Genomic DNA, 70,988 nt, shown 5'->3' with positions numbered 1-70,988 from the left:
TGTCTTTTAAAACTTTACAGAGAACATTTCTCCAGAGCTGTCATCACAACTAAATCAAACACACCCTATTCAACCCCTCTCCGCGAGGTGACGTGATGTACGGAAAAGGTTGAGCCTGTGTTAATAGCTTACAAATCTCTGTCTCAAAACCTTAAAGTGAAATAAAGTCGATTAGTAGGTGTAAGCGGGATGTGCAGAGTTTCTCAGGATTTCCTCTGTGAGCTCTTTTTATTTTATCAGGTTAGAATAAAACAGAGTTGGAGGGAACACAGTGGACATCCCCTGCTTTAACAATAATCCTCAAACAATAAGTTAGCAGTAGTGACACACCATTAATCCAATGAGGACTCATTACTACCCATATCTCCATTTGTATCTGCATTATACCAATTAGGGGAACAAAGCGATTCTGCCACATCCAAACCATTGCAAATGAATTAAGATCATCTGATTACACTGAAGCGTGTGGAAATGTATACTGTCAGGGTTCCAATGAAATGAATACCAAGCATTAGCAATGCTGTATCAGCAATGGCTCCATAATCCTGCAGTCACTATTAGAGATATGGTGCTCCACCACTGCACAATATGATAGACAGCATGAGAAAAGACTGTGGAGGCAGCTACCATCCACCAATAACAATTAACTATATTTTATTATTTATTATTTCTATTATTAAATTTTATTTTTATTTTTTTATTTAATTTATAATCAAAGACATTAGTTTACTCTGCTATAATTGTTACAAGCTTGTCAATATAACCAAGTACTTTAGTACCTCTAATTGATTCACTCATATAAAAGCTGGGGTTTGGCAATTTAATGTAGTATTCAGTATTTTATTTCAAATGTAATGTGGTGAAGAACAGAACCTGAATAGAAAAAAAATGCAAAAAAGAACTGTCCAAATACTTATGGCCTGGACTGCGTTAAAACAGTGATCTAACAATTTATGTTATGCAACAATATGTTTCTTTTGTTGTTTGTTTGTTTTGTGACTTTAGATCCAGCAGTAACTTCATTTCACAAATACATGTGCATATATCTAAGCAATGTCAGTGCTGGAATTTAAGGCTTTGTTAAGCTGCGGAACAAGGGCACACACCGTTATGTAAATTCACATGAAATGGCAAAAGCCGAAAATTTAGTTGAATCAAGGCAGCAAATGACTGACAAGGAGGCGTTCAAGAGGAACTAACTGTCATGAAGACAAAAACTTGCCATGGGCCTAAATGCTGAGATGATGTACATACCTGAATCTGCTGCAGCTTAGTGTTTTACAATCATACACTACTCATTTTATCAATTGGAGAAATATTTTTCTGAACTCTGTAATGTGCATTGTTTAAAATTGAAATGATGACACTGTATTGTTAAACAACAGTCTTAAATCCTAATTTCCTTTTTTGTTTTATTTTACCACTTTTGAATAAGAGGGCATTTTATTGTATGCATGGTTCTTGTGTGCAGCTTCTTTGTTAACTTTTACCCTGAATACATTTTAAAGTGCGTTACTTTTTACTTAAAGTAAATTTTTATACTAATGTTTCTATTTTGAAAAGTTCAATAAAATAACACAGCACTTCTTCGGATAATTTTGTACTTTTCCTTTCCTTTTCCTGCCATTGTGTGATATGTACAGATGGGTGCATCTCCCACTTTTAGACAATTCTCCATTTCTAATTTTGAACTAATCTTCCAAAATCCATGTAAAAGTTTTTTTTTGTTTTTTTTTAAACAGTCAAACTTGGGGCTGCACTACAGAACGTCTCTGCTCTCAACAATTCCACCCAGAGAAATTGAAAGTGAAAGCTAAAATAAAAACTTCTCATTCATTTCATAGTGTCTTAGCTTATTAGCATCAAGTTGAAGACATCCTCAGTGGCTGCAGCTCAAATTAACCTGATAGGATAATGTGAGGCAGGGAGTCGTCACAGAGCCTTCAAGGAGGCCTGTCTGAGGGGTACAGGAGGAGTGAAGAGGGTATCAGGTGGGTGAGAGCCCAGTGGAAGCAGCCACGAGTCTAGAGTGGCCTGCTGACCTTCATTAACGTCTCAGCGAGCCATGCCGAGCAGTGTGCTGTGTGATAGTGCCTGTTTGCCCACACAGGGAGGGAGGGGGGGGTGACAAATTGCATCGAAGAAAGGAGATAAGGCTGTTATTAGAGCTGTTAGGATCAAAAGTGGGAAAAGAGAAGAAAAACAAGAGAAGAGAGAAGAAGATTAAACACCAACCAAGGAAAACATTTCACAGAAAGAAAAAGCGCCTGTGACATGTCTGCTATTTGCCTCGTTAACAGGTGATGTTAAGTAAGATGACTTCTCATGCTAAATTTTTATGATATCTTCATATACGGAAAATATATAAGTGAGATAACAGCTTTTATTCTCTGTACTGTCAAACATGGCAGTGACAAAAAGGAAAGGTGCATGTGTGACTGTAGGTGTGTGTATGTGTGTGTGTGTGTGTGTGTCTGAGCCTTCGACCCTGGAGACTCCCCTGAAGCAATGAGGTGTGGGCAGAAATCAAACTTCATTAGATCCACGGGCAGTGAGCTCTATGGCAAGCCGAACAGGTAGTAGAATAGAATTATAAACAGAAAATGTGATTCTTTCCCAAAATCATTTACTGTTGTGAAACCTGTGAAACTTTATCTTGGTGATAATTGCATCTTAACTTACATCCTCTGCATTTACACGTTTGATGAAGAACACGTCATCAGCTGTTTTATCTGCTGAAATGCAACTTGTCACCTGTCACTCCTCTTAAGTTCACTGATTAGTGTCTTCATGTGCTTCAGTGCTTGTGATCTTCTATTTAAATTCTGTCGATTGCTGCTTCGTGTTACATACTGAACGCGTGTGACCTACGTGCAAGATGGAAGCATTAGCAGTAGCATCTGTGATGTCTCTCATATGTCACTGCTATTGCTTGAAAGCTTTAATTTGTTTTTACCCCTCGTTTCTTTCTTCACAGTTAATGGAGCTATAGCATCCAAATTTAGTCAAAAATGGGGGTGTCTAGTCAGTGTCCTGTCTATCTTGCAAAAGTGTTTACTTTGAGCCATTGAAGTGATCTTTAGAAAAATAAGCAGCTGAGTCCATAACATTGAAAAACCGAAATTCTTTGACTTGACATTTGAAGAGAGAGGCTTTCTCAGTACTCACTTTATAGTGTAGTCACAGTTTTCTTGGAGCCACAACATCAAATGCTCACCAGAGAAACTGCAGCTTAATGGGTGATGTCTGAGTTGACGTATGCAAGACTTGAAAAACACTTGGAACTAATGTTTCTGGGTAAGCTAGATCTGAAATAATCACACATGATCATGATGCACATTAATAACAACTGCATGTGCGCTATTTTGCTGTTCCCACTTTTCCTAGTCCTGTGATTAAACACTAACACTTTTATGATGCATTCTTTTGGACTTTTGCACATGTAATAAATTGATTCGTTTTGCTTCTGAAGAGCCTCTTCTACGTTTAATGTCACTACGTGGGCATTTTAATGCCTCCATGCTGCGATGGACAACCTTATGTTTTCAGGTTGTCCACATCTGTCCCTACGTCTGTACGTCCCATTCTCATGAACCGTTATCTCATTAACTTCTTGATGGTTTTTCTTCAAATTTGGCACAAACATTCACTTGAATTCAAAGATGAGCTGATTAGATTTTCATGGTCAAAGGTCAATGGTGAGGCATACATTTTTTCTGATAGGTAATGATAATCTTGGCTACATGCATCTGACACTACGTCTTGAAAATCCTGGATTCAATGGCACAAACTCTTTCACAATTATCTGTCATAACACCAAGTACATAAGCAAAGAAAAAACAACATATATCCTCAAGATGCAAAGTGCTAACCAATGGCTAGTACACACATTGAGACATCACGTGAAAAGTGTCAACATGTCACTCAAGTACATGACTGTGTGAAACTGTACAAATGTCAGTGTGCGTTTGTGCATGCAGTGGACTGTATATGTATTCATATGGAGCAGTGGAAAACCTCTCGGTGAGAGTCAAAGAGACACGTGTTGAGACAGAGCCAGTACCCCGGCCAACACTAGCTTTCTGATGGAGACTTGCCCACAGCCTTGGCTTGCCCTCAGCCTTTCTGCCAGCACTCTGGTTTCTGCCAGAACTCTGATCAGAGCCTGTGAGCACAGTAACAAAGAGATGTCTTCCACCGATTACGGGTGTAACACTTTTTCCTTTCATACTCAATTCTCATCTGACTAAGCTAGATTCCTTTGGGCATTAACTCTGACAAGGCAATCTCTTTTTATTATTCACAGGAAGCTTACACTCTTGACTTTGAACAAGTCTCATGTGAAGCCTTTACTTTTTAATACAAAAAAAAGTGCAAGTGGTGTGGCATTCTGACAAACAGCCCCATTTGGAAAACAATGCACATGTAGAGCAATACACTGAATTTCACCTCCTCACCACCACTGATCTGTCAAAGGAGCCAGCATCCCATGTTAAGTATCTCTCCCCATTAAGAAATCATGAACCATCTGCCTGCTCAGCTGAAACTGTACATGATGTGAGGGATGCCTATCATGTTATGCTTAATTAATGAGACATTGTATGCTTGCCAAGGAATCACACCACCACAAATAGATAATATTATGCAAATGTCCCCCCATTTCTGTGAAATGGGAACTTCAGGGCTGTTGAGAGCACCCCGTCTGCGTCGCATTGGATCGTATTTAAGATGAAATGTTGAAGTAGCAGAGCAGAAATGATGTTCAAAAAGCAGGGAAGGTGTTACGTATAGATATTCCAGAAAAATATCACTTTGACTGATGATACAGATAAAAGATGACAGTGAATGACACACCAATTCAGCACCAAAAATGTAGCCAAAACCTACAAGGGGCTGTGCTTTGCCCTCCGAGAAACCAGAGAAATTGGCCTGAATGAAACCTGGGGAGTACAATCAACAAGTCAATCAAAAGTAGCACTTTGATTAAGCTTGTGGATTTTTATTACTAAAGGAGAACTATCAAAGGAGCTGACATGGGTTTTATTTTTGCAGCTGCAGCCATTGGTACCGCTGGTTTGTACTCTCCAAAGAAGCTTTCTCTTGTAGAGAAATCTGACTACACTGGGCATTTGTTTACAACCTGTTTGATCGTCTGGCTGCTTGTGTTTGTTGCCTATTTTTAGCGATGTTGCTGCTTTTCGAGATGTCAACAATTACTTGTTAAGAACACAGACTGAAGCGTGACTTCCTGACTTGAATTTGTGTCTAATGGCCCCCAGCTGTGCTGTAGGACAACAGAACAGCATTGACTAATTAGTTAGAAGCTATAAAAAGATGATAATAGAACAAATAGACCAAAGAAATATGTACATTTTCTCACTCAAAATAGACGTATGATTAAGCAAGACCAAGAGTTGACAGCTTGGCTAGTGGCTCTATGAGGTTGGCATGGCATGCTAGCATGGCTAAAATTCAAATATTAAATCTTTGCATTAGTTGAAACGAATAGGTCAAGATAACTGCACAAATACAAAGCCATCTCCATCACCGCCACCAAACTCAGAAAAATAACATTTTATTTGTACAAAATAATCTATATAGCAAGAGGCAGAACATTCAGCAGAATGGGTAGGCTGTCTTGTATAGATAATATCAAAGAAATAGGCAGAAACATTTTACTTCTCTCTCAAAAGAAAGTGGGATAACAAAGTTTTGAGGGCAACTGTAATAAACAAGTTCAAGGAAACAACTTCTTTTCCCTTGTGCCCTCAGTACATGCAGAGAATACACTGACAAACAATCTGATTTCCTCCCCCACACACACACACACACACACACACACACACACACACAGACACACAGACACACACACACACACACACACACACACACACACACACACACACACAAAAAAAAAAAACACACACACGTCAAGTTAATGCAGACCGCAATGAGCCTCTCAGGAAAGAAATAGTCAGCTCGGTGAGAAGCGATTATAGCTCCCTTTGGTCGCCATGGTGTTACCGATGATTGATGTGATTAATAAAGCTGTTGTCATGGCGCCCTCTATGCTACTGAATTCAGGCCAAAAGACATAGAGAGGTATAGCGGAAGAGGAATAGGTAGAGATAGAGACTCTAAAGGCACTCATGTATCTAACCACTGTGATTTATCTTTTCTCAGCTCTGGGACAAACTGCACTCATCAGATTATTATTTTACACACCACATCACCCCATCTAACAGTGCGAAGATACAGCTGTCCTCACAGTGAAGCTGAGCCACAACACTATCACTGATGACTCTGTGAAATCAAGTCAAGCAATTTGGTTAATCAATTTATTCATTGGATATTTACTCAAGTAATTAATTTAGAGTGCTTTAGCCTTCGGGTACAAGAATTTCCCAGGACACCGAATCAACGTTCCTTACTTTTTTCTACATAATGTCTAAGAAGCCAGGCAGTTCAGAATACCCTCACTTCAAGATTAAGTAATGCTTCACTTTGGTTTCCACTAATGCATGTCTGAGTGCAAGAAATAGGGTAATGGGTTTGGTCAGGATTCCTGTTAAGGCATGCATTAATTTGCACTGCTTTCCTCTATTGGCTAGTGCTGGTCCACGAAATATTTCTTTTTGTTGCACTTAGGTGGGAGCATTACAAAAAGCTTCACAATAAAGAGCCAAAGTTGTGTTGTCACCTTAGAGCTAGGAGCTTTTATTAGCTGCTGTAAATCAATGCAAGCACTTACTGGGCACATCAGTGGACTTAGTGAAGATACTTTGAAAGATAAATGAAAAAATGAGCATCTACTGCAGCAAGGTTAACCAATTTAAACCTATATTAACAAAAAAATATGGCCACTTGGGGGCAGCACGACAAGCGCTAAAAGCAATATTGGCATATCTCTTTATGAAGGTGCTATTCATACTACTTGTACCTCTGTTTTGGTCGCCACCAATTCCTGAATGAAATATCTGGATTTTTTAGCTGCTAGATGTTCCACTCTGTTCATTGACAACACACTTATATTTGTAGCAGCAAAAACACCTACTATTGCTGCAGCCAAACTAACAGACTGGCCTGACACTTCCTACCCAACACTGAAAGTCAACAAAAACTGTCTTGATATGCTTCTCAATTAGAAAGTTGCCATTCACAAACACTTTTAAAGTGAGGATAATGAACTAGAGACAGTGCAGAAGGACCCTCAGCTAAAGTTTGACAAACACATAAAAAAGTTAGATAGAACTGTTGGGCAGATGCTCAAACGTTTAGGCAAATCAGATACTGCTTAACATCATACCGCTCTATCATTTTTGCATGCAATGACTTTCTTCTCATCTCTCATACTGCATAACTTCTTGGTCTCAGGCATCAGCCTCCACCATTAAATTACTAACATCCCTTTGTAACCAAACTTTTCAAGTTTTAGCCAAAAAAACACTGATATTTCATTGTTGCAATATTTTTTTCAAATTTAAATTTTATCAGTTTCAACAATTTCATAAATTATTCCCACCTCAAACGTACATTTAAGCGTCTCCACCATCTAGCTTCGCGCATTTTCAACACTTTAATAACTTCACTATCATACCATTAACACCCAAAACACATCAGAAACAAACTACAGAATTAGACTTCTTTTACACAAACTGCATTCTAAGTTAAAGGCATGGCATTTAATTCCCAACCTCTTAGTTTAAAGCAGATTCAGGGTTTTAAAACATTTACTAAAACAGTAAAGTCCTGGTTAAAACATGGCCACAACTGTAATCTTGACACCAACTAGTCATTATTTGCATACTTTAGTTCATGCAAAAAAAAATTCTCACTCAGACATATGGAGTGTACTACACAACATATTGTTGTGTAAGGTTGCTTCATTAAAAAAAACAATGCGGTTTTGAATGAAGATTTCATAGTCAGGGAATCTAATCTGGAAGTTTTCATTTCAGTTCAGCTGTCTATAAATTGAGCAACATCAGGGTCATTTTTCCTCATACTTGGGCAATAGTTTCCATGACATATTGATTAGGATACTGCTTCTGCACTCCAATACCCCTGAGGGGCTTTTGTTGCAGTAATTGTTTAATAGAGTAAATGATACAAACCTTTAATCAAGAGAAAACAAAAACAAGTCTGAGAGCAAATGGAAAGTCAAACTTGACTGAGCAGGGTGAAATGGAAAGGGTTTTCAATTTGTTCATATGTTCTTTGACATTTCCAAAACTGGGCACCCTTTTTTTTTGTCAGGTGAATTTTAAGTAGCTGAGAAGACCTCAACTTGATAAAAAAAAATTTCAAGAACCTCACCGTTGAATGGTATAACACTTTGCTGTGATTGATGTAAGTTTGCCTTCATGTCTCAATAGCACAGAGCCGAGGGAGATAACGTCATTATGCTTCATAAATGGCGGCATGCAGTGTAATTAAGTAGGAAATTACCCAGAGGTCAGCTCACACCTGGTGGAGCTGAATGGCTGAGATAACGACAGGATTGTTTTAGCTTTGATCTAAGCCGCCTGTTCAACGTGCTCCCTCTGTGTGATTTTGGTTGAACACAGAGAGGAGTCATCAACATCTCGCTCTGGCTTTGGCCCAAACTGAAAGTTGCTTTTTGGATTCACTGAGCCAAGATCATTTCCCTGTCGTTTATCTGTGACCTGTCAGTTTTTTCAAGGTTCATTAGTGATCACTCTATAGACAATGGTTAATGTTACACACAGCTGAGAGATTTCACTCTGCCTTTATCCATCATAGCTTTCCTATTGTCCTACATGTGTTCTCTCCAATTCGTTAGGGTGCCTTTCTTGTGTTTTGTAGCATAGAAAAAGAGAAAGACTTGTCTAATGCATGGACAAATTCATTTGAAACCACACTGGGGATGATGACTTGTTGGGCTGGGAAATGAACAAAGCTGTGCTGTTGTACTGCTGTAGACAGTGGGTGGATATGATGTCTCTTTCTCTCGCCTACCAACAGAGCACCGAATCAAATGAAAAATATCCTCTACAATGTGCAACAACATAGAAAAACTCAAAAGATGTGGAAATATTATCTCTGCAGTTTGTTAAATAAGACCTGCAGAAAAGTACTGCGTCTGTTTGCTGCGTTATAACCTCAAATTACATTGATAGTGATATTGGATGTTTTTATTTGATTGTATTACCATGGCAATGATAACTCGCATGGAATGCGATAACATGGAACTCGAGGAGGACAGAAATATTCTAGCTGGTGCGTCTGTGACACAAACCAAATCAGACATAGCCCTGGAGGGAGAGACTGGGAGGCCCGAGGTCCACCTGGCTGTGAATTTAGGCCACTGGGTGAGAAGGAGGGATATTCTCAGAGTGCCCCTCCTCCTCCCCGTGCTAGGAAGTAATCCTAACCGTCGGCGATTATTACAGGCAGCGTGATGGGCTCTGCTCCTCTGCTCTGACATGGTAATATTACATGAAACTGTTAGGGATGACAATGAGCCTGGGGCGGAAGGGAGGCACTGAGATTTTTTTTTTTTCCCTCTGCAAGATTCGCTTTTTTTTTTTTTGCCCCTCTATCCATCCCAGCGACTTTAAATAACTCATGGCCTCATTATCCAAATATGGGAAAGCGCAGAGTAGCATATAATTAATTTGATTTTGGTGCATTTATTTTATACCCTGTTTTGTTGCTACACACAGATCAACATCAACAGAGCAACAGTGCAGTATACTTTTGTACACAGTGTTCCTCAAGTGTTCCTCAAGAAATGTATAGTGTGTACTGAAACAATATTTAAGCCAGATCGAGTATCTCCATTCTTACAAATGGCAGAAAAGGCAGAGGAATGACATAATCTGTCTTCTTTTAGTTCCCCAAGAGGGAATGAGAGATCATTTGTCACAAAAAGAGGTTTCCCAAGACTGTTTTATTGTCGGTCTAAAGCACTAAAGCAGAGGTTTTCAAACTGTGAGGTGAGGTACGCGGTAGGGGGAAGGGGCTGTGGAGGGAAAAGACCTGAGGCAAAGATATGGGGTGAGTTGAAAGGGACAGGCGCATACTAGTACTCTAAGAATGTTAGTTATTTGTTGGCTGCTGATTTGTCCCCCTGATCAACACAGTTAGCAGTTGGTGCTGTAGTTGTGACACACGGCTCATGGTGGTGATTAAGTTACTTCAAAACCCTTAGATCCTAATACCTAAAATTTGTGTAAAATCACACTTTGTGTTGGAGTCACTTCTCAGTCAAATCTGAACACAGACATGATACATATATTTATGGATTCAGTGTGAATTTCACTTTTCACAGATCTTATTATCTCCAAAATTCATCGTAGGAAAAAGTCTAAAAAATCCACATAGAAATCATAGAAAAAGGATGCTCCATATAACTCCAGAACATGCCTGTGAATCATCATGTTTACACTTTTTCTTCAGTATCAACACAATCCAGAGACAGTTGTCTTTACATCCATGGGTACAGTGCAAATAGAAACTGCTAATAGCTAATTCAGCATACTTTTACTGGTGCTAATTTGCCAAGTCATCTCAATTTGGTCTGTCTGTCAGTATCTAGATTCATTCCTCCAAAAGACACATCCATCAGGTCATTATCTTCTTCCTGCTGGCATAAATTTGAAGCATAGATAGAGACCGTTCCCAAACACAAAGGCTCAAATGCACACTTGGCCGATGGGATGTGTTTGATTAATCTTTTCTCTCATAGACTGTGTGCCTCTTTCTCAAAATTGAAAGTGCAGGCAAACATGTGCAGAGTCAAATTTACATCTGTGATTTTCGCCACACTGTCCACCTGAGACGCCCTGAACCTCCGAGGCATTCCCACAAAGCCTGTTGACAGTTAGAGAAGAGCAGACGGCGTCAGGGAGGTGGCTTATGACAGCGACACAAAAGCACTACTGTTTAGTGAAAGAGGTTGTATCATACATTAGGCTGCTGCTGCATCGGCCTGCCACTGAGCTGAGGTAACCATGGCAACAGGCTGCTGGGAGACAGTGGAGCGAGAGTCAGCAGGCTGGAGTCAGTGGGCCTTCTGCGTTTGAACACCAAGAGAGATTAGCTCACAGCAAAACCCTAAACCTTACACTAAATGCAGCTCTGTGACGAGTATTGATGTTAGAAGAACAGGAAATTTGAGAGCAGTGGGGATACACAAAGTTTTTTTAGGCAAGGATCCAACCAAATAGTTGACATTGAGGCACTTGTGCAAGTGCATCCTCTTAAACCCAGCAGCCGTATGAAATGTAAAAATTATGCAAAAAGCACTGAGAGGCTGGGAGCAAGGAGAGTACAGGAATGAAGATGAAATATCCTGTAATATGTCAGCAATCAGTGTAAATTGCATCATTGTGGGCAGTGGATCAATCTCAGAGATTAATTATATTGTGAGGAGATGTGAAACTCATTGCCATGATGTCTCCGGCAGATTGCCATGGCAATAGAAAACAATGAGCGCAAGGGAGATAAAAGGAGGAGAGCGGTGCTTACGTAACAAACCAAGGGCAAGACATGAGGAGGCTCGATGAGCTACAGAGAGAAAAGGCACAAGAGTGAGAGGGCTGGAAGAACAAGGAGAAATAAATCGATAAGAAGAAATCTAGACAGGAGGTAGGAAAAGGAGAGGGGATGAAGACAGATATCGGAAATGTACAGAAGTAAAAACAAGCCAAGACTGATTGATATCTAATCTTCGGAGAGCTTTTAGCCCAGCTTGAGAGGTCAGGGATAAAATATTATGAGATCTTTAGAACAGAAACACAAGGCAGCATGGGCAGGATGTTGCGGTGGTAAATATTGGAGAAGAGATTATTTACTGAAGAATCATGTCATGAAATAAACATGAGGAATCATCAGAGGGGCTCTCTTTACTCTCCTCCTTAATCCACCTACTCAAGTAGGACATGACACTCTCTCACTCTCCCCTCTCTCTCCCTCACTTCATGCAATTTGTGTATCCTCCTGGGAAGAAGCCAAGACTATGTCCACACTAATGGTGGTAAATCTGAAAACATTGTTTACATGTGCAAAGTTTTCCGGCCACAATTAACATTTTAAGATTAATTTCTAACAGAAACCTTCCACTCTAGAAAACAAAAAAACAACAGAAATACGGTTGAGTATCTTCTTCTCTCTCCTTAAATTTAATTGCTGTTGGCTAATAACTAAATGCTGCATCACTATCCCCATCTGGTATCACCTTTTAATATGCAAACACTTCAAACACTCACTATATTGAACTTCATTTGATCCCTCGCAGGTGTTAAGAATTCAAGGAGTCATATTGCTATTTCTCTGGCGTAAAAGATGTGACACAGCAGGAATACATTTTTTTGGTCAGACTGACACATCTCAACAACAACTGGATGGATTTTCTTTAAATTTAAACAAAAATTCCCATTAATTTATGAGTAATTAAGAAAACCCCACAACTCATCAATAATATGTCAAAAATTTCAAATGAATAACAGAAAGGTTTGTTTTTTTTGTTTTTTTATTTTACCACCCCCCCAAATATTATCAAGCTCTATTTATGTCTCAGCTTTGTTGAACTTTTGTTTGCAGTCAACAGGGGCAGAACTATGGTAGAACACTGTAGATAAAAATAAATGTGCTCTGATCTAACATACAGTCAGTGGTATAGAAGTTGTTTGTGCGCCAACAGCAAATCTGCTGAGATTGTTAGTGATAGATGACGGCGGTGTGGCATCTTACAAAAACAAACAGCTCCAGATAGCCGTGCAGTGTGCATACAGCCAAAGAATGAGGAATAGCTTTGATTATAGTAAACATGTGGTTGCATGAACACACTCTCACACACACACACACACACACACACACACACACAAACATTCAGATGGAGTACCTTTGAGGATTGCTCCAGTGGGGATGCCAGAGGCTTTACCTACAGGTACGAGAACTAGAGTAAGGCAGACTGAATCTATAGCCTGGAGCTGTTTTCAATATTCCATCATACTGATCATTCTGATGCTACCTGCTCCTCCCAAGCTACAACAGAGTGGGGAAATCATATTTATAATTCGAAGTGATACCCATACAGTGGACAGCTTCCCACCAAGTAATTACTTTTGCTAATTTCTTAATTGCTTTCCAAAGTATTGATTATTTAATCCATAATTGGCTTCACTGACGGCCCTTTTTTCTCCTCTTGCTCTGTCCTGATCTAGCCGAGACATTTTTTAATTGCAAGGTTTTTGCAAAATCCAGTATAGCCAGGCCCCAAAGGAGCTGTACTTCCCTCTACCCAAATATCAACCACTTGAATGAGATTGTCCCATTAAAAGAGCTTTAATGGGCCTAATCACCGAGGCGGGAGATGAACAGTGAATCAATTAAACAGATTTGTGTCAGACGAGACACCGATGTGACTTCACATTTCATACATGAAGACTTTTAAAGATGATTGACAGGCTATTGTTTATTGTAGAGGTGCGCAGTCGTATTGTATTTCTCTGCCTAATGACTAATAATAAAATGGACATAGATAACACAACAATGTTGTGAGTACTGGTTTGATCAGAAGCTATGCGAGAACATTATTTTACAAACCAAACAAGTGCATTAAAGTGTCATGTAGTGTTATTATAACTGAGTGTCCCTGTGTGTTAACACAGCTAATGACTTTGGAGAGCTTTCTTGCTCCCTCTCTCTCTTTACCTGTCATATTTTGCAATTTAAAGCTCTTCTGTGACCTCTGACTTACCGCAATTAACCTCACTCATTACACTGAGCTGCCACCGGTCATTATAGCAATACACTTGTTAGGATCTGTAAAAACTGGTCAAGACAAAGAAAATTGTAATTGTATAGATAATAGCAAGAAAAAGCACATATCAGGTGGTATGTTGTCTCTTTTTACTACAATACTTTTACCAGATTACTGGTATTCTGGGCATATGTATGTATCATCTTGTTCATCATATTGTTATAGTTTTGTTTTTGGCCTGTAATTTTAGTGGCATTTAATGACTTGATATATTACTGTACATTATTATAAGTCGCAGGTTGCAATTGCTTTCGCCTTCTTTTTATAACTGCCATTTTCATCCACAACATAAAGGTCATATTTATATAGCCAGAGGAATAAGAAAATTGGTTAAAAAGACATCACACAAATGTCAAAATCAACCAGGTTCTTCCAGGTGAACAACGAAATATCAGGTTCATACAGGTCACAGGAGATGTTGTATGATCATCCACCTCTGCTTCCACCACCGCCTGTATTTCTGTCACTTGCCAACACTGTGTATAATTATTTGGGAAAGGCACATCTCAGTGAGGTAAAGAGATCCCTGGCGCTTAAACACCGCATGGCTGTCTGTCTAGTTTTCTGCTCGGCCATGGGTGGAAGAGGGAGGACAGAGAAACAGGGGGAGTGGAGACAGCTGATGCATATTTCATCAAGTTATTGTGGACACTGCATGAAGCCTGCTGAGAGAGGGGGTGGAGGAGAGGTTGACAGTGCTATGGCTCCATATTAGTGCTTTTCTTCTTTTCCAGTAACCTCAGACACATTCAAAATATCAGTGAAATAGTTTTCTTCAATTCCAGCACATATTCACTAATGAGACAGACCTTAGCTTTAGTCCTTTTGCCAAATGCAAGCAATAGCTTATATCAAACACACCATCAAAACAATGCTCCATATGCTGGCAGGGAGACATGGCTGCAAATGTCAAAACCTCACACAGGATTATGAATTATACAGCAGTCATCTAGTCGCCAGGTGAAGGTAGTGGAATCCATGTGTGAGTAAGACAATATAACACAGCAGTTACAGACAATATAATCAGTAACCATTTACATATTACACATTGAAAAAGTAACCAGTTACATTACTCATTGCTTTTTTTACGTAGCCCAACTCCATCAAAGGTGCCTTCGAACAGCCACACGTCACATGTTCATAACATATTAAACACACGTAGAAATCGAAAACAGTTTAACAAGCAGTCGGCCTACGTTTTGGAGAGATTTGCTGACCATCAGCAGCTAGCTTAATGTTAGCCACAGTGAGTGGCTGTGGGGTTTACACACCCTCCAACTCTGAACAAAACCATGCAACTCCTGAATGTAGACTTATCCATTCCTGATGCTCTGTGAGTAATAGACAGTTGCCGTGTGATGTGTTTGTTCTATATCTGGAGAAGAACAGTAGTTACTTAACTTGTGTAATGTGTGTCTACAGCAGGGCTTACATAGAACAGAACAAAAGGTGAAGCGAACCTGGAGCACTTTGTGTTAATAATGTCGGTGAAGCGAACTGCAACGCGGACTTGACACAAACCAAAGTGAGACCATTCACTTCAAATGCGCTACACACGCTACAAATTGGCAACACAGCAGACTGTAAATGCCCCCACAATAGAAATTATTTGCACAAATTCATTATGAAAGAGCAAGGGCCAATGGGGAAACTCTAATTCAGTCACGTAGCATTCGGCTGAGCAATGGTAGAAATATGATCACTCAGACTGTCACAAACATTCACGATTAGAAGCCTGGCCCCACTGTTGAGGTCCAGCCAAAAATGAGCATTCAAACCTTGCTCACTTTCTCACTTTCACACCCCTGGACAATTGCTGCTTGAAGTGGACATGCTTGTCGAATTGTTGATTTCAAAAAGAAAACAGATTTGTCAGAACCTGTTCTGATGTTGGAAAAGTTTGAGGTTGCAGACACTGTCCCATGATCAAACAAGCACTTTGTTTTAAGCATACGAAGGTCCTTGGAGGCTTGTTCAATTGACAGTGAGTCACACTCAGTCAGGTTTGTGACTCATTGTGACCTTAGCGGTTTCAGATAATGATTGTGATGGGGCCAAGCAGTAAACAGACATCCAAGCTTCAAAACTCCCTTCAGAAACCTACAGGGTGGCACTGAGATGCTACATGCAGGGTTCTCCACAGTCTATGGTTTGTGCTCACGCTCTAATTCTATTTACCGCTTAAGTGGCCTTTGTATTTGCTGGGCAAAGCACTCTTCTGTAAGTGAACCTTTGGCATTTCTCAGCAAAGTACAAGGACGGTTACATCTCGGTGCCACTGAGCAGCAGAAAGCTTCTGTTCCGGTTCACATGCTCCGTCCTCTGCTCCTCAGGGGGATTATGATCGCTCTGTGAGATGTCAACAGGAGTTAATGAATATCCCCTTTCACAAAGCCTGGGTAATCCTGCCAACAAAATGCCCCCCTCATTGATAAGATCTGCCATAATACCAAGAGGGAGACCAATGGCATCCAGCTCTCAACCACAGAAGGATTTTTCATGCTTCGATGCCTAAGCTGCACTCGTTTATTTCTTTATTTTGCAACAGTCTGATGAAATTGGGTGCAGTTATTATTTGGGGATTTGTTGCTGGTGGTGGCAATGAAACAGTCTACCTCCTGCTTAATCTACCCTCAGTCTACTGCGCTGCTTTTGTCTCATTTTATCAGTGCTCCTTCCCTCCTCTCTCTTTTTTCCTTTCACTCCCTCTATCACTCCTTCTGCACCCCCTCTCTGGTCCGATCTCCTCCAAGGTGAGAATAAGTAATTGGTCGATCTCCTTCATATAATCCATTTGTGGTGGAAAAAAACATTTTTTCCTGCGTTTTCATTATACAAAACCTGAATTTGCATTTTAAAACTTTGCGCTCATTTTCCCAAAGTTTTGGGAGACAAGGATCTTTGACTATACTGTGAATCTTCAAATTTATACACCTCTGCCCTCGGGCTCAGCACAGCAAGACTTCTGTGTTGGTCTTTGCATGAGATTCATCCGGGAGTCTTAAACTCAACTCGATCTCTTTTGATGTCCACCTACTTGTTAATTATGGGTGTTCAAACATATACACCCCCACTGTGTGAAAAGAATTACTAAGTGGGGAATATAAATCATCATAATCATACACATACACAAACCAGTTGTTATATGATATGTAATGAAAGTATATAATTAGGCATTTACTGTGAGAACTGCTTGTCTACTGAAGTTAATGGCTACAGGCAAACTCAACCAACATGTAATACTAAATGTAGTGAATTCTTACTGCAAATGAAAGAAGACCTAAATTAGAATTCACAAAAAATAAATAAATAAATAACTGACAGTTTATTTAGCCAGTGGTCCAACATTTTAATAGTTGTATGGGGATAGTGGTTGTTCTGAATGCAAGCAAAACCTATTTGGCCAACAGAAAAAGTGTCACATCACAGCCGAGTTTTCATCCAAATGTAATGCAAATTGGCAAAAGAAAGTGCAAATATATATAAATTTCCATCCACCACTGTTATGAAAATATTACAAGATGATGGGCACAACCCCACCTGAGGCAAAGTGTAAAAACTTTTTCTAGGCATGTTTCAAGGTTTTTTTCATTCTTCCAAATTTTTGGTGTTTGTGTACACAAATTGAAAATGTGTTTTATCCAACAAATAATTCAAAAACTGAACATAGATTCTCAGTTTAAAATTATATAACTGAGAAAACAGCAAATTCGAGGGGTTAAAACCATGTTTGGCATATAATTAGATAAATGATAAATACATTCTTGTTGGTGAATTTTCTGTCACTACACTAACAGACTGATTAACTGCCACAAATGTCAATATTCAAACTGATTATTACAGACCCCTTGTGAGTTCTTTTCCTTCCTTACTGCAGATGAAATTTCAGGTTTTAAAGTATATTGCTACTCTTTCATTTTTTATGTATTTATCTTTTGTCTACTTAGTCACTGTTCACAGCCACATTCTCCTTCGATTTGCAAAAAGCTGCTGCAGCCTCAGTAAACTGCCAAATACATCACTTCCTGTGTCCCACATGCTTTTCCCAGTGGCATTTGCTCAATAATGTGTAGGTGAGCAAATGGAAAATCTTTGTTCAAAAGGAAAGTGTCACAGATGGATGAAGCATTTCCTCAACCCTTTTCCCCTAAACACCCCTAGTTTAAGTACAAGACGATACAGGTCACGACAACCTGCGTGAGATAGTCACATTTAATAAAATTGTCAAACCTCGAGGTCGAACACATTTTAAAAGACCATCCTGTGAAGCTCATTGTGTGTTCTAGCGGGTAATTTAGCATAAGGCTTGACCCCGTTTCAGTTCACTTCATCATATGGACGTGAATCTGCTTAACATGAGCAGCACCAAATCACTTTCTCCACAATATTGATCCTAGGTCAGAATTTTGTCATTTAAGTGTCCTTTTGTCAATTAAGTCACTGTCCAAGCAGACACTAATGTCCACTATGCTGGATCAATTATAGTCATTGACATTCTGTATTGGTACTCTATAGGTTGTTGAATAATGCATATAGGCAGCTTTTAGACTCTTCTGATGGGTACTATCGTTCCTTGGAGACAAACTGGGGAGAGGGACAAGTACTTACTCCACACTTCTTTGGAAACATTATCACAGGTTTAGACTTTCATCTATCTCATCTGGTCATTTCTAGGCAGTGGCATGCATGCATTCAACCATATTTTGTGTTATTAAATTACATGCAATGTAAGACTGTAGCAAGAATTGGAGAAAGGTGTTTTGTTTTCCAGATTAGTGCCAGATCTTTTAAATTAATGGTGTGTCTAATTTCCACAATGTCTAATTTGATAACGTCTCCAGATTCAAGGACATGTTTTATTGAACATAATTTCAATTCCATTGTTTTGACTAAAAGATGCATGGCCATTCACTGTTTTTAGCACATAATCAGTAATGTGTAATTAGTGTAATCAATATTAGTGAAATAAATCCACCTCATGGGCTTCCTGTGGGCTCGTTGTGCAATAACAAGGTTAGAAAAACAACATACTTAACCATATCCACGCTGACGTGCATGGAAAATAACATTCACAGATGTACTGCAGTTCAAAAGACTTCAGTATTAATCCTCTTTATTTTTCATCAAATCAGATGTCTGTTCCTTAATCATTTGTGCACAATTTACACTCTGCTATCCTGCGTGCTTTCATCTTATCCTAAATAGGACAAAAGCTTGTTATATTTAAAAGCCGTTGTCATTACTCTGTGCTTCCTGTCATCGCTGGTTGTTGCCACAGTGGGAGTGATCTGAGTTGAGCATTGTCTGATCTGGCATGGGCTGGTTTCCATCTGTCAGTAATAGCGAGTGATCAGAGAGAAATTCCAAGTCCCTTCCTCGCCTCTCACATCTAGTGCTAATTCATTGGCAATTTGTTTCTAAACATCTCAGCACAAATTGTTTGCTTGCTTGTAGTTTTACTTTCTCCAGTCTGGCTTTTAAGATGCAGCAGGAAATTCCTTGGTATTAGACAAGAAGATGTTTCATCTGTACATGTTTTACTTGTCTTGTTAACCTTGTTTGCTTTTGTTGCTGCAGTTGAAGGGTACTTGAAGAAAGATGAAAATCCACTGAGTGAAGTGCTGGTACTAAATAGAAAAAGACCTCTGTGGGGAAGGACCCACCCATATGGTATGGTATTTTTCACTGGATTTCATGTTGTGGTTGAGAGCCACTTATCAAATAACATTGATCTAAAAATGAAAAGAAAAATCACAAACTGCATGTAAAAGAAGACAGAAGAACAGTGCTAGATGGGACAAGGCAAATGAGAATTGGACAGATACCAGTAACACATTTACGAAGGTGTGGAATGTGCTTGGCAAATACATACCCTCAAAAATCTCCCCTCATCACACCCTCGCTGACAACTGCAGATGTAACTGTCTCCTGTTCGTGTTCCTTATGTAACAAGAAGTGTTGCCTTTCTCAGTGCTCTGGCAGCTAAGAGCTGGTGAGGCAATCTGAGCAAAGGCATGTTATACCCTTATCTGTCAGCATGGGCCAGAGACAGGCGAAACCTTTCTAACATGAAACCAACTGATTGCAACAACTCTTTATCTTGCACAGCCCCACAGTCACAGAGATCCAGACAACAGACCTGAACCCTCTGCCCCCCCTTCCAGGCAGGAACCAAACCCCCGAGTTAGATTTTGAAATATCTGGTCCTAAGCCTCAGGAGACAGCAACAATGATTCCCCCATGCATTCATTTCAGATATATGGGAGGTTGGCACTTAGTAAAGTGAGTAAGGTTGGTACAGATGAGCACACAGACACATGCACACTAAAGGATTTTGGCAAAGTCAAACTGAAAACACTGGGCTGAAATCGAGCACATCATGGCCCTGTGGAGCGCTACAAACTCTGATATAAGATGTTTTTTTTCCCCTTTTCCACAAGCAGCATCAGCTATCAGTTATCAAGTGGAAGCTGGAAAGCTAGGATAACTAGTTTGCACTTGGAAATCATGAGCAAGATGTTACCTTTTATTTGTGTTATTTTAACACCGGCAAAGTCAGCGACAGCCTCAGCACTCGGTCCTGTCTATCTAACATTAGCATCTCACTTTCATTAGTCTAGTTGTGATTATGTTAAATGACCAGACTGTAAAAACATTCAGCAACTGGTCCTGTAATCACAACCACCACTTATATTATTGATTGGAATTATGACATTGAGTTATGTACGAAGTCACAGAGCAACATAGACTTAGGATTTATCAATGGCTAACAACATGAGAGCCCCAGCTGTTTAGCAGCTTTTGTGGCCGTTTCAATTGATATTAAAACAATCAAATGCAGACAACAGTGCAGCTCAAACACCAAGGATACGATTTCTAGGTCTAACTGACCAGGGATACACTGTACATTGTTGTGAAAGACAGACATTAACCTGAGCTTTTCATAAATTGTAGGCTAACTTAAAGACTAAAATAAGTGCAGCTCTCACTCACACAACAGCTCAACCGAAGCCTTTCCAACGTGATTGCATGTCTTAACACCCACATGCATTTCCGTTAAGGGCATTTTAAGGAAAACTCAAATCAATTCATTCCCACACAAGGAGCTCCTCACACAGCTAACACCCTGCCGATGAGGTTCATACTTGCCTCAGAGAGAATTACTGTACAGAGAAGGAGACTACAGATTACTTAAAACGAACTTGCTTTCACTCTGTATTTTCAAAAGGCAAATGTATCTTTTACAAGCTAGTATCCCACATATAAAATCGTAGAAATACAACTGAAACAAAATTAGAGGTATGTTCTTTGAGAGAGCGAAAACTGGAGCTAAACCTGTGTGTATTCTCCTCAGGTAGATGTGTTGACATGAGGTGTTTTCTTTCTTGAAAGCGAGAAGCATGCAGAGGTGTCTGGACGAAAAGCTGTGACATCTATCACCATATTTCATTAGTAACTGACTGTGTTCGTATAACCCACAGCTAAATGCAAGCAGAGGAGTCAGCAGTGAAAACAAACCCTGCACAGATGGCCAAGAATGAAGGAAGAAAAAACAGCTTTCCGGATGTTGCTGACAGAGCAGACATAATTCATTAATATATATTGTATCCTCTGTCTACTCTCAGTTTTTCCTGCCTTGTGTGTTACTCAGACCGTTGTGCAGCAATGGAGGAGGGGCATGGGAAAAAGACACTTTTCTTTGAACCCAAGGACCAATTATAACAATACAGCTTTCATTAAAAATGAAAAAGGAGGCCAGACTACTTTATTTGGGTTTCTGTCTGTGTAATACCTAAAAATGCTCTTTGCCTTGGTATCTTTGTTGTTGAACCGATAAAAAAATGTTTGAAGGGCTCGTTGTTCAATTGGTGCATGGCTGAAACTTGGTGCAATCCCTTTTAATATACTGTTCGGAAACAGCCATGCAAGCTGATAAACTCCAATGGCGAATACATGAAAACGTACCCATCAGGGGTATTTGTACCCTGGGAGTACATCTGCAAGTACCAGTACCAAATATATCCACATATTGAGTTTGCTGTAACACAAGTGGCTAATGTAATGGATAAATAGTTAAAGGGGTTATTTGTAAGTTTTCTCTGCCACCGAATATGGTTTCTTGCAGGATGTGGGTAGTGGTGATTGATGCTTGGCAAGACCTTTGAACATTGTCACGTTAATAGTACAAGAAGTTTTAATACGCCCTCTAAGCAATGCTACATTTTCAGAGCAGATTGGAGGCTACAGTGAGTCGCCATTGGAAAGTGGCGAGAGGGCCAAGGGCTGGATGTTTGGGTATTAACTTTAGTAGAAGAAAAAGACACGATAGAGACAAGAGGTAACATTGGTGTTGCTTTCCACCACTGGAGGCAGCTCTTGGTAAAGAAATGGAAGTTTGATGTTGAACTCACATTTCTTCTAGACTGGTAAGTAAACAGCTGTTAATGCTAAAGTTGGCTATGTAGCAATAGCAAAACTTACAAATAGCTCTTTTAAGGAATAAATGGTGTAAATCCTAAAAGTAATTGATTAAATCTTAACATAGCTATTAAGCTATTATAGTTATTAAGTGGAATTTGTAACATAACGGTCGGTGTAGATGAAGGTATGCTTGAGCTTATTTGACAAGGCAGATACATCAGACTATAAAGGTTGGAAAGCACCACTAATAACCTGTTTATGATGTAATGAAAAAAAATACTGCAGTACTGCACCACTTTTATTATTTTTCAACATTGTTTGAAAAAGATGATTTCCTACATCAGAGAGAAAGATCCTTTGCAGTACACCTATCACTGCACATTACTTTTAGATTGATGTCACTCCAAAACTCTGACTGAGATGAACCGTGTCAGCATTAGTATCAAAGCTGCAGAGACAGAGCTGCTGGACGCATTACTAGCCAAGATGCTGTGGTTACACTTTTTCTATGGCTGGCCTCTGTCCACTACCTAAGCGTCAAAGCTTGAGCAGTTTTCAGTTACTTATCTTTCTGGTTTACATCATCAGTCTCCCCTCCACTGCTTTTTATTCCCCATTCAGTGATTTAGGATTCACAAAACTCAGACTTTTTATTAGCCGTAGAAGCTCATGCTCGCGCTTTCTCTATTCTCTCATTCCTTCTGCTCCATCACCAGTCTCTCCGTCTGTTCCACCTCTGCTCTCTAGCTCTTTCACTTTTCCATCACTCCATCTCGCTCCCTGCTTCCCCTCCCTCCATCTGTATGAAGCTGTTCCAGTGTGTGATCAAAGCACAGTGCGCTAGAGTTCTTTCCTCCCTCTGTCAGAAGCAAAGAGACAAGGGAAACAAAGGCCCCACAGTAGTCTGCCACAAATAACCTCTTCACAGCACAACACTCACACACACCACACAAACACGTACATTCAGACTCAGCCTATGGCAGTGGTAAGAGAAGTGAGTAAGGCAGATCAGTTTGAAAGCAGCGAGTGTATGCTGCCACTTGTTGGGTCTCTATAGTGATCCCCGGCATAAAAGGATGCAGCTTCTAATTATCTCCTATTCACACCAAACTGCACGACACGTACAGAATGACTTGACTGATAGGGGAGTTGACTGCCTGCTTTGTGGTGCAGAATGGGAATTTAAAATCTGTCGCCGCCAAAATAATAGCGCAAGCTGCAAAGAGCCAAAATCAGAATGCAAGGATATGTGGTTACATTTAGACTGGAAAGCATGAAGTCAGAGGGAGAGAGAAAACAAACTATTGTCATTGTCCTTGGGATTTTTTTTTTCACAAGGGCTACTGTTATTTGATCATCTATTCTGTGTTTTATATGGCCATTCAGGGGGACTGTGAATGATATTCCACTTTCCACTGGAGGCAGGTCCCATAGAGCCTTTGGATAAATTCTTTGAAGCCACTACAGTGCACATCTATTGTGCACTTTTTGCTGTTCTGTGCCCCATTTTCTGTCTTTCTCCCTCTGCACTCCACTTGCCCTCTATGAAACTCTCCAAACTCCCCTTCACACTGCAGACAGCCTATATCCTACATTATGCAATGTTTTTGAATTAATCGGCAGCCAAGTTCAGTTTTTCAATTTAATGAAACCTGCAGGTCCAAAAATCCCTCTGACTGATGTTTAATCTGAACAGAGAATAGGAAAAGAGGCAATGGCCTTCACTTTGGTATTACTTGTTCCAATCTGGCCTCCAGCGACAAAAGAGCTTGATGAGAAATGTCTGTTGTCCTGAGTGGATGTTCGTAGATGTAATGGTCAATAATGAGGCTTTGTTTATTACTTCTGCAATTTTTTGCAGAACAATGCAAACGCTCAACTAGACTGTGTAAGTACAGTTTTAAAAAAGTCATGTTATGACAAAGAGGTTTAAACCAAGCGCACAGATGCAGAGACATCACAAACTAGCAATTTACTAATGATGAAACACAATTCATCAACATTTTTCTTTGCTTTTCTGTTTTTTTTTTTGTCTTCCATATTGGTGGTTAGTCAGGGACTGCAGCACTGTGACTCTGTGGTTACCCAGTCCCTGCTCAATGTCTGCCAGGCAGCGGGGAAACTGTGTGGCTCATTATCCTCCATTAGGGTTTTTGGCTGAATCAGTGTGGAGGCAGCTCTGGGCCGTATAATGAGCGTGGCTGAAATCACAGAGGACAGGCTGAAGCTAACAGCCTCATAGAGCAGGTGCCGCTCGAACACAAACCACACTATTCTCTGCATCTCTACCAGCACTGCAGCGTACAGTTACACAGACATACACATATGCATATCTATGCCCATTCATGCATATCTCTGCACACACAAACTCACGCTCAAAGACATGTGGCGTTATGCCTGCACGAAAATTGATATTGTCATTCGAAGAGGAAGAAAACCAACAAAAACTCCTTCTGACATTAATGAACAGAGCCAGGCTCAATGCTGTAATGAAGCTGATACTACCTGACATATTCTTCTTGTGCTTTTCTCTTTTCTTTCAGAAAACACTGGCGCCACAGAGATCTCACTTACCCCCACTAAACACTTGTGTCACATAATAAACTTATCACAAAGCTTTCTCTGCTACAAAGGACACCAGTTCATCTGTCTTGATTTCTGCCTCTTTCTGTCTTTCTGCTGCACAGGCAAAAGTTGCACTCAGGCTGTTCTTCAGGGCTACTCTGGTTCGTCCATGCCAATTAGGTGATATTGGCACGCTTTTCATGCCTCCAGTTTATATTTGTGTAGCTCGGAAATGAATGTAAAAGCAGTTTTATCTCTGTCCCTCTCATTCTGTTTATCTCCCTCTACTCACATCAACAAATGGGTCTTTGTCTTGGCTCCAAATTTACATTTTGCCAGAATGGCACCAGCAAAGTGTTCTATCACACATTATAACACCTTCAACACTGGAGATTAAGCCTCATTAACCTTCTCAGATTTTTAAATGTTATCAGTAAATTGTTTTCATGCCATGGATTAATCTCCTGTTTTGTTCATAATTGGTGTCATCTCGCCCGTTTCTGTTTGAACAGCTATTTGGAAGCACGGATGTCGTTTGTACAGTGGCTCTTTATTTGGATGGAATACTGCAGTTACAGTGTTTGAACTATAAACATCATTGACTGGGGAACATGAAACTGACCGTTTACTAAACTTTTTCCACAGTGATGAACACTGATTGTCCAATCATAACTTAGCAACTCCCTCTGGTCATGGTAGGTTTGCCAAGCTTTGGATCTCTCAAAATACTGAAGCAGCCTCTAGGGCTGTAGTAACAGCAGTTGTGGTTTCTTTTTTTCTCTCCAAAATCAAAAAAACAAGTGCAAAAGTCTAAAGAATGAATTAAACAGTGTTTGTCTGTTTTAAATGTAAGCTGCAAAACGTTAGTACAGTATGTTACGCTAACTAGCTTACTAATTAAAGTAGTAACCTAACTTTGAAGTTTTACTTCCAAGGCCCGGCCCATTTCACACTTGGGGTTTACAGGTTACGTTTAAAAAAAAAAAAAAACCCTGCTCATGACAACCATATTGACAGCATAGAATTTCTCCATGGTGTGAGCGCTCGACATGGATGCTAATTCATCAGAGAGCAGCCTAACATTAGCAGTTACAAAGCCAAACTCATTACCCAAGACTATGTAATGTTCGTTAGTCCTCATCCTGAAAGCTTTTTCTCTTGTAACGTTATAAGTGAAACATACTGTATGGGAAAATACAAACTAAGTATGTGAACTAAGCTGCTAAGCAGTGTTATGGTGTCTGATCTTATATTTGTCAGTACTTGAAAAACTACAACAAACTAAGCTCTACACTGCAGCACAAGAACAATCTTGTCTCTTTATTTGCATGTAATCTACATGGATCATCAGCTGATGAGGATGCTGACCTTTTGCTTGGGACATGCAGTTTCAGCCACAGTCTTTTAGCATGATACTATGTTGAGTGGCTGTGTAAGACCCATTTAAACAGGGGTCCCCTTTTTAAAAATTAGTCCGCTGAAAATTGTTCGGAAACAGTTGTCATCTCTGCTGACAAAATCGACAGTTTCTGACTAACAATTTGAATGTTTGTAGTTTTAGACTATAAAATGACTTATGTTCCTAAGATCTTTGTTTGGTTGTTTGTTTTGTGAGAACAGAGGGCTTGACACGTGTAGCAATAGTAATCAAGAAGGACAGGGCTTAGTGAACAGCCTGTTTTTTTTCATTTTCTTTATGTCGTTTAAGTTTTCAGAAAATGAGTGCTTCACTGCCACGAGCACATGCCGCAAGACAGATATGTATGGTTCACATGATACACAGACTATTTCATGACAGTGGACATCACATCCTCTTGGCGACTGCAGGCACCTCAGCCAATCGCCACACAGCTCCTTCACTGTGGTAGAAAACCGATCATCCATCGCGATACCTCCCTGTCTTTGTTGGCTGTGAGCTTACAGACTGAGGCATAGACTGAGGCACTCTGTTGAGGGCTTAGACTGAGATCTGTTCACTAGCTCAGCCATCTAAGCGCTACAAATGACCCACAATATGCTGGAGTGCCCACAGGGGAAATAAAGCTTCCAGACATGAGACTCCATCACCACTGCGCTCAAGTGCGGGAAATGGAGGGGCAGAGAGCATTTAACCATGCTTGCTTCACTGGCCTCCTGCGTCTTGTTAAAAGCCTATGGCCACTTATGACAGAAGGGATAGCCGAGATGATGAAATGTAATGGGCCAAGAGGAAAGGGGCTTGGCTGGAGAGGTCTGGGAAGTGAGTGGGAAGAAGAACTGAGAGCAGATGGGAGATTTGAATGGTCTTAATAGAAAGACGGAGAAGTTATACTCTGCCCACGTTGCTTGTGTGTGCCCATGTGTGTGTAAAAAGTGGTGCCTGAAGGGCTTAGCTGTGAGGATGGAGGGGAGGGGGGGAACACAGCTCTGCTTGTTTCAATCAGGGCACTCACTTTGCCTCAATTACGTCCACTTTCTACAAAAAACTATTTGTTCACCAGCAGCATCTTCATGTTTCTTGTTGTGGGAAACATAAATCCAGCCTCACTCTGAGTAGCTCTGCCAACAATATGAAACTCTAGAAAGCAAGTTAAAAAGTGCCTGTGGTACAATGTAAAGAGTTGATAACATGTGGGCTGGATATACTGTTACACTTGACAGTACGAGATCATATTTGTATGAAATAAAAACTTGTCATAGTAGGAAAAGCATTAACAATGGCTCTGCTCTATTCAAGTGTACCAGTAATTCATGACAGTGCGACAGGGAGCCAGCATGCATAATACCAGGATCCAGAAACTGAAGCAGCTAAATGTTAAGCCGTAATTAAGTTTATTATTTACACTTGTACTTTTCCTGGTGTGAATTCAAAACGTCTTAAAAGGCTTCTGGTACGAAACCTGGCAACCTCATTGTGATAAGACTCTGGGAAGCTTTTGTTCATTCTAAAACATTTAAATCATGCGAACATGTCACCTGTTAGACCCTCTGTTATTTGAGATGCATAAGCTCAAAGCAAATATCACTGACTGTTATGTGCCTTGTTATAGGGAGCGCTAGCTTTAGACAGAACTGGTTCCCAGTGAGTTTCAGATGGGTTCCATGCCGTCAGATTGTCAGAATACACATGTTGGCAGTGCCTTGCTGGTTGTCACCCTGTTGTGAGAAGGTCAACACCTCGCCGCTCCAGAGAGCTGTGCAACCTCCTCTGGAACCAGTCCCGCCCTTATCAACAGGCTTGATAGCTACCATTTGTGACAGGATGATTTACAAATTGTGTCTTGCTGGCCAAAGAAATGTCAGGTTCAAAGTGCCCTCCACATGAATGTTGGTGAGCGATTTATTTGCCACTGTTTTGTTGTTTTAATAAAAAAAATAAAAATCTCCTCTCTAGTTTTGACCAGGTATGAAATGGGCAAGTAACCAATTTGCGTGTAAGGGTGACAGGAGGAATGAAGACAGATGATTTTAAACAAGTGCCTGTGTTTTCACTCATCCTCCACTGTGACCACTTCAGCATCATGAGGAAAGTTACATTCGTGAAATGGGACTTGTCTTCTGGCGAAACATCTTCTAGCCAGCCTTTGGCTTTAGCTCTGTGAGTCTCACAGGAAGAGATGAGACAGCCTTATCACTGCATTCCTTGACTGTAATGCTTGCAGGATGATAGGATGATAAAAAAAATGGCCATGATCTTCCCTCTGACTTATTCTGAAGGCAGATTTCTGTAACTAAAACTAAATTTAAGATATTTGAGGCTTTAAGTTAATTCGGCTATTCCCTTGATGAGATGTTCATTATTGTGAAAATAACAACAATCAGGCAAAAGATTTCCTGGTCTCAGTGAATTACCTCTTAAAGCCTGCTGTAAATTTTCATGGAAATTTGAGCTCTGTGCTGATACATAACAAGTCAACATCAAAACACAGCAAGACATCAGTGCTCCACTGTAAAATTGAACATTTGATAATCTCATGTCCTCATAAGGCCCTGTCTGGATGGCATAAAATCAGCCTGAATCTGAAAAAAGTGTCACTAGCCACGGGCAAATTAAAACCTGCTTTTAATAAAAAACTGATGTGATATTGTCCATGTGTGATCTGGACATTCAGCAAGTGTCATCCAGGGAATAATTTTAAAATGAGAGAACAGCAGACAGTGTACTGGAAGAATAGATGGAAGAACACAGGTCACATTGAGTAGAAGCTCTCCATAACTGAACGCATGTTTAAAATTGACAATTTGGATGAATTTCTAACTTGACTTGGACTCCAGCACTGACTGCATTCGGGCTCAGAAGTTGGAGACAAGGACTCTGACTGTTTTGTTTTAGTGTGAGCGTGCAAATGCTTGCGAGAGCATTGCAGCCCATCTTGTAACTAAACTCAGACTCAACCATGCTGACTCAGATTCAGGTAATGGAGACTCGACTCTGACTCTTCTTTGGTGACCTGGACTTGGATTCTGACTAAAACACCGGGGACTCGAAATTTGACTCAGACTTGAGGTTTAGAGACCTGACTACAACACTGGTTGTTTTTTGTTGACCAAATTATTCATCTAGAATGACAATCATTAGTTGCAGCCCTGACACATTATAAAATAGCTATGATATATAGCAGACCTGATGTTAGTGTTGATGCAACTCGGACACCACAGTGACGCATCCACAGGATTGTTTTTGTTCTGTGGGTTAGAAGTTATTCAGTGATGTCAGTTTGGTGAAGGTGTTTGGAGGAGGCACATTGAGCAGTAAGAGGGGGTTCAACACAGAGACCACATTATGTATAAGTGACACCTGTGCTACTAAAACAGAGGAGAACCAGGCAGGAAGGACATCAGCCTGCATACACACATCATTCTACTGTAATTCTACTACATGCCCATTGTCACAGTTAGCAATTATATCAATGCTTTTTACCTTGTAATATAATAATACAATAATTCACAGCAATGCTTACCAGCTGTTAATAGAGAACTGGTCTATAATAGCAACTATTCATACATGACTCACGTAGGTGCTTCATTACTTCCTGATGTGCTTTACTTCATCATGATTCAGGTATGGATGTAAAATGATTCAATGCGTTAAGCTTTTCAGATTTATCATTTTTGGACTTTAATGTTTCTTAAAATAAGAATTTGTGTTTGCTATTGCCTCTACCACTGTTACTTGTGCCAGCGCCACCTCCTACTGTTACCCCTCAAGGGGATTTCTGCCATCTTTCTGTATGAGGAGAGAGCTCAGGGAATCATAATCTGTGTTCAGCTGTCAAAATGATTTATCCAGCCAGCTGCAAACATATGGACTTGGATGTGTGCATTTGTTTGTGTGTGTGTGTGTGTGTGTGTGAGGGAGAGAGAGAGAGAGTATTCAAGTGTATGTATGCAGTTAAGTGCACAATGTTGTGTGCCTGTAAGTGTGTGTCAGTGCAAAAGAGCAGCACAGAAAAAAAAAGCTGGTGCTGGTGAATGCGCTCATCCAAAATATTTTCACTTCACATGAGCATGATTGTAATTTCAAGCCTCTCAGGGAGTCATCATGTGGTGCATTGACTGGGGGAAGATAACTGGCCGAGGCGAACATACATATCCATGTTCTATTCTATCTACCCTTACAGCCCACTGCTCCCATTTACGTGTGTTTGCGTGTGTTGTGTTTGCATGTTCGGGGGAGAACAAAATGGAAGCAAACATTTAAAAAAAAAAAGAGCTTATTGCTGTGAATGTTTTATGCATTGCACATAATGACATGGTGTCATATCTCTCCCCCCTAGTGGATACCTGCTGTCACATCTTCAGCGTGTGTGTGCACAGATATCTGCCGTCCACACAGCAAAGCCTGCTAAGCCAGGTGCCCTTGCTCCCAAAGATAAACCCCCTAAAGCTTGAATGACAGGTTGAGCACTTTAGGACCCCACACCAACACACACACACACACACACACACACACACACACACACACACACACACACACACACACACACACACACACACACACACACACACACACACACACACACACACACACACACACACACTTTCCCTTTCTCATCTTTTTGCCTTTCTTTCCTTGGTCTCTTTATCTTTCTAGGACCCTATTTTCGCTCTCTCTGGACTCAGGTCACTTTTAATTCTTTTAATGCAATAGAAGCACAGATGTCATTATGTCAAAGCATTTATATGCAGATTTTTTTTTGGCATATTCATAACTAAAGACTGGTATTTTGCCTCATATATAAATCCTCTGGAAATCCTGCTCAATCTAAAAACATGAATGCTGAGAGGAACATCAAAAGATGTGGGTCTCTGAGGGTTGCAGTGAAATATAGGGATTCCTCAACTAAACAATTAAATGCTGCCACCCTTGCTAGTCAGCAACACAAATGCTAGGTTAAACAAATTATTCATATTTTCTTAAAAGTACAATGCCAGTTAACTGTTGCATCTATGATGTTATGCAGCCACCTGCCACTAGCTGGGGCTACAGCCTCAGCAGATGGCAACCTCCCTTCTCCCCGTGTTCATGCAGGATGTTGTAAACAAGCAAGGAGAAAAGTAGGACATATGATACTTTGTAAAACCACCGTGGATTTACAATATTTTGATCTATAAAATGAAAATAAGCTTGTATGTAAGCTGTGTCAGAATAAACCATTTGACTGTAGCAATGACCACAATCAGCACAGACATGTGGATGTTAACCTACAAGGTAAGAAGGCTGCTGGTGTTAGCACCGCTAACGTTAGCCACACTCGGCATACCAATATTGTCTACCTGCAGACGCAGTGATCTCCAATTAAACTGGGTTCAATTTTGACTGTTTTCTTACTTTAGACAAGTTGAGTAGTCTAAATTTAAATTTCTGTTTAATCGACAGGGAAATTAGTCGTTAGGAACATCCCTAATGAAATAAGAGTCAGCAGTGCCCAGAGCTAAGAAAACACACAGTTGATAGACTACAGTGAGAGACACCTGGGTAATAGCAGAAAAGAGATAGCCAGGTCTTCAATGTGTTATCAGGGGAGACTTTAAATAGGGTGGGTGAAAAGGACCTGAGCCTCTAAATGAATTTTAAAACATGCACTTGTGTGTAGTTGAATAACAGTGACCATTATACAGGAGTAACAGTACACATTATACAGGATTACATGAAACCATGGGAAATAATGTAAACACTTATCAAAATGGGTCATAGTTGTGTTGTGTATTGTCATGATTTTTGACAATGGTCTCTTTCACAACATATTAAACCTTTAAAGTTTTGTTGCTATCTACAATATTAGTCACAGGTGAATCAGCTGATTCATCTTTTGCTGTATAACCTATAATATAATCCTCTTGACATTAACTTCTTTATGGAATATCCTGGATGACAGAGAAAAGAAAGGTAAGTGATAAGAAGTATGTCATTGCATATACCAACAAGGCTGCATTTTGTTGAATTATTCCCATGATGCACTTCAGTGGGGTCAACAGCAAATGTTTGTTTTAACGATAACAGTAGAGTTAGAAAATAAACATTTGGCTCTCAGATGTAGGAAACAGAAGCAAACAACAGCTGGTTGATGAGATCAGGACATCTCCACGTAGGAGTCAAACAAAACTCCAATCAAGAGCAGCTCCGGTGTTACAGCAGAATGACTACGCTACTGAGAATACCTTTGTTTTCCTTCTCTCAAGTCGCTTGCATGACCACATGATTTAGATACTCCAACTGCTGGGATTAAGCAGACATACAAATGAGAGCAGCAAACCGTAGCTAAAATGAGTGATATCACTGCAGTTGTAAAAGGACATGAAAACGCTCTTCTGACATCTTTACACTAGTGGTTTCACAACAATTCGCACCTCCATTCATCTGAATCTGATGACTCTGTTACATGACTCCCATGTGAGCTCGATAAGTCTCATGTGACACTGAGCGGCAAATCACTCAGGAAGTTTATAGGATCATCCACCAGTCAATACAACTGCTGAATAAGTCTTGATAATTACAATATACAGTATACATGTATTTACATACAGTGCACATACACCCATCACCGAGGCCAAATTGAAAATATCACTGCTAAAGTGCTATTTTCCCTCACTAGAGTGAAGGAATGTGAGTGATAGTTAAACCACTGAATTTTATAATGAAATTGACAAAGAAACTGTACTTAATATGGATCAGTCTAGGGCTGCAATTAATGACCACTTCATTATTGGTTCATCTGCCGATAGTTTTTCTTCTTAATCATTGTAGTCTATGAAATGTCAAAAAATTGTCAAATGAAATCCCGCAATAATCCCAAAGGTGAAGTCTTCAGATGCCTTGTTCTTTTTGACCAAAAGTCCACATACCAGAAAATATTTAGTTGACAATGACATATGACATATCCTCTCAGAGAATTAGAAAATATTTGGCCCCATTTACGATTCTTCCTCAACAGTCAAGAGTTAGCTTGTTAACTTGTACCATTCACATTGCCAAGTTAACTAACATGAATGCATGTTTCCATGCATTTGATTAGCAATTGCATTGATATTTAATTGCATTGCAAAAATTAAGCCAGGTGCAACTTTTTTTTGCAGTAAAGTCCTCAGCCCTCTGTATCGGGACTTTATTGTGCAAAAGCAGGGATCTCATTTAAATAAAGGAGCAGTCTGCACATGGTCTTAGTATGAAAATTGAATTAGTGCAAGTGAATAGAAAATGTGATATCCTAAAACTGTGTTCTGACACCTAATAGTGAGTGAGTCAGTGTTACAGAGCAGAAAAGGGGATGGAGGAGACCTGAGGGGGTGGAGAGGTGACCCATGCCGTGGGTCAAGCATGGACTCACACCCTGTAGCATTGGCAAGAGAAAACACTACCAATCTGATTAGAGTAGGTCAGGTCAAATATATGTGCACACTCAGGGAAGTAAACTTCAACAGTCACACACACACACACACACACACACACACACACACACACACACACACACACACACACACACACACACACACACACACACACACACACAGCTTACTCATAGCTTTGGCAAAGGTGCACATGCTGCTCGCAGCGTTGGCAAAATGACATATTCAAAGGCGTGAAAGAAAGGGAGAGATGAGGGGGAGGCTTTCAATGGATCATTTGGAAACATCTGGGTCCACAATCAGTATCTCCCTCCCTCTAATTAACTTCCCCTGCATCCTCATTTTTCCTATCCACCCTGTCCTTTCCATCTTGTGTCTTTCCCCAACAGCAAATCTCTCCTCTGCTCTCCATCACCTCACCATCCCCCTCCCCTCTTCTTCTTCTTCTCCTTCTCTCTCACTGCACCAAGAGGCCCCATAGTTCTCCAGGTTTGCTCTAGTGGAGGCAAATGCACAAGCACACTTGCACAAACAAAACAAAAAGACACAAATATACACACAGTTTGATGTAAGGTTGGTTTCTAATGCCATCGTCATGGTAACACTCCCTCGCTGCTTTGCTCGCACAAATGAACAGAGCGCATATCCCAGGAATCTGTGTGGATTCTTATGTAACAACACAAACCCCACGCACATATAAAGAGACAGAAAGACAGACAGATAGATGGGAGTGAGTCAGTGCTAGACCACATAGTGAGAGCATCTGTCGTCAACGGTATACCTTTCACTGTGACAAGAACAGTATGTACCACCGTGTTACTTCAGCCTCATTATAAGACACACTCCAGCACACACACACGCGCAGACACCCACACACACACGCGCACATCAGAGGCTTCTTCAGCGCTTCACTACATAGCGAGAGGTGGAAATCGCTGTTTAACTAGTTATGGCAACACCACTGGCTCATGTATCAGCATACTAATTACTAGTTTTCGTCCCGGAGGGCGCTGTACATGGAGATGGTGTTGGGTGAGTGGGGAGAGGAGGGCTGGGGAAATGAGAATGGGGTCAGTAAAGGCATCACTATAGATATAATGAAGTGACTGGTAATTTCTCGTGGCAGAGCAACATGGGAGCGAATCATGGAGGAAACAAAAGGGGAGATAACAACTTGTACTGGCCTATTTATGTGCAACGTATGGGTTTAAGTGTGAGGAAATGAGCAAAGTGCAAGTGTGAAAGCGCATGAGTACGTGGCACTGTGCATCGCACTGTTTGGGAAAAGGGAAGACAGTGGAACGTTTCAGGACGCTGCTCTTCATCTCCTCGGCTGCTTGTTTACCTTAGCTGGCACGGAGTATTTCATCTGTTGTTTTCCAACGGCCTTGGTGCTGCAAAGATACATTTGTATGTGTGCTTGGGTGATACATTGCCTAGTGTGTGATTTATAGACAGATCAAAACAGGTTGCCAAATGGGTGAATAGGTTCAGAAAGGTTTGAGTCATGTCTCATCATAATAAAGTAGGTGAGTTTGCACCAGGTTGACCCAAAAAACCAAAGTCAATTGTTTTTATTCAGCTATTTTTGATTCACACACACACACATCAGGCTTATTTACTACAGAAGTTCATTCACTCACACATTACAATTTAGTAGGCAGCAGATTTTCCACAAGGGGGAGCTGTTAAGTCACAGTCAGCACAACCTCTGACACCTGCAGCAAAGGAAAGCAACTGCAGCAGCCGTTTGGACCAGCAGCTATAAGGCAAATTTACAGCTGTTACTTATATAGGACTCAAACATGTAGCTACATCTCAGGGCTACAGCAACTACAGAGATAACGTGTGGGGACAGCAAAAACTGTGATTGGTCAGCGTGCGCTTCTTGTGATTTCTCCTACAAATTTCTGATGCCCATAGAGATTGATCAGCGTGAATATAACATGAAGCAAGTTGAAAAAAGGCTCAGTTTCATCTCATTTTTACTAGACACATCTAGCAGAGCCATCTCCACTGCAAACCTTCTGCTCACAGCAATCACAGATCTCTATTATAGTGAATTAAACATATGTAAATGCATCAACTGCACAAAATCCATTCACATTGAAAGAATGAATCAGTGCAAACCTTCCCACATTCATGCTTACCACAAAGTTCAAACCCACTCCCTGTAGGGAATAAACTGTAATTAAAGCATGGTAAGGCCTGATTACCGTACGACACATCTGTCTAGTATTGTGATGGTGCTATTAACAGGAAAAATCCAACACTCCACTATGGATCAAAACCTACGCTACTCCTGTTCATCCCTTCCATCAACCAGAAATCCAGGCAGAGAACTGGCATGTCAGTGTCACCACCTACAGGTACGGATTTAACAGTTCCTGTTTTCTCTTTGTGTGTGTCTGTGATTGATACTCGACATATCTTATTTTACCTTATACCACCTCTAAGCTAAAATAAAATAACCCGTTCAAACTATCCTCACATAAATGTAAAACAATTAAACAGAAATACAATTCAGTATGTGCCTGTGGAACACAAAATATTTTTTTAAGAATTTGTAAGATCAAGTTTCCTTGCTTGTACACCAACATGCATATATCTGTAGTTCTAGACAACTGCGTCTAATGCTTTTCTTGCTACTAGGTGGCGTAGAACTGCAGGTCTGAAACTTCACATGATATTGGCTGGACCTTGTGAACTGCAACAATTGAAACTGTCTGTCCTTGTCAGTAAAACACTTCTCCGTCCCTTTACTTCTTTCTACTGGTTCATTTTGACAGTTAGTGACTGTTAACTGAAATTCAAAGCAGCAGTCTTGCAAAGCTTTCTAGTAAGAACTCATAACTGTACACATTTAGTGTAATACACATACAAACAAGCCCTCAACCCTTGTTTATGGTGATTTACAGGAAAGGCAGTGATACAACCACATCTATAACCATTATAACCCCTTAAAGCCAAAGTAGTTGCAGCCACAGGAAAAAACATAAACCAATTGCTGGGTTGTTATTTTTATTCAAAATTTGAACTACACTTAAAACCTAGAAAGTAAAATATTTAATCTATAATGATGTATCTGGATTAAATAATCAAAATGTGTAAGTGCAGCAATCTGTGCCTTGTACTCCAGTGGGGGCCTGTGTGTAAAATGCATTCTGATGTATTTCATGCCCTGTTGCCCAATCGGAAAATTAGGAAAGTCATTCACGTAAAATGAGCCAGAAAGCCATGCTGAACGGATAATCGTGACATCAAACCATGTGAGAATGTGTGGAAGCATTTTGGATTGAACACCATATAATACAAAGTCAGAACCACATCAATTCTACAATGTAGTTTAGGATCAGGTTACCTGGGTTGTGTTCAAATTGAATTGAATTGAATGTGTTGCTTGTTAGTTCTCATTCATTCAAACCATAGCAAAAATCAGGGCTCCACACTGAAACCATTTTTTCAGCGTGCGAGGTAAAATGTCACATGGTCGTATTTGTGCAAGTGCATGGTGATCATTAGGCTGTTTTGGAGCCCCTCCGGCATGGGTACCAAGTTGCCCATTGTGGTTGAAAGTAGTACTTCTTCTTGACTGGCTCAGTCGGTCTCTCCCTACCTGCGGTCTCCCTGCCTGCACTTTTATCATGGTGAAACACACAAAAAAATCCATTTAGCTGTTATGGTGTTCCAAAGATGAAGCGGCCTATAGCTGATCATTTAAAAAAACAAAATGAGAGAGAGAAGGACGCTGGTGGAGACAGAGAGGCAACCAGAAGTCCTGACTCAAATAAAACTGATGATGACGGTGCAGACTGCAGACAGAGAGCGACTGAGCCAGTGAAGATGAAAAAGTGCTAAGCAGTACTCACGGTTGAGGTACCAGGGGAATGCTATGCTGTTTGTGTATTGTAGGCAATGTGGCCCACATCCATTGCAGGCATCTCTAAACTTGTTACCGGGTCAACAAATTTTAAGTTTGAAACTTTGACGTTGAACAAAAACAATAAGAAACACAAAACCTGCAGGGATCAATGCATCACCTACCCAGTCCCTCCCCACCTCTTCTCAGTGGTTAGATGCGAGTAATTGCTCAGTGGAGGAGATGGAAAGGGTCATCGAGTTCAACACTGCCTTTAACACGGTGAAAGAAGAACTCACATTCACAGAAAAAAAAAGGTTGCAACCAAATCATGTGCTACCAGTGGAAAAGTTAGTCTGGACCCCTGCAAAAAATGCTTAATTGCAATCAGAAAAAGCAAGGTTTTATATCCAAATATTGTGTACATGCTGAAAGTGTTAGGGGGTTATATTTGGTGAGTGTGTTTCCCTCTCACTGTACTAACAGGATGCAAACTGACGAGCAGTTCAATCTCTGTCACTTTGTTTCAAGTTGCCTCAAGGAGGTGAGGTGAGGAGGAATGGTAATCAGTGGCTAGTGGCTCAGTCACAACTGGCTCCTCGAAATCATCATGTTTGTGAAAGCTTCCTGGAGGAGCCGTGGGCCAATCATCTCTTCTACTCCAAGAGAAAGAGTGTGTCTGTTTTGTGGCACAGCCTGTGGTGCATGAAATCTGACTGTCAGGGTCTGCTGACGCACCTGCCAGCAGACACGCATTGATGCGTTTGTACACACACACACGCTGAAGCTGGTAATTGGGCTCATGAAGCCAAAGGACAAGAACAGCAAAATCTCACTTCCTGTCTTTGTGTAAGTGTGTATGTTGAGTGTGCAAGTGGTTTTCTGTGTTTCAGTTCAAATGCCCTGGCATACTCTCGTCCTCCTAAAACCATGCAATTTCCCGTGAAGCCATCGGAGTGTGACAGCAGCAGGTGCCTAATGGGCAAAGCTTAGGAAACAGGGCATTACCAAAATCCAGCAAACTCAATTGTATTAATCCTCGGGATTAGCAGTTTTAATTCTCAACACGTTTCTAGTTTAAAAAGTCTTATTTCCTTGCTGAAAATGGGAGCAGCACATGAGGTGAATATCAACTATATAACTGTTTCAAGCGTCGTTGGAGTTTTCCTTCTTGTTTTAGTTGGTAAAACGTTGTTTAAACTTTGGTCTTTCTACTGAAGAAAAACCATGACCATAAGTCTAGGACTCAAATCAGAAATCAACATGTACCTTCAAATCTCTGATTCACTTGTCAGTCTCATGATGAGGATGGTTCTTGCTAATTAAACCTGTGATCAATCCCTTGCTGATACTTTAGACTCTTTATCTTAACCTCACTCTGCACAATGCCGCTAAGACCACTGAAAACTGTCAGTTTTAATCTCCCTCCTTGCCACCGTCCTCTCGTCTCCCTCCCTCTCTCACTCTCTCACACACACACACACACACACACACACACACACACACACACACACACACACACACACACACACACACACACACACACACACACACACACACACACACACACACACACACACACAGCTTTCAAATAAGGGATTTAGATTACAGTGAACAGTGCTAGCTTCATGAAGATGAAGTGTGTGTACTCTGAGGGTGAGCCTTATTGGAATTCATATGATGTTTGTTGACTCCCTTCATATAAACAGGTGGCTGTGTGGAGATAACGTACAGCATATTGTGCCGACAATGATGCACATGCACACATATTACAAACACACACACACACACACACACACACACACACACACACATCCAGTGTTGTGTATGTTTTTTTAAACCCTAAAGCAGTCACAGGGACATTTATTAATCTCTCTATTTCAGAAGAGAAAGCGCTGAAGCCTTTCAGGTGTATGAGCAGGGATTCCTGAACAGATGTCACCTCGTATCCACCCAGTGTGAAGCTGCAACAACAAAGCAAAACCAGTTTTGTTTTGTTGCCACTGCTGCAGAAAGGTGAATAATAAAACGCTCAATCTTACTGCTACCCATCCCCTGCCCCTTCTATTCTCCCAGACACACTTCCAGTTTCTTATCATGGCTCAATTTCACCAATTTAGAGGACACCTAAGGTCGTATGAGTAGACTGGATGTGCCTGATAAAAAGATGGATACTTTTTTGAAGAAGACAAAGAGGGAATAGGAAAGGAAGAAATGTGTGTATGTAGCGTGTGCTTTTTGATAAAACTGAAGCACAGGCGAGCGAACACACACACACACACACACACACACACACACACACACACACACACACACACACACACAGTCATCCTGTATTGGACTCGTCATTGTCAAGGTAACAAGAACCCGACTGTCATCTTAGAGATTCACAGTCCACAGCTCCTCTGAATTGTGGATGAGAACGAAACAGAAGCAGAGAGTATATGTGTGTTTGTCTTTCTGCTGAAAGTGTGTGCGAGTGTGTATCTTTGCTGAATCAAAAAGACAGACTGTGCTGGAATGATTAAGAACACTTGATAAATGTGCTTTAAATTGGAGTTTATTCAAACCAGTGCTGCAGTGCAGTATGGGAAACTGTTGCATCCTAAAGGTTTCCTCTACACTTGATAATAATGTCTCCTATTAGTCTGCTTCCTTGTTCTATTTCTGTCCAGTAAAGGCCACCATAAGCTGCGCCAGAGACCGAGATGTGGAGATGTGACATGTCCTGGTCACCAATAGACATTTTGACAGTAAGCTATAAATGACTTAATGCTTAACAAATAATCCTCGTTTTGAGAAGCCACTATGACTCACTCAGCCCACACAGTGTTTATGCGAATGTTACAGTAAACTACTAATAGCCCTCTCACTGTATAAGGTCACAAAAGATAACATCATCGTTGGCTATTGACAGAGGAAGCCTCAGTGGTGCAGCAGAGGAGTGCAAAATACATCTTCTATTTGGTTTTGGAGAAAGTAAAAAATAAAATGCTTTTAGCCCTGTTACAATAACGAGAAAATGGTGCTTTATTACAACATGATGAAAGGATATTCTGAAGAAATATACCACAATGCAGTGCTGCTTTAGGAATACCTTTGCTATATCCATTTAGCTCTGTAATGTGTCTTGTAATTTTCTGGTCAGACAGCTGAAGAAGATGAGTTCCTTGTTAGTTTCAAATTCATAACTTTTAGCTTAACGTCTGACTTCAAAGCACAGGCTGAGCTACTGTCTGCGTCATCACAACTGTCAGTCTGAAAAATAACCAGTTAGAAGGCCAGTCAATGCTAGTTGCTTTGCAAAGATTGTGAGACCTGACTCACTCTTATCCTCAGAGACTTGAGAAGTGACCCTTTAAGATGACAGTGACGTGTAAAGTGTGACTGTGAGCAGAACATTATCCAATCCAACAATATTTTCAGAGGAAATAATGCTAATTGGTGATTTACTTGTGTGCCGGATTTTACAGTGGCAGCTACAAAATGACATCCACTACTGTTGTGCTCCAACAAAGCCCTAATACAACAGTCCTATTTTAGCATTCATAAGACTTAGCTGTAGCACACCCCTGGCAGGATAGTGCAAAGAAACATTGTTAAAGGACTGCAAATGCACTCACATTCAATTGAACAGCTGGCTTGTGTTCATTTTGTCTAAAACCTTACTGAGTATTTCAGTCGATTTTTTTTCAAATTCTGCACTTACTCTTTAGCCAAAATTCAAAGAAAAAGTGAGAATAAAGTTATATGGTATTAACATTCATGCGGTGAATGGTTTATAAGATCCCAGGTGAATTAAGCAGAAACTGTGCACAACATTTTTAAGGTGAATTGCTGAATTATAAGATTTCGTTGGCCAGTACTTGCTTCTGGCTAGTTTAGCCTGCAACACTATCCCACTATCCCCAAAGTCACATCTTTGTTTCAACATGTTGGAAATCAGTTCTGAATCTTTTCTTATTTATCCAGATTTCATACACTATACTATATATTTTGACCTTTGCAACTGCTTAAAAAGAAAGAAGTGGACTTCTGCCCACTGCCAATACTACACAACTAGCAAATGTAACACTTTATGTCTACACTTGCCTATAGAGGGGAGATGGGAAGACAAATTAAGGATTGTAGAAAGCTCTGGAAATGTGGCAGTCAGTCTTCCATAGCCAGAAGCTGCTGGAGAAGTGTTGTAACTTCATGTGCTGTAATGTGCCCAACTAACCCCCAAAACTGCTCACGATTAGCCAATCTTCCTCCTTTACAGTAATCTCTTACTGTGCATGGGAAGCAGTACTGCATGTATTGCAGTCATGCTTAGTATCGGTGGTAGTCTATTGCATCTACCTCTTGTCTCCCATTGGAGAACTATATCTCCCATTATTTATGTTGAGATATGTTTTTTTCTTCCCCTCTTTTCTCTTTTAACTTATTTATTACTATGTAATACAGATGACCAGTGCATGTGCGGGATGTCATTCCTTTCCACTCTCTGTGCTTTTGTGTTGTTAGCTGGTGTTAAATTAATGTCATTTCAGCCCCCTCTTCTGTTCATTTGCATGTCCTTGTGCTTTTGTATTTATTATACGTTTGTTATGCATGTGACAGGCCTGTAAATGACAGAAGATTAGATGTATACTATCCACTGCCAACATGACTACACCATATGGGATAAGCATCCTATAGAGACACTGTATAAAACTGTATATGAAAAGCATAACCAAGAGGCAAACAATCAGACCAACATCGGCTGATATTCAAACATATAACAAAAGAAGAATTCAGACTACAAATCCAAGATCTAACCCACTCTCCTGTTAACTGGTCATGAGGTTTATAATGCAAATATTCCACTTGTGCTGCTTCCAGAGCAGCACTAAACTAAATCACTCAACAAAAACAAAACACTTATCTGGAAAACTGCACATATCAAAGACTGATTCAGCACAAAGATACCTGTTATTTGGCTCTGAAATTTGAGTAACAACCTGGCAGAATATTTTTCACAGTATGAGATCAAAAGTAGAGACAGATCCTGGAGAGATAGACAGAGCAACCACAGTATGACCATTCAAAAATAGACATGAAAAGAGCTCTACAGAAGGAAATATTCACTGTGCAGCAGGACAGACTGAAACTGAGTCACAAATGCAGCAAATGCATACACATACAATTCTAAGCAAAAATGCCATACATCCCCTTGTCCCCAGTTCTTAGTTGTAACGCTTTGGTGATTTTCTCAGAATATATTTGGGTTAGAGACCGTTCAAGACTTCACCTTGTGCTTTAAGAAATAGTGATCTGGATTTTTCACCATTTCTGAGAATCAAGAAAATAATTGGCAGATTAAGCAACAATGACAATAATTAGTTGCAGACCTTCAGCAGAAAATTTTTAAAACCCCAATTTGGTAACCAGCTTTAAACTTCGATGAAAGCAGAACGACGGATATTAATTTGAGCTGGACTTGCATCATATTTAGCTGCATTGCAGTATGCATACCCCCTTCTTTAACTGAAAGACAAATATTAAGAACAATCAACAGAATATGAATCATTTCAATCCAGTCTTCCAATATTTATTTGTACTATTTTTTATTTTAATACGGTGTGTTGCCTTCTTTTAATGCCATTCTTCCTCAGCAGGATTGTATTTTTTCCTCTTTTCATTATTTCAATAGCACATTCAGGATTCCCTCTATAGTTGCAAGAACAACAGAGGATCTGGATTATTTTAACTTTTCTTAGCTTTCTAAACTGAATATTAATTGACTATTAGGACCACATTGTATTGTACTGCACTACTGGATTTTAAGCTGGTACAGAGCGGAGTCTCTGTACCACAAGAACTGTCACAACAGACAACAGCAATAACTTTCAAGCACTCAGAGAAGGGGGATCGTGAGTTCAGGAAACTGCACCCTCATGTCGCCAGTAAAATCTGTTCTTGCCACTAATAAAATACAGACACTGTTCTATCCGTCTTCAAGACTCCACTGAGACTCTGTTGCTTTGTTGACATAATAATCCCTCTGCTAACTGCATCACTGCAACAACATTTAGTAACTAATTGTTATTTTATTTGCCATTGATGAATAACTTTGTGACACACTCAATTTTGTATTCCTTAAGGCAAGACATTGCTCTTTCAATCGTCTTCCTGCTTTTAGTTTGAACAAATGAGTAAATTTGTTTGTCTTCTCAGTCATTTATTCATTTAATTTACGGACTCATGGATTGAAAGGATTGATCATATGCGTAATCCATTCAAGCCCCCAGTTGTGTGCATGCTTAATGTATTGCAATCTATCCCGGAGAGAAAGCAGGGGAAACACTAGAGAAGGAGATGCGGGAGGGTTGTTGAAAGAGAGAAGATGCATGGAGGATATTTACTTTGATGTGTTAAGCTTTGCAAACAAAGCTTAAGCTCGCCCTAAAAGTCTAGATATTTCAGGCCGAGTGATGTCAAAGACCCGCACACAACACCACAAGCAAACGCAGACTATTGTGGGCATCGAATTCAAAGATTACCATTACTCTCCGATACCTGATAAGGGACATTACAAATGTGTTTTGTGTTTATAACAGCGCTCTAATCTTCCATCTATCTTTTTCTCTCTCTGGGTTCTTCATCCCTCATCTCTGTCTCTATCTCCTCTCCTCCCTCTCCACCGTTTTCCTCCCCCTCTTTTCATCTCTGTCACTGTCCTCCAGCTGGCTAGGTGAGATAACTCCTCCACACCGAGATACTCTCAGCTCATTGGCCGGGTGATGGAAGACAGGGCACCAATCAAACACTGCATCATTAGTCGTGCAGTTCATGAACTCAGGAAGTGTGCTTATCTGCTTTTACTGATTGTGCACTGTCCTAACCCGTCTTACACATCCCGCAACCCTCCTCGAGACATTCTGGTTTGTCTACACAATGGCTCCATTTTGTTTAACAGCTAATTCATCTGTGAATATGGAATAATCAGATTCGTTTGCCAGATAACTCAGCACTCTTACAATGGCTGACAGAGTAAAAAGATAATTTTTCTATGGCTTCTGCATATCTGAGTTAGACTTCTTCCATTCTGTTGGTTTAAGGCTGATAAAAAGTGCCAGGCAGGATTTAATTTGTGTGAATGTGGTTGGTAATTACACTCCAGCCAGAGTTCTACTTGTTGAATAACAATGTCCCCTCTCTTTTGTTCGGGGGTGCAAATTGCCCACTCTCTTGCACTTAAACTCATCTTCTATCAGCTTGAATGATGGAAAATAACTTAAGCTGCTGGCACATGTGCATGTGTGTGCATAGATGTGTCTGTGTCTTAAGAGTATGGTCACTTCTCTGTATCCAAGCTCCAGAGAACAAAGCAGTGGCTGCAGACACATGAACTGGACCATGAGAAGAAAAAGAAGGAGGGAGTAATAGTAGAATAGAGGAGAATTAATAGTAGTAGGAATAGTTTGGCTTACTCACTTTCTTGCCAAGAGTTAGAAAGATTGATACCCCTCTCGTGTTTGTATGGTATGAATCTGCAGCCAGTAGCTGGTTAGCTTAGCTTAGCTTCTAAACAGGGAGAAACAGATATCCTGGCTCTAAGCAAAGGTAACAAAACCCTTCTCCCAGCACCTCTAACACTCACTAATGAACACATTGTATTCTGTTTGTTCAATTCGTACAAAAAAGTGCAACAATGACAATCTGCCAGTTACTGGCAGCTATGTAAAAAAATGTCTATTTCTTGACCAAGAGTCTATTATCCTATGAAATGTGTTCAAGAGTTCTCAAACATAACACACTATAAGTTTAACAGCAAAAACCTGAAGTATAACCACACAGTCCAAGTTCAAAATAAAACCACATTAAATTCAAGTGATCCATGGTGACAGGTAAACGCAAGACAAGACACGAATTTGTTTTTTTCTCTATGACACCTCCCAGGTTCTACTAACTGGCAGTATAGCTTCATATTTACTGTATATAAATGAACGTATTTCTCAAAATATCAAACTAGTCCTTTAACTTAAAAAAAGTAACATGACCATACCTCCACACTGGATCTGTGTGTGGCAGTAAACACGCAGAGGCCTGTTACTGAATACAAAGTATGGTGTAAGGTTGTTTACTCACTTTTAAGATGAAGAAAAATTAATTATATCCTTCCTAACCTGCTCATTTTTATTATCTGTCTTAGAACTAATAAGCTTCAGCATGAATTAAAAAAGCTGCTTTGAAGAAGCAAATCAATCACAGAACTGCAGTGCATGTCACAAACTGTTTTCTTATTTTCCACACTAACGACGGTAAATACTGCTTTACTTGAAACATTGAACTGAACAATAATATCTGGATCTACTTTTCCAGTTATTTGACTCAATGATGTCTCTTACTGAACCACTGAGCTGATTTGCTACTTGCAATTAACAAACAAGTATGGAAGAAATTGTGTTTAGAAAAGTGTGAGGAGTTTTTTTGAAATCGCATTAGTGACATTATGATTCAAGCTGTTACAAGCTGTTATGCCTGTTAGTGCTGGGGGATGAGTGCACTCTGGTGGTCCCTCATAGACTGTTCACCTCAATGCAGCTCTCAACCTGAAGACTTGAAACAGTCCTGTGCTGCCATCCTGTGTTTTAACCATATTTGAGCAGGACTGTTTACAGTGCACCACCAAAGCCTTAGCACGTTTTGAATATTGTTAAATTAAGTAAGATGTAATGAATACAATAATTATCTATGTATCTATGCAAGTATCTTCAGAATCATCTTAAACTGCACGCTGCTGCCGGACATAACTTCAGAGTGTGTTCATCACTGACACTATCATTCCACTAGACATTGTCAAACAGCAGGGAGATAGACTTGATCCCAGAAAAGGTTTACCAGTCTATTACCATCCACCAACAAGCAGTGGGTTGTCAGATTTTTCTGACAGGTCATTTCGTTTCCAAGTCTGACCTTTTGTCAGCGCGCATCTTGTCTCCAAGCTTCAAATATGGTAACATTTCCAACAGAAAGGTTAATAGGAGGGATCAGGCAAATTTGGAGAAGGTCAAAGATCTTTTTCCCACACCCTTGCAATATCACAAGGAAACAAACAACTCAATGGAGAGACACATCTGAAAGGCCGAGTCCATTAAGTGATTTGGAGAGCAGTGAAATATAATTAGCTCCACTGGGCCATCACATAGGTTAGTCTGGGTGATTAGGTATTGTGTGCAGCATTCAGTGAGCCTCGTGCCAAGTGAAAGTGTAACAAGGCTACATGTTATTATTAATTTTTTTGTGAGGCCCACATGCACAACTGTTAAATGAAGCAGTTCCAGACTTCAGTCAGCAGGTGGTGCTGCAGCTTTCTTGCAAAGAACTCAGAGGTAGTCATGACCCCATTATGACCTGGATGTAATCCAGTAAAACCCAAAGTCATCCAGGAATCTGAAGTCACACATGAAAATAGTGCTTACCAGAACTGAATGTGCACTAACTTGCTTGGCTCACTGTATCATTTCAAGGGTTGAAGTCATGGTGACTCATCATCACTTTGCTATTCTGAGATGCGCTGTCTGCTCTGTGATAGATAGATGTCCTCACCAGCTGGCATTAGCACGTTGTAACTGTACCTCTGGGAAGATTAAAGAGTGAAGACCAGCAGGTTTCATGATGTCAGCAAAAGGACCATGAGCTCTACACATCACTGCTTTATTAGAGCCTGATGTAATCAACAGCTGCTTGATCAGCCGCAAAATAAAGGATGTGACAAATTAATATACCAACTCTTATGCACACTATAACCATCTAAAAATGTTGCTAAATGTTAGAAAAAATGCATGACTGTGTCTATAAGAATTATAGTGTATGGCTGTAGATAGGGCTGAAACTAATGATTATTTTCACTGATTAATCTGACGATTTTTGGCTTGATTAGCTGATTGTTTAGTTTATAAAATGTCATCTTATACGTCTGCTTAAAAAATAACTTAAACAAGTTTCACGCTAAATTTAGAACGTCACTTTGTTTTGTATATGTGTTGTATATACAGCATGTTTCGTATATTTTCATGTTGATTTTTTTTGTACTTGTACACAGGCCCTTCTAAGGACAAGCACTGCAAGCTAGCTTGGGTTATAAATGTTGTCTGGCATGAGTCCATGCTACATACTTGTCCTTATTTTAAAAAAAACATAAGAATAATAATAGGTTTTTCTGCAGCGCTATACATTACAAGAATGGAGATGCCACTCACTTTAATTGTATAAATACTCATAACTTTGACACAATTTCAGCATGTAATGACTATTATAGAGGTAGAGGAGGACAGTACACATAAATTGTTACAGAAAATTATGATTTGCCACATTAAGCTTTAGAGTCATTTTATCATATAGTTGCTTGGATGCTGTTTTATGCGTATTTCCTTGTTGAGTTTTATGTATTTGTATAAAGGCCCTTCTAAGGATGGGCACTGCAAACTAACTTAGGCTATGAAAGCTGTGGTATGTGGCACCGGTCCATGCCACGTACTCCCCCTGGTAAAAATAAACATTTAATATATAAGTGGGGCTTTCTGCAGGGCTATCTTTGTGCCATTCTATAGATTATCATAACACTTCACATTTTGACACAATACTTCACATTCTGACACACATATCAGGCTGTAATGACTATTACAGAGTTGAAGAAGTACAATTCACAGTACACGTGAATTCTAATATAGATAATAGTTATGATTAGACGTAGGCAGAATCCTCTTTCCACTATGTCATGCAGTATGTCCCTGACTTACTCAGCAAAAACACTGTATAACAATAATAACAATGTATTAACTGAATCATTTATCATAATCAATCTCTGATGATCTACACAGCACAGATGTTTCCTATCAGGGGTTGCTTTCCTTGAGTCTTTTTCCCTAGAGCTATTTAATATTGATGACAAAGAGGAAGGCTGACCAAGCTCTCAGTCACTCTCTCTCTCCCATCTCTCTCTCTCGCTCTCTCTCTCTCTCTCTCTCTCTCTCTCTCTCTCTCTCTCTGTCCCCCTCCCTCCCTCTTATACCCACACCCTGGATGCAGGCAGGCGTGCACACACCGGCAGATTCACTCAGCTTCCGTATCGCTCTCCCTTCTCCATCTCTGTCTCTATCCCTCCCTGCTCTCTCCGCTGGTGGATTTCAGCCCACTGCTGTGTGGAACACCGGTAAGAAAGACTCATCTATCCTTCAGCCTGTTCTTCATTTGTCTGTGCTAGTATGTCTCTCTCTGGATTCTGTTTTACTAGGACTCAGACAAAGGATTGGGGTGTGGCTGGATGAGGAGAAACTGACTGCTGATGGCAGCGGTGAAATGATGTGAAAGACAGATGTTGGGGATGATGATGGTAGTGATAAAGGAACAATAGAGCAGATGTTTGGATTATTAGTTTTACTGGTGAAGTGAGAAAGGTGGGATTATAACTGCTGTTTTCATGCTAAGGCTAGGAGGAGGTGGCTATAGACACCATTTGCAGCTCAGGGTAATCGAGAAATGATTCAGTGTGCCTCTTTTCAAGAAACTGAAAATGTAAGAATTCCAGCCATGAGCCCAGCATGGCTATTTCTCTGTCATACCGATTCTATTAAATTCAAACTACTGAGAATGATTTTACACTAGCTGGGTTTGCAAATGATTGGCTGCAGGCTAGTGGGCTTGTCACATTTCCACAGCAGCCTCTTACAAAGCAGTGGTTCAAACAAGCGTGACTGGGCCAGACTGTGCAAGACAGATTAGTCAGACCTGAGGCTAGGTCAGGATTATGACTGCAGTGGAGCCTGTGGAGCATTGCCTCAATCCAGGAGGCTGCAGGGGTGGATGCAGTGGGAGAGAGAAAGGGGGAGAGAGAGGGAGGATGCGTAGGGAGAGAACAAAGACCTCAGCCTCAGAGAGGGAAAAGCAGAGACAAAGGAATGAACAGACAGCTTGGTAAAGATAGGCACATGTTAGCTGCATAGCCATTTTGTAGAAGGAATATCAAGACCGAGCATGTGTGGGAGGCAGCCACCACTCACAGGCATTCATGTGGACGTGTCTGAGCTGCACATGTCATAGCCACTCCCTTTATGTGCAATCGGTTAAAAAGATTATTTTAAATACCAGTCACAGCCTTCGAGATTTTTGACAGCTCTTGTGATCAGTGCCCTTAGACTTTCGAACATAACTAATACAGCTTATGCACTTCTATCATGTTATGCTGCATTATCAATATGATGGCCGACAGGAAAGGTCAAACCTGTGTTCTCAGGTATCCCTCTAATCTTTCACAGCCAAAATGTCTGACAAGCCTGACATGACTGAGATCGCCCGTTTCGACAAGACAAAGCTGAAGAAGACAGAGACGAAAGAAAAAAACCCTCTGCCCACCAAAGAGAGTGAGTGTCCCTCATGTGTGTGTTTGTGAATGTTGATGTTGAAGCCTTGATCCCCTGCAACAATTTTCCTGTCCGTAGCTACTCATCACTCCCAGTGCTGCCAACAGTGCACATGCTCAGCCAGCAGAGCAGCAAAAAAAAATTGCTGCAAGATCAGCACCTCGCTGATATACAGCAAATCAAAAAGCAGCATCCTCTTGCATATTCATTAGACAGGAGCCTGCTGACCGACAGTATCTTCTTCTCTTTTTTTCCAGCCATTGAGCAAGAGAGGAAAGGCGATGCCACACCTTGACTTCTGAGCACATGAAGAAAAGAAGCTGAGATGCCACAGCAAAAAGCACTTTCTTTTGATTATCACAGTATTTTAATCTTTTACTTTGTCTTCAGAAAAGGGTGCTCTTGAGCTCCCTGGGGTGCTGTAAGGGTATATGGCATCCTCACATGGGGGTTCTCCTACCACTCGGGTGGAAAAACTTTAACCTGGGTGCCTGTCTTGCACTGTTAGCCTATAGCTAACATGTCTCCAATATTGCCAAACTGGGGAGTGGTGTAGTGATGTAGCACAGAGAGAGAGGCAGGCATCCAGGCTCAGTTCGGGGTGGGGGGGGTGTCTACAGACATGGGAGCAATCAGAGTCTAATCATGTGGGATGTTTTCTTAATAAACTTTTTACTTTTCTTTATGAAATAAATATGAAGACTTGGAACCAGTCAATGTGCAGTTTACTGTGTCCTTTATCTCTATATGCAAATTTCAGACTCTAATATACTCATGAGGCATGGACTGATCATGCACGGCCATGGAATAAATACACAACAGAACTGAATTATCTAGACTGGCAGTATACAAATGATTCCAGTATACAACTGTGCAAGTCACTCCTCCTATATGAGTTCATGCTAATAATGCTATAAAAATAATGTACTACAAGTGGCTAATATCAAACACAATCATATGGCTATGTACAGAGACAAAACCAGCACGTGAATAAATTAACGACATAGTTGAACAATAAATGTTTTCATTATTCAAACTCAACTTTGTATTATGACAAGTTGTTTCATAGGCTCAACAGGGTAGCTAGCCAGCTAATGCTTCAAACTAGCTTGGCTTCTCGGTTTTTACTTGGCATTAGAGTTTAGATGATCAGTAGATTAATGGGTACAAAAAATGAGTGACAACTGTTTTGATCATCAATTCATAATTATTCAATGAGTCATTTTTAAGCAAAAAAAGTCCAAAGTTTCAATGGTTTCAGTTTCTAAAATGTGATAAATATTTATTTGTCTCTTACATGAGATTAAATGAATAGCTTTAGGCTTTGAATCATCAGTTGCACAAAACAAGCAATTCACCTTGGGCTCTGGGAAACCGTTATGTGGATTATTCACTATTTTCTGACATGTTATAGAAATATTAATCAATTACACATTAACGGAGAAATGTAGATTAATCACTCATTATTCTAGTCCTCATTATCATCGTTAAGTGAATATTAACAACAGAAGCAGCGTCTGATTTAAAGGCTCCCAATGAAGTAGGACACAAAAACAGTGCTGGGGGTTTCTCTTTTGTTGCTGTGGCTAACAGGAGCTAGCTTGCTAACTAGCAGCTGCTGACTCAGTGAGATGGAAGTGATTGGCTGATTGGCAAGGTAGGCGGGGCTTGGTGACAGCAATATTATTATGAAAAGTATTATTCAAATATTAAACATAAGCATCACTGTCAAAATAGTTAACATTATGAAACAGACTTGAAAAGAGGCATTTTGACTAAAAACTTTATCATTAGGAAAACATTTTTGAATGTTAATAATGCTAAGATAACATTTTCTAACAATGCAAAAACACAATTATTGTGTTTTTCTGCATTACTGATAAGATAACGTCTTAATGTATGCTACTATTTATTTATTACAGCTTATGTTTGAATTCCATAACAACACACTACCACAATGGTAATTTATAGCTCAACTGGTTACTGGTGTCCCCGACGGTGTGGCTGGCTGGCGTCACCAGTCCTGTCACCCTTCCTCGGTCTGTCAAGCCTGTCACCTCCTGAGCCTTTATTGCTCTATTTCTCTCACTCCGCTCCGCCATAAATCACGCATCAACGCGCCCTGGACTGCCTAATGTGTCTGAAATGTCTGCTAGAACAATTTAATTAAGGTGCATTTTTTTGCCTCAGGTTATTTTAAGCACAGTGTAATTCAAAGGTCCTGACCCTGACATGTTCTCTGGAATACACATTATCACAAAGCTGCATAAAATTAGAATGTATAATTTGTAATAAATTCTTATAAATCATTTTGGTTTAATCTATATCAGTAATTATTATCAAAACATAAATACTGAACTAAGTATACCATTGACAGCTGAGCCAAAATTTTGATTGGGCTTCCTGAAATTAATAGTAATGAAAACAGAAATTAAATATATTTCCTGAAATGCCACTTATCAGCCGACGTGATTTGTAGTTGAGAGTTTCGATGTTTAGGAGACATGTAGCACTCATGTAGAAACACGCCCCTCCTGGATACACTGCCATTGTTTGCAGGTTATTAACCCGTTAAAATCAGTAAAGGAGCCCCTCACTCAAGAACAAGTTATGAAGCATCGCAGATTGATTTTTAATCGCTCTGTATTATTTCCCAGCCAGGTGTTGAGGGGCTCTAGGTTTCAATCATATTGCTGAATGAATTTGGGTGTTATCTAATTAGTGGGGATTATACTCACCTACACCTCGCCGCGGACCTCGCCCAGCCCTCCGTCTATTGTCCGTGGCGCTGAGTGAATTGTTGTTTTAAGGGATTTTGAGTGGCTTAAAGGGGATTTGACAAGTGTAGGCCATTTAATTTAAAAACTGTAATGATAATCACTAACTTGGGAACTTCTCTCACATCAAATCACAGTATGAGTATGAAATGACAGAAACTGGCATGATGGCTGTTGATGATCGCACTGATTATGTAATCTAAATCAAGGGGAGAGAAACAGCAGAATTAAATGTGATGGAACAGAACGTTGGATAATCCCGGATTTTTATTACGTAACATCAATATGAATCAAATTGTTTTTAGATTTGGTCAGAAGCCTACAAATCAAACCCAAACAAAATGATACAGTATACCAATAAACTAACTTACAATTTAATGGTTGAAACATTAAAGCCCTTATGTGTTTATACTCTTGTAAATTCCAGACTGTTTTCACACCAAGTTGTTTCCCAGGGAAACATCTATTATCCTATTATCACGACGATGCCAATGTCGCCGAAGTGTGAAGCAATATTTACATGACTATACACTGTCAGCCCTGAAAGACTTTATGGCTTTGTAGTCACTGTCTTTCCCCCTGGGACACTGGTGCCATTTCACAAGCGTTTCCACATACACATGAGGCCTCCCGACGGAATTCAGTGCTGCATTTCCGCAATGTATGGAACCATGTTTAATGTGTTTTGGAGAAACCGAGTTGTGCGGTGTTGTTAATATTATATCAATGGCCTCTGTGCAGCAGCCAGCCCCTCTTCAAATCCTCTAACAATAAATAAAAATAATCTTTAGCAATAATATAGGCTTTTGTGTGTCCAGTACCTACTCAATAACAGCTTTACAGTGTCAAAACAATGTTTGCCCACTTCTCACCTCATATCGTTTTAATATTATAAGCTTTATCTATATCTTAATAAACCTGAAATCAAATGGTTCTGGGATTACAATATCATTTTATTTGTGATAATTTGTGATGTTCCTATGGGATGATATATTCATGTTTCAATTCGTGGGAAAAGCATATAAGGGTTAAAGCCTGGGAACGACAGGTGAATGAATGAGGGGCAGTTTAAGTGTCTGCGTCATTTCTTTGAAGTGCACTTATGCGCCGACGGCTCCTATTTGTCTATAGGACGCGGCAATCAATGTCGTCGTTGACGCATTTTCACAGCGAAACGTTACCTGCAGGACAAATCTGTCAATCAAAGGAGCAAGACCATATAAATATCATCAGCGTGGGGTCTGGCCACAACTTCAGTCGCCTTCTTCTCTCTTGGCAATCACATCTGGGCTACGAATAAGCAGGCCTCCGCTTGGAATACAGCTGCTATGGGACCGTTACATCCCCTTACAGCCATGCTTCTGTCCATGTGCTGTCACTTTCGGTTTGCGTCAGCTTGGTATGTTGCTTACTTTTGGATGAATACTTTTAAAAATACTGCAGTCTGATGTGTGTTTGTCGGTTGTATGGTGACTTGGGATTAACGTGACTGTCTTGTTTTCTATCTATAGGACCGTGAATAACTTCCTCATGACTGGACCTAAGGTAAATACATTTGTTTGACTTTATCTATTTGGGCACGTTCTGTGCGTAAAACTTCTGGGGCGTCCATATCAAATACATTATTTGATTTTGTTAACATTATTAATTGATCTTGCTATCAGTTAAATGCCATTATAAATAACAATGTCCTTTGCTGTCTCTCCCAAGGCTTTTCTGACCTACGCCAGCAGTGTGCAAGTGGGCGCACAGAGTGGAATACAAGAGTGTAAATATCAGTTCGCGTGGGAGAGATGGAACTGCCCAGAGAGCACGCTCCAGTTATCTACACAAAACGGCCTAAGAAGTGGTAAGACATTTGTATCCACACATTTCATCATATGCATGACATGCTGCAGCAGGGTGACAAGTTCAATTCCAGCAACTGTCAACTTCGGCTGATGCGCGCTTGCGTCAAGTTTATCCTTCAGTTTAGAGACGGTGCTGTAGCTCGTATGCTCTGACTTCCAAGGAGAATGGACACAAACATAAACTTAGATTTTTTGCTGGAACCACATTGACAAAACAGCTAAGATACCAAATGTTTTTTTTTTATTAATCTACGATAATGCCTTTAAGCACGCTTTACGCGCCCTTTACGCACAATATTTGAGCTTGACATTACGCATTTATGGTGACAAATATGACAGCAAAGTCTAACACCATGGTTTGGTTTCTTTGTCATTAATTGTAGCCACAAGGGAGACGTCTTTTGTCCATGCCATCAGCGCGGCCGGAGTGATGTACACGCTCACTAAGAACTGCAGTATGGGAGACTTTGACAACTGCGGCTGTGATGACTCCAGAATTGGACAGACAGGTAAATTTTTTAATTCTATGCATAGTCTACTATCAGACTAAATGTCATGACCTGGACCTTTTATTCTTTGAACTGAGTAACAGTGTGCACTCTTCATCCTCAGGTGGCAGAGGATGGATTTGGGGAGGCTGCAGTGATAATGTGGCGTTTGGAGAGAAGATCTCCAAACAGTTTGTGGACGCGCTGGAAAATGGGCAGGATTCACGCGCAGCAGTCAACCTGCATAACAACGAAGCAGGCAGACTGGTAAGAAGTGGTTTTTACTATTATTTGAGTCACTCAAGTTCAGTATCACTTTCTGTGGGCTGTGTTTTCAAATTAAGATGTGTACCTAGGTCTGGGAAGGAAAAGTGATGTTTTAGAGTCAAAAACACCTCTTCTTTCTGCGTAGGTTTGAATAAATGCTGCTGACACGAGAAGCAAACGTTGTTTAGATTTACAAATTACACTTCCAACTAACACTCTCACCATCTTGGCAGGCTATCAAAGCTACCATGAGAAGAGCCTGCAAGTGTCACGGAGTGTCTGGGAGCTGCAGCATCCAAACCTGCTGGATGCAGCTGGCCGACTTCAGAGAGGTGGGCAACTACCTGAAGATTAAGCACGAACACGCAAAGAAACTGGAGATGGACAAAAAGCCGGCGAGGGCTGGGAACAGTGCGGACAACAGAGGAGCCATCGCTCAAGCTTTTCGCAGCATCGCTCGGACGGAGCTCATTTACCTGGAGGATTCTCCGGATTACTGCGTCAAGAACCAGAGCATGGGATTTCAGGGCACCGAGGGGCGGGAGTGTCTGAAGGGAGACAAGAACATGTCCCAGTGGGAGAGAAAGAGCTGCCGCAGGCTGTGCTATGAATGCGGCCTCAGAGTGGTGGAGAAGCGCATTGAGGTCGTCAGCAGCTGCAACTGCAAATTTCACTGGTGCTGCACAGTGAAGTGTGAAAAATGCACGCAAGTTGTTACTAAATATTACTGTGCGCGTAAAGAAAGTGGGAGGAAACCACATAATAAAACGAAGCACAGGCACCGTGCTCGTCGGCACTGACTGCCATTTGTTGGAGAGACTGTTGAGTCAGTATGCTCATCACTTTTCATTTATTTCAACATCATGGACATCAATAAGCATTGTACAGTATTGTCCGAATGTTATCATCAACTATCACATCACTTGAAACCTTTTAATGCACTTTATCTTATTGATTTGATTCTGTAAATAATTCAAATTATGTCTTTTGAGGACCAAACTCTCCACGCATGCTCACTCGTTTATGTTGGTGTTTTGGGGGTAAGTGGTTGATTTTATCGCATGTAATGTTTAAAAAACGTCTAATATTTTAATATGCATTTCTAATTGAACATGTTAACTAATAAATATTTTTATAATATGTATGACTCCCGTCTGGTTTGTCAGTGGCTAAATGCTGATTCTGTTATTTGTATATTAGTGGCCTGGTGTCTTACAGCCTAAGGGTAGAAAATAAACTGTCGCCTAATGCCACCCTTTGAAGTGCGCATATAGGCGTTTCCTGAACCCGTCACCCAATCAGCTGTCTCGGACCTGAGGGACAAAGAACAAGAGTTCCATTTGTTCTTCATTCATATAAAAGAGAAAGTTTCAGCACATCGGGTCAAAATAACTAGACCTCTCTACTTTAACGGTGCAGATGAAAATGGTGCATTCATTATTTTGGCTCCTGCCTCTTTTATACAAAATGTGTCCGGGACATGCTTGGTAAGGCACTATCTGCACTGTTCGGCTGTATCTTTTTAAAGTGTTATTTAAGATGGATTGAGTTAATTCTTTATTGTCTATCTTCTTCTCAGGGTGGCGAGTAACTTTCTTATGACGGGACCGAAGGTAAATAGAAAACTTGATTACTTTTGGTTACTCTGAAAGACTGAGGACAACAATTCAAAATGTGATTCAAGCCAGAAAAATGACAGTCACTGCCTCTCTTGCAGGCCTATCTCATCTATGCAAGAAGCGTGCAGGTGGGCACACAGAGTGGGATAGAGGAGTGCAAGCAACAGTTTGCGTGGGATAAATGGAACTGTCCCGACAGCGCAACTCAGCTCAAAGGACTAAAACGCGGTAGGTTGAGGAATTAAATACTGGTCTTTTGTTGAGTTATGTATGCAGGTCCATAAATGACCATGACAATTACATTTATGCCTAAAACGTATATTAGTTGTTCAAATAATAGAAAATAGTTTCCATACAATAACACAGGACACTTGCACCGATAAGGAAACACTATAATAGGCCTATTAGTTACGGATGTGTTACATTCATTTTCAAGTTGGCTTGTCATGCCTGTACAGAAGCTCACTATGAATTTTGTGTAATTATAAGTCACAGTTGCAGCTAATTTTTATACAATATTTGCCAAATTATGTCACCAGTAATTCTTACTTATTCATTCTTAACTTTTAGCTATTTTCTTGGGGGTGATCTAATTTATTTATTTTTGAAATGCCCTACATGACAAATAAAACGTGATTGTTCACTTCCAGCCACCAGAGAGACGTCTTTCGTCCATGCCATCAGTGCAGCAGGGGTCATGTACACTCTGACCAGGAACTGCAGTCTGGGAGACCTTGACAACTGTGGCTGTGATGTCTCAAAGAACGGCAAAATAGGTGATTACAGCAAAAATCCCATATTACTCAGAATATTATTGTGTTGAAGACGCAAAACTGAAGCTATGTTTTAAAGTTATTTTATTTTAAAGTTATTATTTTCTTTCATAGGTTCAAAAGTTGGTTATCTCATTCCCAGTGATATTCTGTGTGCAGGTGGTCGTGGCTGGTTGTGGGGTGGCTGCAGTGATAACGTGGATTTTGGGGAGAGGATTTCCAAACAGTATGTGGATAAACAGGAGACAGGTCAGGACTCCAGGGCTGCTGTCAACCTGCACAACAATGAGGCTGGGCGGCAGGTGAGTTATATTCACACCACAATCACGTATCTAATATTACACAGTTTTAAGTCGTTGAAAGTAGTTTACTTTCCCCGATTTCACACAGGCGGTGAAGGCAACAATGAAGCGCATCTGCAGATGCCACGGCATGTCTGAGAGCTGCAGTGTCCAAACCTGTTGGACACAGCTGTCAGATTTCAGAGAAATTGGCAACTACTTGAAGATCAAGCACAGTCAAGCTCAAAAACTGGACATCGACAAAAAGCGCATGAGGGCTGGCAACAGTGCGGACAACCGAGGTGCCATTGTGGACGCGTTCGGTGGCATCGCCCAGACAGAGCTCGTCTACCTGGAGGACTCTCCGGACTACTGTAGGAAGAACACCAGCCTGGGGCTGTACGGCACCGAGGGCCGGGAGTGTGTGCAGCATGGAGAGGGGTTAACCCAGTGGGAGAGGAGGAGCTGCCGCAGGTTGTGTCATGAATGTGGCCTAAGGGTGGAGGAGAGGCGCACGGAGGTAGTGAGCAGCTGCAACTGCAAATTCCACTGGTGCTGCAAGGTGAACTGTGACGACTGCTCCCAGGTTATAGTGAAACATGTGTGCGCCAGGAGGGAAGGTGGCGATGGACACGGCTTCAGACGGAGATACCGTGGACCCAAATAAAAAATGTTTTTACATGGATCCGTTTTTCAGATCACAATTAAGGGCTTGTTAAATGTCTGTTTGCACTTTTCATGTCTACTTTTATAAATACTTGCGTCTCTATTTATGAATACTGTGCCTTGTTTAATAAAAAAATAAAACGCTAAAAAATAAAAGTCTCCCAGGTGCCACGTATTATTCCAATCAACAGCTGAAAAAATATCTTACTTAATAAATCCCAGTTCCACACATCTTCTGTGTATTAGAATAAGAATGGACTGAATACACTTAACAGAGGATTACATGGATAACATGGTGCATTTCACACCCAACCAAGGTGTTGATCCAGCGTTGATCCACCATCACTTTGATGTCAGCGTGTATTGAGTTCATTCAAAGAGCAGCGAGGCTTTGAAAGACAAATTAGGGAAGTGAAGTATCTAGAAGTTAGAGGTATTTGGTTTGATAATCCGACACCACTACCTGTACTTTGTCTTTGTCACATCCCACAGGCAATGCAAATGTCTCACCATACATCAAAGCGTGAGGGGGAAACGCGTTGGCAACTGTGACAGAATTTTTTAATGGAACTACCTTTTAGTTACTGTTTCTCAGCGAAATAGGTCACACTGGAGTCCAGTTATTACGGTCCAAATCCAGGGAGGAGACGGTTAAAAATAAGCGACTCACATTCCACCTTGAATGCAGGTTAATTTCTAATAATAATTTGCAAGTAATTAGGTCTAAGAGGAGCTTCATCTCCTCCCACTGGCCTATCTGTGTCTAAATGAGCCATTCATTTTCCACCCTTTCTTCTACCCCCTGTATCTCCAGAAATCTTCCTCTCAGCTGGACATGTCATAAATCTGTCACTGTTGCAGCTAAATGACTGATGGGATGGGTATTACCTTCATCAGGGGGGTCCATGCCTTGGGGGGGGGGGGTGTCTCTAACAGAAAAGGGGGCTGGTTACAGGTCTGTTTCACTATATTCACAGAGTTACTGTAGCAGTAAATTACAAGCTAAGTGAGATATTACAGTTTGAATTATCATTACCTTATAGATCAACTGGTGTCACTATAACCCTGAGAACTGAAATAGCATTTCAATCAATAAAGTCCCATTTGAGTCAACACTTCTTATTGCTTAAAATGTGACATCAGTTTATGGACACGGATTACAAAACACACCAGAACTACATTAGGTAACACACCCAGGTTCACATAAATGAACAGCAAATGGCTGAATGTATGGGGTTGTGGTGCTGGAAATGTTTCACTAAAAAGGACAGAAAAGCTGGGAAACCACCCCAGACACCAACCAAAATGTAAAACCATAGATGGAACAAGTAACACTCTCACAGACCAAAACACTCCCTCACATCTTTCCCCATTTGTCTATTTGCTTCTGGGGACGTCCTGTATTTCCCATGCTGTCCTGCTGTGTGTTAATAAAGGTTTCACCCGCCTGGAGGCCCTCACTGCTCCACCCTTTATCTCTGCTCTCCACTGGGGACATTATTAGTTCCATATTGGCCCCATATGATGCTGTAGGTTGATTGTCCTCCACATGTGAGATGACCACAACTGTTTTTCCATTCATGGCTGTTGAAAACAGGAAATGCAACCTTTTGTGTCCTTTTCAGTTTTGAGAAATTAGCATTTTTCAAACATTTAGGACTTAATGAAAACAACCAAATATTCTGAACATTATCTTACACCGATTTTATGCCTGCGTAGAATTGGTCCATTACTTGCTTTATAACTACACAGTATTTCATGCCCCCTCTACAGTGGCATGATCTTGTCTTCCATGTCTTCCAGTCAGGACAGAGGAGGAAAATAGGGGGAGGGAGGGGGGTGATTTCCCAAAAAGGACCCCCCAGGAGGACTCATGTATTCACCCAGACATGCCTGGGGGTCTAAGGGGATCTGAGTGTGATTGATCATTCCTTCCTCCACTCTCCCCTCCTCTCTCACCTGGGTGTGAGATGCCAAGAGGCCTGACGTGGGGCAGGCTGCGACTGGGATACAAGATCTGACACAGCCTTCATGCTATGAATTAGAATAAAAAAGCACATATCAGAGCACAACAAAATCACACATAGAGAGTAGACTCTGCACAACCACCATAGCTTCATGGCTGTGGCTGTATCTGTGTGAAAGGAAATCAACAGGCTCTATGTTTAGAGATATACATTCTCTGCAGTGCATGCACAGTCTATTATTATGTATCTTAAGTCCTTTATGAGTACTGAAACTTTCTACTTTAGTTTGTTAGACGTTATATGCAGAAGCAGATGACACACCACAAGTATGGTTATTTAAAGAGTAGAGGTCATTCTTAACCTTCATTTCATAAGTTATGTGAAAGACTTCAGAAGCAACAGTTTTGTGATCCCACTGCAAAACAGAAGTTCCTATACCGTCAAGTAAACCCTTCCTTTTTCTAGTGGATGTGACATTTATAAGAGAAAGCATGAGCTTAAACAATGTGCCCTCTAAAGTGGAGGTGATGGGATGGAATCCACAAAGTCTCGCTGACTACATGAAGAGGGTGAGTAGCAAAGATATAATTTCACAATGACGTTGAGATTTCTTTACTGTTTATCTGTCTTATGATAGCTAAGTTTTTGGGTTTATTTTTATCCTGCTATGGTAATTTAACACCCAACAAGTGACATATTAGAATATTTTTCTTGATAAGCTCTGTACAATATGTTTGCTCTAATCGTGAGACATCTTATGACTTTCTCAGCTTAAGTTATCAGGCTGTGACAAAGTAGTGATGAGGGGCAGAATAAGTGGAGCACAGTTTATGGTAAGTCTGTGTAAACGTTTGTCTTTACACTTGCTTATTATTATACTCTGAATAATTAATTTTATATTTTTTCATTATATTCAAATTTAAATCTTCCAGCAAATGACTGACAGTGACCTTCAAATGTTCCCAACCCTTCATTTTCCGTAAGTCTAACTGAAAATATATTATATTCCAACCACAGATATTGATAAACAATTAATCAGCTGATGTCTGTTCAGACATAAAGATTCATTGTGGTCGTACATGACATTACACAAGAGGCTGATATCAAATAATCTGCACTGAGCTGTAGCAGCTAGTCGCAGTTTGGGTCACAATTAAATGTAGCAGTGCACAGCAGTACTGTAACAGTAAACATATTAACCTAATGTTTTGGTCTTGTATCTTTGTAGAATAATCACTAAGATGCAAAGTGAAATCAACAAAGGGAAGCAGAAGATGGCGTTTGGTCATAAGTAAGAAAACAGATTTTATTTTACATTTTCCGTTGGTAACTCATTGAACAACAATGCATTACTTTCATATTTACGTTCTGTGCAGATTAAAGGCACAAAAGTCTCCAAAACAAGGTAAAGAAGACTTAAATTCAACTATACCGCTGACATAAAGAAATATTTTCTTGTGCATAATACTATTTTTTATTGTATTGTCCTAGTATTTGGACAGGAAGAGGAATTTTGGGACTCTGATGAGTTTGTAAGTAAAAAACTACAAACTATTATCAAATTGGGCATTTTTATTAATACAAAGTATTATTGTTATTCAAATTAAATTAAAATGTTCCTTAACATGCAACATACTCATTACTTGCGTCACCGGTCTGTGCTTTGGTTAGGACAATGAAAGTGATAATGATTATGAGAGTCCAGAACAGGAAGACAATGGCTACATCTGTGCCCTGACTGAGCCACAAACAGCCGAGCAACAAGACAGTGACGAGTACAATGACGGCGACTACAAGTGGTCTGCCTCTGTAGACACAATGAAGCCACCTCGGCACCCAACTAAAACCAGAGGTAACAGAACGTAATCAAGACAAGAGTGCTGTGCACAAAAATGCAATCATATGAAGAAAATCTCAGTATATAAGCTGCTTTTGTATGCTTTGAAAGCAGAATTGGTGTTCATGTTTCCTGACTTATTTACTACGTGTGTACCGTATATGAGAAGATCCATCTCCTGCTCAAAGGACCTCAAAACTTCCACTTCCTCACCCACCAAGAAACCCTGCCCCTCAGAGGCAGTTTCATGAATTTTCCCATTCAATGACACCAGCCAGCCAGCCCGATCTCCACTTAGAGAGGAGCAGGAAGCCTGGACAACCTGGCCCATCTCTGAAAGACCTGCCAAAATCAAGTATGTGCTGCTTATTATATTGCGTTATCATGTCTCAAGTTACTTCCACATTTCTATTTCACACTTTCCATAATCTCCACAAGAGGGCAGCACTCTCAAGCCTTGTGGCTCATACACCAGAAAGGTCCTTACACCAAGGATTCCCAGATGCAAAGACGTGTCTAGCAGGTGGGCCAATCTAAACAATTTTAGAGTATAGCAAGCACTTCATTATGGGTAATGCTGTTATTTAAGTTTTTTTCAATAACGTTCTGTTACATTTCTCCCGTCCCAGAGCAAGTAAACTCCTTCCACCGACTCCAGTGCCAACACAACCTGCACCTGATAACAATTCAATCCCAGGATCAAAACAGGTGAGAATCAAAAGCAGATTTTAGCAGTACACTGTGCTAGCTGGAGAGCACACAAGATGTTAACAGTCAGCTTTTCTATGCAATTTCACATCTTGAGCACTTTCACAAGGTAAACAGCAGATGGCAACATTGTAAAAAGAAAAATAGGAGCCCGTGTGTCTGCTGTGAGAACTCCGGAGATTGCATTTTATTCACTAGGCTGGGTCACTGGACATATCTTCATCACATTTCTTTTACAAAAAACAATTATTTACAACACATTTCTGATCTTTTTCCAAAAGAAAAAATAAGCAAAACAAATTTATTTAGTCCTTACTATGACTGCTTCATGGTGCGTCCAGGCTTTGGATCCCAGCTGGTATGCAGGAAAGGTGACCAGACATCAAGCTGAAGTCAATCTCAGAGAGATGAACAAGGTCAGGTGCTGCCTCTCACTCTCACTCATCTCATCCTCCTTCTGAAGCAGAATGACAAACATACACATATACAGAAATGTGCTGTTGAATTTGATTGGATTTTGTGTGTGGATTTGTGTCTTTAGGATGGGGCATTTGTAGTGAGGGACAGCACAACAGGCTCTGCGGAACACCCCTACACCCTGATGCTGCTGAAACAAGGCAAAGTTTACAACATTCAGATCCGTAACCACATGGACTCCTACTCCCTCGGCACTGGCCTCCACAACACCAAGGTAAACTGAAAACTGTTGATAATCATTGGATACATTGTTGAAATGAGAGGAAAAAGTCAGCACGCTCACTCAGAGTAAACAGAAAAGTTCACATCTCGTGGCATGCCTCAGGGAGTGTTTGGTGCTGACTTGTGCTGTGCTGCATCATTAGGTCCCTGTCATCTTTTTTGTGTGCTGCAGAGTTTCCCTGGGGTGAAGGAGATGATTACCCATCACACACACACACCGCTGCTGCTCATTGATGCCACAGACCAGAACTATGAAGCGCAGAGCCAATGTTGTCTGCTGCACCCTGCGGGACTCTGACCAGCACCAACAGCGGGCTTAACGTGGGTGTTTTCTGTATGCTAATTTGTGCATATGTATACGTGTGGCCTGCTCAGAGGCCTTTCTAAGAACAGCCGAAGAAACGACATAATTTTCACCATCCCAAAGGTCACTGTTGTGTAACTCCTTTTTCTTGGTACATTCACTTTAATTTTTCGTAAACAGAATTAAAAAAAAAAGAATGATTTCTACATTGTTGGTGATTTGTATATTTCATTAAACTATGTTTTCCAGACACACAGCATTACCTCTTTTCTTCACACCTCAGTTTCAGGTCAAGCTGGGGGCGGCTGCTGCAGTACATCTTGGATTTTTCAGGATTGCCAGCTTGTCAGGACAGCCAACACAAACGATCAGATCACACTGCCCCAGCTGGGTTCGCACTGCAGGCAGTCAACAAATATCCTGTTTCACAACTGCCTTAGAGTAAAGATGTCCAAAAGTTAAATTTCAAAGTACATATAAAGGCTGCACACCAACTATTGTTGCAATTAACAGGAAACAGGCTGAGTGACAAATGTAATTGTATACGCTATGTTCCCGTTTTTTGTCATGTGATTTCAAAGCAGGGCTGGTATTTCACTGTATGACTGACACAAGATACATCATTATGATACACTGTAGGTATATTTTAATACAGTAAATTGTCTTTCTGTATCCAAAGGTTATCTCCCATTTACTTACTAAAAACTAATTCACACAGAAAAAGTGAAAAAATTAAGTTCACACAGATGTATGTATGCATACTTAATTCAGTAGATTTGAGTGTGGTATTTATAGACAATATTGTCAAAATGCAATTCAAAACGGACTAAAAGCAGGAAAAATAAAAACAATTTAAGAGAGAAAGTTGTCATAAAACTTAATTTTAGCATCAATATTTGGATCTTTCTCTTTGTTAGGTTTCCAAAATAAAACAAACATAAGCTCACAATAGTAAGCCGCACTGGTGTCTGTTGGAGAACATCTTATCATTTCATATCAGTGCAAATTGTTTAAGTAGTTGTATTCCTTGTATACCAACTGCCATTACTGTACGGTATAAAGAAGGGACACAGCATCAAGTGTCACAGTATCACAAATATTTCAGTTTTCAGATTTTAATATCTAACAAAGCTCTTTTGTTTGTTTCCAGCCTTTGAGCTCAAAGTGAGTACGCAGTTATAATTAAGACATCATAGTAAGAAGATTACTTTGACGGCCACTTCGCCCACATCTGTCCCCCCTGGCAAAAAAGAAGCTGCAATATCATGCCTGACATCTATTGGTCTGATGGACATTCATGCATGTTAAATCCTTCAGTTACTCTTATCTATCTACTCATCAGCAGTGCTCAATCTGACAGACACCATGTAGTATCATGTACCTCTGCAACACTGACATCTACAAGCAAGGCTAAGTTGCACAGCAGTTGGTGTACAACAATCCATTTTTGGCTATCACACTTCAGATCTAGGATAAGTTACATCATATGCTTTGCATATTTGCAAATAAATCATCAGGGTCATCTGTTATAATTGATGCTTACTGACATTTTTGGAGGTGCAAAGGCAGTGGATGGGGATAAACAGTCATACATACATGCCAGTTGATCCATACAGTTAGACAAGGAGTCCAGCTCTTTCAGTATGTTTTCCAAATCAATGCAGGTAGTGGAAGTAGCTTGTTCTTTGCTCTTCTCTAAGTTTTCCATCTGAAAAATAATTACAAAACAGTCTATGTCAATTATATCGATATACCAAAATCTAAAAACTTGAAATACAATTCTGCATGCTGGTGTGTCATTCCAACTAAAAGCCAAACATACAATAAACTGACATTAGTACAGTAAAAATTAGGTTGCCAGACATGTACGTTTATGTTTATAAAAAAAAACAACAGAACACATTATCATTTTAATGTCTTTTATTAATTCAATTTACCAGGGTAAATGGATCAAATCACTTAAGTACCTACAAAACAAACAGCATTTGCAGGCCATGCTAACATCAACTGATTATAATCAAATGCTGCACTCTACATGAAACATCCTGCAAGCCCAAATACCTGCTTCTCTATAGAAAAAAACAGTATGGAGCATTTTTGATATTTACTTGAACACAATACAAATTAATTTCGTACTCCTTTAAAACTCTATCACCTTTATTTCAGTACAGAACTTGTGAACTGGAAACTGATAACAACATCACATCTGAGTAACTGCTGTGGCAGCAGGCTCAGGACATTTGTCCATCTCTGGCTCCTGCTCACGGTTTCCATACACAGCAATTCTGCATCTCTGATAGGCCTCTTCCAATTTCCGCATGGACGCCCCCACCTCACTACTGGTCCGCAGTGCCACCATGTCATAAGCCATCCAGGTCAACTGCACTGCAGGTGGACATAAAGAAAGAGGATGAAGTTGCAGCCATACGAAAGTTGTGTTAGACATAATAAGTTGTTAACACAGCTTTCAATCCCCACTTCACTATAACTTTCCACGAAGCCTAACACAGAGCTACGAGTAGACAGGAAAGTTAAATAGGCCTACCTGATATATTTTCAGCGCCATCTATCAGCCTCTCTAAATCTTTGTTCAGCTCCAACTCGTCCTCTTTGCTGTCCAGCTGACGCTGGGGAGGCGACGATGAATCGACCATCTAAATTACAAACCGACAAATTGTTTTCGCCAGTTCGTCAGTGTACTTCGTCAAAAAAGTAACGCTAGCTAAACACCACCAAGCCATTCCTGACGGCCAACGGTCACGGCACCAACTGTAAACGTTTGTTTGTTAGCTAACGTCGCTTTGGTCGTTAGCTTCCTGGGGAAAGTTAGCATGGTAAGCTCTTCTAAAATTAATATTTTAACTGATTAAGTGTTTGCCAAGAGGAACGACAGTATCTGCCTTTACTAGCTAGGGTTTTAATCAGCAGCTTATTTGGGTTAAGAGCTATTAATTCATGTAAAAGTTTACCAAACTTACCATACAAGGCTTTTCTTCAGGAACTGTTAAATGTTTTTTGACAGCTCTGGCGGTAACTAGCTAACAAGGCGTGTTGCGCATTTTTAATTTAAACGGGAATGACGTCACTTCCCATGATTGTCGGATCATTTTCACACAACGCCCTTGTCCCATAAACCCATTGCATTATAACCTACAAGTATTTAGAGGTAAGAAAAACTGTGTTAGTAAGAATTTGCAATTTTATTATAAAAATTATCATTTAAATTATCAGTTACCAATTGGAGAACCTGTGAAATACTGGAAGAACATTAGCTTATATAACTGCATAGGGTAGTGGTACAGAATCTATGTTCCTATTTCTGCAATAGGCTTTTCAGCTTCAATGATATCTCTCCTGCTAAACCTGGTTTAAAGATGCCATAACAATAATGCTACTGGTATATTCTATTAGCTGGAGCCAGCAAACATTTGGCATTTTTGTACGAAAAATGACTGAAATAAATAATTGATTATCAAAATAGCCGCAGTTTTTTCGACTAATCTATAAATTGAGTGATGTTTGAAGTGCTCATTGTATGTTACATACAATATATATATCCATAATAATAAATAAGAGAACATTAGATTGGGCATTTACGAAATTGTCTGTTCTCTCACTGTAGGAGAAGGTTGCTTACCTTCATTGTGACTAAGCTGTCCATTATAGCAGGACTCACATGCAGGAGGGAAAAGCAATTAAAATTTCTAATCTCAATAAATCTTGATCGTTAATTTTGCATCATAATCATCAAATAAAAATGACAGATGACTGAACTCAATTAATGTTGGAGTAACAGCTTGAGTGGAAAATTATTTGATTGAGGGTGAACAAAACCGGTGGAGGAACTGAACTAGCTGACAGCAGGAAAAAAATGAGAGAGAAAGCAGGAACAGACTGTTCACCTGAGAAAACAACCAATAAGAAGAGAGAGGGGGCGTTTCCAGGGAAAGAGATAAAGCCGGTATGACAGGTGACATCTTCACATAAAGCAAGGGCAAACAGACAAGAAAAGGGGGGAGAAGACTAGCTTACAACTTGGGAGGTTAGAGACCATTATTTGGATCAACTCACATTCACAGAACTGAACAAGAAAAGGACTTTCAGCAGCTGACAAAATTGCCACAAAAAGTGTTTCGTATTTAAAGGGAGGACAACCAAAGCCAAAGGGTTCAGAAGAGGCACTGAGAGGTAAGAAGAAACTTTAAAATGTCTTCATTTGAGGCCCAGGGCCAGTCTCCTCCTCGATGTGGCCCTCAGTTCCCCAGCCTCGGCCAGGAGCCCCCTGAGCTCAGCATGTACAGTGATTGCTACTACCCTCCTCCCTCACTGCCAAGTCCTCAGCGCACCACTCCGACCTCCTACGACCTAAGCGACTACACCACCTCTTCCCCAAACCCTTACCTCTGGTTCAATGGCTCTGGGATCAACACACCACCGTACCTGGCTACCACCACCCCATCAGGAAACCCCGGCCCTCCCTTTGTCCCTCAGCACTATGGCATGCAGAGGCCTTACCTAGGTCCAGCTGGAGCTGGGGGCCCAGGAGAGCTGAGTTGGTTCTCTCTGCCCTCACAAGAAGACCTGATGAAGCTGGTCAGGCCCCCTTACTCCTACTCTGCTCTCATTGCCATGGCTATCCACGGAGCACCAGACAGGAGACTGACATTGAGTCAGATTTACCAGTATGTTGCTGACAACTTCCCATTCTACAACAAGAGTAAAGCGGGTTGGCAGAATTCCATCAGACACAACCTGTCACTCAATGACTGCTTCAAAAAAGTACCCAGAGATGAGGATGATCCAGGTAATATTTTAAAATCCAAATATCCTGTTCTCATTTTTCACTCTGTTTTGAGTATTTATCCTTAACAGAGAAAGGATAATATGATTAATTCAAATCATTTCAATTTACTGTGAGATTATATTATTATGCTTATTGAATGTGCTGTTGTTTCCTTGGTGTGTTGCAAATTGTAAAGCTGTTTACCCATTTTTAAAATCTAAATAGAATCTCACCAACTTTATTCTCTGATATCACAGGAAAGGGCAACTACTGGACACTTGACCCAAACTGTGAGAAGATGTTTGACAACGGAAACTTCCGCCGCAAAAGAAAGAGGAAGTCTGATTCCCTCTCCGGCGGTGACAACAGTTCAGGGGCTCCAGAGTCCGGTGACAGTGAGAGGGGCAGCCCCAAACACTCTGCAAATCCTGCCCTTGACATCTCCCCCACACCAGACAGGATCCCCTCCCCTTCATCGTCAGGCCCCACACCGTGTCTGAGCAGTTTCTTGTCTGAGATGTCTGGAGTGACGTCTGGAGCAGCTAATGAGGTGGGAGGCGATGGGCTAAGCAGGCCACTGCAGATTAACCTTCCTTTAGATGGGCCTCATAGACCTGCACAGCCTGGAAGCTTTAGTAGCTACTCCCCCAACTCAGTTGGCCCGGAGTGGGTACCACAAGTACCAGCTCCCCCTGTGCTCTCATCTTCACCCACCCACTCTTCCTTAGGGTACACTAGCCCTATCCTCAGCCAGTACAGTGGGTCCAGTGGGCACTTCTACCCTACACTGGGCTCAACAGGGATCATCTATCATCGCGAGGGCACAGAGGTTTAATAAGACATTGAGGGTGGAAAAGTTTGATTTGAAAAGACTCTCCACAGGAAATTGTACCTGTCTGGTTACTTTTGTTTTTAGAGAGGTTCTGATGTGAAAGACAATACACACACACACACAAACACACAGAGTATGTTTGCGCTGACTGAGACAGTTGAGATCACTATAGCGTGTGACAGCAGAGTAAAAAGGCTTTGATTCCCACAGGAACAGCTGAGTCAGCAGCAGCAGACTATGAGTGTCACTCCCTGAAACCACAGTCAGCCTCACTATCAGATCCTCAGTCAGCTTTTATTCTATCTGAAGCTGGTCTCTATCAGATCTGACTCATTATTAACAGATCCTAGATCTGATCTGCTGACATCAGGCCATTTCACACTGCTATCTGTGATTCTTTGAAGGGTATCAAATATACAATGCTCAGACAGCAAATTTAGAGGAGTAGTTAAATTACACCAGTGTCTACATATTGTGTAGTCACTGGCTTTATAGATTCAACAAAAGGGTAAAAAGTAGACTGGTTTTACCGCTAAGTGAAACTATCCGATGAACTTACAGTCTTGGAGTCTGATATACAAGTGGTAGTTGTACTTTGTAAATATGTCCATGTGTTGTGTAATGTTATACATTTATATTGTTGGTTTGTTGGTGCAACTGTTATTGTGCAAAATTGATTCTTAATGTATGGTATATGCTGTTTATGTTGTGTTTTTATTATGAATAAAAGGTTTTAGAGTTCTACATTTCCATCTTTCATTTTATTTTGTGAAGAATAAATGAATAATTACTCCGTAAAAGCAACTGGCTGAATGGTGTCTCTCAACCACCCCCCACCTTCTAGTTAGTTAGACGATAAGCTCTTACTGGCAGAAAACGGTCCTGTCAGAAAAGCGATGACCAGTAGTGTAGAACCTGCATGTCGGTGTAATCTGATCTTTGTGTGATGGATAGCTAACTGATTCTCCGACCTAAACGTTGAGAAGCTACATTCCCAAGCTGTCCCTCTTCACCACACCTAAACACTGAAATCCACCTGTGTCACACCATCTTGACACAGATACTGCTGACTGGATGCAGGCGGCTTTATTGGGGCAAAAAGACCAACTGTAAAAAGGTTGTAAAGATGCTGAAGTATGAATTAACTGCTAAATAAACACACTGACTCAATATAGTTCACAACTAATTCATTCTCAATTGCTGGAGGATTTTCACCACTATAGTTATCCAACAATGGAGAGTTAAAACAGTACAAGTCCAAATATTCTGTACAAGCAACAGGTTTGTT

General features: G+C 40.5%; 6 protein-coding genes across 10 annotated transcripts; 5 read left to right on the top strand and 1 right to left on the bottom strand.

The window, feature by feature from the left end:
• Positions 1-48,483: 48,483 nt before the first annotated feature.
• Positions 48,484-50,562, top strand: tmsb2 (thymosin beta 2). Its single transcript, XM_056383075.1, has 3 exons — positions 48,484-48,642; positions 49,745-49,849; positions 50,107-50,562. The coding sequence occupies exons 1-3, from the start codon at positions 48,513-48,515 to the stop codon at positions 50,142-50,144; spliced, it is 273 nt and encodes a 90-aa protein (XP_056239050.1). The 5' UTR covers positions 48,484-48,512; the 3' UTR covers positions 50,145-50,562.
• Positions 50,563-53,855: 3,293 nt separating this feature from the next.
• LOC130173703 (protein Wnt-8a-like) lies at positions 53,856-56,420 on the top strand. The gene is made up of 6 exons (XM_056383153.1): positions 53,856-54,025; positions 54,138-54,171; positions 54,337-54,475; positions 54,860-54,985; positions 55,089-55,231; positions 55,465-56,420. The coding sequence occupies exons 1-6, from the start codon at positions 53,955-53,957 to the stop codon at positions 56,029-56,031; spliced, it is 1,080 nt and encodes a 359-aa protein (XP_056239128.1). The 5' UTR covers positions 53,856-53,954; the 3' UTR covers positions 56,032-56,420.
• Positions 56,421-56,656: 236 nt separating this feature from the next.
• On the top strand, positions 56,657-58,701 carry LOC130173743 (protein Wnt-8-like). Its single transcript, XM_056383213.1, has 6 exons — positions 56,657-56,718; positions 56,811-56,844; positions 56,949-57,078; positions 57,501-57,626; positions 57,783-57,925; positions 58,014-58,701. Exons 1-6 carry the CDS (start codon positions 56,657-56,659, stop codon positions 58,569-58,571), a joined length of 1,053 nt encoding a protein of 350 aa, XP_056239188.1. The 3' UTR covers positions 58,572-58,701.
• A 3,117-nt stretch (positions 58,702-61,818) lies between these two features.
• On the top strand, positions 61,819-64,326 carry lcp2b (lymphocyte cytosolic protein 2b). 5 transcript variants are annotated; one of them, XR_008828469.1, is made up of 5 exons: positions 61,819-62,069; positions 62,209-63,082; positions 63,424-63,498; positions 63,624-63,773; positions 63,954-64,326. XR_008828469.1 is itself a non-coding variant. In XM_056383138.1 (4 exons), exons 2-4 carry the CDS (start codon positions 63,490-63,492, stop codon positions 64,077-64,079), a joined length of 285 nt encoding a protein of 94 aa, XP_056239113.1. In that variant the 5' UTR covers positions 61,819-63,082; positions 63,424-63,489; the 3' UTR covers positions 64,080-64,326. The 5 variants fall into 5 exon arrangements, 2 of the variants coding, with proteins under 2 accessions (XP_056239113.1, XP_056239112.1); XR_008828468.1 differs by having other exon boundaries at positions 61,819-62,389; positions 62,544-63,082; XR_008828467.1 differs by having other exon boundaries at positions 61,819-62,897; positions 63,004-63,082.
• A 1,661-nt stretch (positions 64,327-65,987) lies between these two features.
• Positions 65,988-67,169, bottom strand: syce3 (synaptonemal complex central element protein 3). Its single transcript, XM_056383139.1, has 3 exons — positions 67,064-67,169; positions 66,631-66,739; positions 65,988-66,470 (listed from the first exon to the last, which is right to left on the bottom strand). The coding sequence occupies exons 1-3, from the start codon at positions 67,064-67,066 to the stop codon at positions 66,286-66,288; spliced, it is 297 nt and encodes a 98-aa protein (XP_056239114.1). The 5' UTR covers positions 67,067-67,169; the 3' UTR covers positions 65,988-66,285.
• Positions 67,170-67,743: 574 nt separating this feature from the next.
• Positions 67,744-70,481, top strand: foxi3b (forkhead box I3b). The gene is made up of 2 exons (XM_056383135.1): positions 67,744-68,889; positions 69,126-70,481. Exons 1-2 carry the CDS (start codon positions 68,292-68,294, stop codon positions 69,701-69,703), a joined length of 1,176 nt encoding a protein of 391 aa, XP_056239110.1. The 5' UTR covers positions 67,744-68,291; the 3' UTR covers positions 69,704-70,481.
• Positions 70,482-70,988: the final 507 nt, after the last annotated feature.

Source organism: Seriola aureovittata, chromosome 8, assembly GCF_021018895.1.
Source record: "Seriola aureovittata isolate HTS-2021-v1 ecotype China chromosome 8, ASM2101889v1, whole genome shotgun sequence".
NCBI lineage: Eukaryota > Metazoa > Chordata > Actinopteri > Carangiformes > Carangidae > Seriola > Seriola aureovittata.
Note: the sequence above shows the minus strand (reverse complement) of the source record. Positions and strands in the feature narration are given on the sequence as shown.

What these genes read in the sequence shown, in the direction of transcription:
- LOC130173743 (XM_056383213.1), top strand. Translation starts at nt 56,657, where the DNA reads ATGGTGCATTCATTATTTTGGCTCCTGCCTCTTTTATACAAAATGTGT. An exon ending in TTCTTATGACGGGACCGAAG is followed by an intron (nt 56,845 to 56,948) that starts GTAAATAGAAAA and finishes CCTCTCTTGCAG; the next exon opens with GCCTATCTCATCTATGCAAG. An exon ending in GCTCAAAGGACTAAAACGCG is followed by an intron (nt 57,079 to 57,500) that starts GTAGGTTGAGGA and finishes GTTCACTTCCAG; the next exon opens with CCACCAGAGAGACGTCTTTC.
- syce3 (XM_056383139.1), bottom strand. An exon ending in TGGCGCTGAAAATATATCAG is followed by an intron (nt 66,471 to 66,630) that starts GTAGGCCTATTT and finishes GTCCACCTGCAG; the next exon opens with TGCAGTTGACCTGGATGGCT.
- lcp2b (XM_056383137.1), top strand. Translation starts at nt 63,400, where the DNA reads ATGACTGCTTCATGGTGCGTCCAGGCTTTGGATCCCAGCTGGTATGCA. An exon ending in ATCTCAGAGAGATGAACAAG is followed by an intron (nt 63,499 to 63,623) that starts GTCAGGTGCTGC and finishes TTGTGTCTTTAG; the next exon opens with GATGGGGCATTTGTAGTGAG. An exon ending in CTGGCCTCCACAACACCAAG is followed by an intron (nt 63,774 to 63,953) that starts GTAAACTGAAAA and finishes TGTGTGCTGCAG; the next exon opens with AGTTTCCCTGGGGTGAAGGA.
- foxi3b (XM_056383135.1), top strand. Translation starts at nt 68,292, where the DNA reads ATGTCTTCATTTGAGGCCCAGGGCCAGTCTCCTCCTCGATGTGGCCCT. An exon ending in CAGAGATGAGGATGATCCAG is followed by an intron (nt 68,890 to 69,125) that starts GTAATATTTTAA and finishes CTGATATCACAG; the next exon opens with GAAAGGGCAACTACTGGACA.
- tmsb2 (XM_056383075.1), top strand. Translation starts at nt 48,513, where the DNA reads ATGCAGGCAGGCGTGCACACACCGGCAGATTCACTCAGCTTCCGTATC. An exon ending in CACTGCTGTGTGGAACACCG is followed by an intron (nt 48,643 to 49,744) that starts GTAAGAAAGACT and finishes AATCTTTCACAG; the next exon opens with CCAAAATGTCTGACAAGCCT. An exon ending in CCCTCTGCCCACCAAAGAGA is followed by an intron (nt 49,850 to 50,106) that starts GTGAGTGTCCCT and finishes CTTTTTTTCCAG; the next exon opens with CCATTGAGCAAGAGAGGAAA.
- LOC130173703 (XM_056383153.1), top strand. Translation starts at nt 53,955, where the DNA reads ATGGGACCGTTACATCCCCTTACAGCCATGCTTCTGTCCATGTGCTGT. An exon ending in TTTCGGTTTGCGTCAGCTTG is followed by an intron (nt 54,026 to 54,137) that starts GTATGTTGCTTA and finishes TTCTATCTATAG; the next exon opens with GACCGTGAATAACTTCCTCA. An exon ending in TCCTCATGACTGGACCTAAG is followed by an intron (nt 54,172 to 54,336) that starts GTAAATACATTT and finishes GTCTCTCCCAAG; the next exon opens with GCTTTTCTGACCTACGCCAG.